General features: G+C 45.6%; 3 protein-coding genes and 1 long non-coding RNA gene across 4 annotated transcripts; 3 read left to right on the top strand and 1 right to left on the bottom strand.

Annotated features, from left to right (window-relative positions):
* The first annotated feature begins 14258 nt into the window (after positions 1 to 14258).
* On the top strand, positions 14259 to 17817 carry LOC123051675 (uncharacterized). Its single transcript, XM_044474638.1, has 5 exons — positions 14259 to 14419; positions 14550 to 15835; positions 16718 to 16873; positions 16968 to 17157; positions 17435 to 17817. The coding sequence occupies exons 2-5, from the start codon at positions 14567 to 14569 to the stop codon at positions 17506 to 17508; spliced, it is 1689 nt and encodes a 562-aa protein (XP_044330573.1). The 5' UTR covers positions 14259 to 14419; positions 14550 to 14566; the 3' UTR covers positions 17509 to 17817.
* Positions 17818 to 30027: 12210 nt separating this feature from the next.
* Positions 30028 to 57667, top strand: LOC123051673 (F-box protein At3g59000). Its single transcript, XM_044474637.1, has 6 exons — positions 30028 to 30696; positions 31218 to 31221; positions 37279 to 37840; positions 56674 to 56829; positions 56939 to 57128; positions 57400 to 57667. Exons 1-6 carry the CDS (start codon positions 30039 to 30041, stop codon positions 57471 to 57473), a joined length of 1644 nt encoding a protein of 547 aa, XP_044330572.1. The 5' UTR covers positions 30028 to 30038; the 3' UTR covers positions 57474 to 57667.
* A 2803-nt stretch (positions 57668 to 60470) lies between these two features.
* On the top strand, positions 60471 to 63540 carry LOC123051672 (uncharacterized). The gene is made up of 4 exons (XM_044474636.1): positions 60471 to 61684; positions 62361 to 62516; positions 62617 to 62806; positions 63088 to 63540. Exons 1-4 carry the CDS (start codon positions 60479 to 60481, stop codon positions 63129 to 63131), a joined length of 1596 nt encoding a protein of 531 aa, XP_044330571.1. The 5' UTR covers positions 60471 to 60478; the 3' UTR covers positions 63132 to 63540.
* A 271-nt stretch (positions 63541 to 63811) lies between these two features.
* LOC123048793 (uncharacterized) lies at positions 63812 to 64664 on the bottom strand. Its single transcript, XR_006423377.1, has 2 exons — positions 64509 to 64664; positions 63812 to 64186 (listed from the first exon to the last, which is right to left on the bottom strand). It is a non-coding gene; the product is annotated as an uncharacterized lncRNA (long non-coding RNA).
* Between the last annotated feature and the right edge of the window lie 7425 nt (positions 64665 to 72089).

The following is a 72089-nucleotide window of genomic DNA, read 5'->3' as shown; positions in this document are numbered from 1 at the left end:
GTTTTTGAAAAGATTGAGACATGTGAACCATGTCTATTGGTATATATGCATGAAGAAACTCCATACAGATGGATCATTTGGACTCACTTGATTTTGAATCACTTGAGACATGCAAATCATACCACATGGGCAAGATGACTGAAAGGCCTCGTTTTTAGTGAGATGGAACAAGAGAGCAACTTGTTGGAAGTAATACATTTTGATGTGTGCAATCCAATGAGTGCTGAGGCACGCAGTGAATATCATTATGCTCTTACTTCACAGATGATTTGAGTAGATGCTAAGTATGTTTACTTGATGAAACACAAGTCTGAATTATTGAAAGGTTCAAGTAATTTCAGAGTGAAGTTGAAGATCGTCGTGACAAGAGGATAAAATGTCTATGATATGATCATAGAGATGAATATCTGAGTTACGAATTTGGCACACAATTAAGACATTGTGAAAATTGTTTCACAACTAATACCGCCTGGAACACCATAGTGTGATGGTGTGTCCGAATATCATAACTACACCCTATTGGATATGGTGCATACCATGATGTCTCTTTTCGAATTACACTATCGGTTATGGGTTAGGCATTAGAGACAACCGCATTCACTTTAAATAGGGCACCACACAATTCCGTTGAGACGACACCGCATGAACTATGGTTTAGGGAAACCTAAGCTGTCGTTTCTTAAAAGTTTGGGGCTGCGACGCTTATGTGAAAATGTTTCAGGCTGATAAGCTCGAACCCAAAGCGGATAAATGCATCTTCATAGAATACCCAAAACAGTTGGGTATACCTCCTATTTCAGATCCGGAAGCAAGGTGATTGTTTCTAGAAACAGGTCCTTTCTCGAGGAAAAGTTTCTCTCGAAAGAATTGAGTGGGAGGATGGTGGAGACTTGATGAGGTTATTGAACCGTCACTTCAACTAGTGTGTAGCAGGGCACAGGAAGTTGTTCATGTGGCACCTATACCAATTGAAGTGGAAGCTTATGATAGTGATCATGAAACTTCGGATCAAGTCACTACCAAACCTCATAGGACGACAAGGATGCGTACTACTTCAGAGTGGTACGTAATCCTGTCTTGGAAGTCATGTCGTTGGACAATGATGAACCTATGAGCTGTGGAGAAGCGATGGTGGGCCCGGATTTCGACGAATGGCTCGAGGCCATAAAATCCGAGAGGATCCATGTATGAAAACAAAGTATAGACTTTGAAAGAACTACTTGATAGTCGTAAGGCTGTTGGGTGCAGATGGATTTTAAAAGGAAGACGGACAATGATGGTAAGTGTCACCATTAAGAAAGCTCGACTTGTCGTTAAGATGTTTTCTGACAAGTTCAAGGAGTTGACTACGATGAGATTTTCTCACTCGTAGCGATGCTAAGAGTGTTGGAATTATATTAGCAGTTACTGCATTATTCATGAAATCTTGCAGATAGGATGTCAAAAACCATTGTTTCCTCGACGATTTTCTTGAGGAAAGGTTGTATGTGATACAACCAGAAGGTTTTGTCAATCCTAAAAGATGCTAACAAGTATGCAAAGCTCCAGCAATCCTTCTAAGGACTGGAGTAAGCATCTCGGAGTTGGAATGTACGCTTTGATGAGATGATCAAAGATTTTGGGTTTATACAAAGTTTATGAGAAACTTGTATTTCCAAAGAAGTGAGTGGGAGCAATATAGAATTTCTGATGAGTATATGTTGTTGACATATTGTTGATCGGAAATGATGTAGAATTTCTGGAAAGCATATAGGGTTATTTGAAAAGTGTTTTTCAATGGAAGACCTGGATTAAGCTACTTGAACATTGAGCATCAAGATCTATAAGGATAGATCAAAAACGCTTAATAGTACTTTCAAATGAATACATACCGTGACAAGATTTTGAAGGAGTTCAAAATAGATCAGCAAAGAAGGAGTTCTTGGCTGTGTTACAAGGTGTGAGTATTGAGTAAGACTCAAGACCTGACCACGGCAGAAGAGAGAGAAAGGACGAAGGTCGTCCCCTATGCTTAAGACGTAGGCTCTTCAGTATGCTATGCTGTGTACCGCACCTGAAGTGTGCCTTGCCATGAGTTAGTCAAGGGGTACAAGAGTGATCCAGGAATGGATCACATGACAGCGGTCGAACTTATCCTTAGTAATTAGTGGACTAAGGAATTTTCTCGATTATGGAGGTGGTAAAAGAGTTCGTCGTAAGGGGTTACGTCGATGCAAACTTTGACACTAATCCGGATGACTCTGAGTAGTAAACTGGATTTGTATAGTAGAGCAGTTATTTGGAATAGCTCCAAGTAGCGCGTGGTAGCTGCATCCACAAGATGACATAGAGATTTGTAAAGCACACACGGATCTGAAAGGTTCAGACCCGTTGACTAATAACCTCTCTCACAAGCGAGATATGATCAAACCCAATGGGTGTTGGATTCATTACAATCACATAGTGATGTGAACTAGATTATTGACTCTAGTGCAAGTGGGAGACTGTTGGAAATATGCCCTAGAGGCAATAATAAAATGGTTATTATTGTATTTCCTTGTTCATGATAATTGTCTATTGTTCATGCTATAATTGTATTAACTGGAAATCGTAATACATGTGTGAATACATAGACCACAACATGTCCCTAGTAAGCCTCTAGTTGACTAGCTCGTTGATCAATAGATGGTTATGGTTTCCTGACCATGGACATTGGATGTCATTGATAACGGGATCACATCATTAGGAGAATGATGTGATGGACAAGACCCAATCCTAAGCATAGCACAAGATCGTGTAGTTCGTTTGCTAAGAGCTTTTCTAATGTCAAGTATCATTTCCTTAGACCATGAGATTGTGCAACTCCCGGATACCGTAGGAATGCTTTGGGTGTACCAAACGTCACAACGTAACTGGGTGGCTATAAAGGTGCACTACAGGTATCTCCGAAAGTGTCTGTTGGGTTGACTCGAATCGAGACTGGGATTTGTCACTCCGTATGACGGAGAGGTATCTCTGGGCCCACTCGGTAATGCATCATCATAATGAGCTCAATGTGACTAAGGAGTTAGCCACGAGATCATGCGTTACGGAACAAGTAAAGAGACTTGCCGGTAACGAGATTGAACGAGGTATTGGGATACCGACGATCGAATCTCGGGCAAGTAACATACCGATGGACAAAGGGAATTGTATACGGGATTGATTGAATCCCTGACATTGTGGTTCATCCGATGAGATCATCGTGGAATATGTGGGAGCCAACATGGGTAGCCAGATCCCGCTGTTGGTTATTGGCCGGAAAACGTCTGGTCATGTCTGCATGGTTCCCGAACCCATAGGGTCTACACACTTAAGGTTCGGTGACGCTAGAGTTGTTATGGGAAATAGTATGTGGTTACCGAAGGTTGTTCGGAGTCCCGGATGAGATCCCGGACGTCATGAGGAGTTCCGGAATGGTCCGGAGGTGAAGATTTATATATGGGAAGTCATCATACGGTCACCGAAAGTGTTCGGGGGTATGCCGATATTGTACCGGGGCCACCAAAGGGGTTTCGGGGGTCCACCGGGAGGGTCCACCTGCCCCGGAGGGTCTTATGGGCTGTAGGTGGAAGGGAACCAGCCCCTAAGTGGGCTGGGCGCCAACCTTCCCCTAGGGCCCATGCGCCTAGGGTTGGAGGAAACCCTGGAGGGGGCGCTCCCCTTGACTTGGGGGGCATGCCACCCTCCCTAGCCGCCGCCCCTCCCACTAGATGGGATCTAAGGGGCCGGCCCCCCTCTCCCTTGCCCCTATATATAGTGGAGGGGTGGGAGGGCAGCCGCACCCCTGGCCTGGCGCAGCCCTCTCCTCCTCTAACTCCTGCTCTTCCTCCGTAGTGCTTAGCGAAGCTCTGCCGGAGAACCACGAGCTCCATTGCCACCACGCCGTCGTGCTGCTGGAGTTCTCCCTCAACTTCTCCTCTCCCCTTGCTGGATCAACAAGGAGGAGACGTCCTCGGGCTGTACGTGTGTTGAACGCGGAGGCGCCGTCCGTTCGGCGCTAGATCGGATCTTCCACGATTTGAATCGCTGCGAGTACGACTCCATCAACCGCGTTCTTGTAACGCTTCCGCTTAGCAATCTTCAAGGGTATGAATATGCACTCCCTCTCTCTCGTTGCTAGCATCTCCTAGGTTGATCTTGGTGACACGTAGGAAAATTTTGAATTATTGCTACGTTACCCAGCACTTTTGTCCATTTGCAATTCGCCAAATCAACCCTTACTTCAGGAGATCAAGGCCATGGCAAACAGCTTGCCAGGTAGAAGAGGGGGTTTCCCGCAAATACTGATACTGTATCCTCGAGCCTCCCGCTCGGATAATACTTGGCTTTCAGTAATCTTGCACACAAACTCTCTGGATATACAAGGAGTCTCCAAGCTTGTCTCGCCAACAAAGCTTGATTAAACAGACGAAAATCTCTAATCCCAAAAAATTCTGAATGTGGTGACGTAATTTTGGAAGTCCGATGTCTACGGTAACTTTAATGATATTTATGTTTGGGAGCCACTAGGGATCCGACTACTAACCCCTAGCTTCCTATCAGACTAGTCCGAAGCCATAGGATTAGAATCATCATGATCGTCTGATTAGTTTCCTTCTTAATTGCTTGTTTCCTATTAATTGCTCCCATAAATCTAGTTGCCCCCTAATCGTCACCTCACAGCTACAATTTGCTTCATAAAACTGCTTCCTGGAATCCTGATTGCCTGCTTCGAATAATTTGCTTCCTAAAACTGCTTCCAATCCTAAAATTGCTTCCTGGAATGTCGTCAAATTTCTTTCTTGCATATGATTAAATTTAGCAATTAATTAAGTTCTTTTTAAAATATGTGTTTCTTCACTTTATGGCAACATGATTTTTGTACCACGGAATCACTCTTCTTGATGCAAGGAAGCATCATTTTTAGTGTGATGGGAACAAAACTGTTCACATGGCCGAAAACTTTCTGTTCAATTTTTTTCACTTATTGCAACATGATTTTGTACCACGAAAGCATTCTTCTTGAATCTTGATACACAGAAGCATCATTTTCTAGTGTGATGGGAACAAACTGTTTGCATGGCAGGAAACTTTCTGTTCGATGAATACATTCGTTAGTGCTTTAGAAGCATCACTTTCTAGCAAGATGGAACATCTTAATAGCAAAAAAAAACAGGTGTGGAAGCCCAACAAGAAACAAGAAGAATTGGAACAAATCCACTAAGTACGAATAAAAAACTACATATCTCTTGTTTAATAAAAAAAACATTACTACAGAGACACTATTTTCACTTTCACCCAGCCGACATTACAATGCCTGCTGAATGGTAAGCATTCCACACAACACAAGATCCCTGTGGCCACCATAGCGGACGTCGGCAAATGGCGATTTCCTCTTATTCACATCACACTCTACATCAATTTAGCCTTGTTGGCATATTGCAGAAACAAGAAGCATGGTTGCAGTCACCTGTAGCACAATGTCTGCATGTTGAAAAATATTAAGAAATATGGATACACACACTTGCAATGGAAAATTTATCATGATAAGCAGAATATTAGTACATTGAAAGTTTACCAGAGGATGGTATGCTCGCAGTGGTTGAAGCACACATGGTTCATGGAAAATGTATGAACAATAAGAAACACACAATAACAATGGTGCTGCAAAATTTCACCACCATTGGTGCAATGTAAATAAAAGTGAAGCATAATTACATTGGTAGTGCTTGCAACACAAAATAATTAACCGTATATAGAAAGATAAATAACCTAAAACATGTCAGGTAAAGGAAGAATGTATATCACAGTATGCAGCAAAACATTTTTATAATAAAAGCTTATGTATGAAGCAATAGAAGCACGACCATTGGAAATAGAAATGTGAGGAAGAATGAAGCATTCTTGGTAATGGTTGAAGTTATGTTTGGTAATTGATGAGAAAAGTTAACAAACAATACAAACTCAACATAACTAATCTTCTTATAAAGCATGGACCGTTCAAAATATGTTTGCCGACAAACAAATTGAGCTGATTTTTGGTTGATGAGTAGAAGCAATTTTCTAGTCGAATGGAATTGATGCTTTCACAACGTATATGAGTCGTCGTAGAAGCATTCAAAGTTGAAATCCAAAATTAGTAGTTCTTGCCAACAAGATTTAGGTACATCAATGCTTTCGACAACTAAAAATGTCATGCTAATAAAAGTAGAAGCATGAGCCTGTTGAAGCAAAAAAAAAAGTGGACTGAAGAAACAAATATATGATGATTAGGAATAATCGATGTTATTATTATTATGAGAATAGAAGCATGGATATTGGAAGCATCGATTTATTGCTATGAGAACATAACTAATACCATGTGGAAGCATAGGTTTCTCAGATTAGTGAACAACAATTATTGCCACCAACATTAGGATGCATAATCATGTGATGTGCAAAGAAATTGCATTATAATGCATCTATTTTTCTCACACTAAACCGAGACATGACATATAATATAGATATAAATCAATTAGAACAAAATACAATCAATCAGTAGCACAATTGAATTAGGAAATTACTAGATCATATAATTTCATTACAAGGGTTTCAATTTTGAAACAGATTAGAATATAGATGCATGGTCACCTAGCCAAGTTTGGGATGTGATACGCGGATCGTGCAGGGCTAAGAACATGGCCGGACTTCCCATCGACCCCACCATGGGAACCGCAGCAAGAGAGTGCTGCTTCCTTGGAGATGGATGATGCATCACAAAGTAGAGAAGCCATGCAGTGCGCTGGATCAGGAGTGGGGGCAAGGGGGAAGAAGCAGAGGGGTACAGTTGGATCAGGCATGGCACGATTCGGTGGATCAGGGAGGTTCCATGATTGGGGCGGGACGAAGCACAGGGGAGATAGGCAGCAGCCGCAACGACGGGAAGCAGAACGAAAGCGAGGGCCGGCCGGCGGCCGGTGTAGGGGAGATACGACGAGTGGGCGCATCCATGAGGAGCAGAATGAGAGTTCGTGAACGTGGATTTATAAAGCTTAGGTTTCTGGACACCTCTTATCCTTACCCTCCAATGTTGCTTTGAGATCAGTGCTACACAACTAACTTACAACATGAAATTTTCTCTTTTTTTCATCAAAACAAAACAACATATGAACTTTAAACTTTGTAGGATTACAAAACATTCTTACTACAATATGGGAAAAAACTTTCAGAATGTTTTTTCCCACATTCTAGTTAGAATGTTTTGTTATCCTTCAAAGTTTCAAGTTCATATGTTGTTCTATTTAGAAGAAACAAAAAAAACAAAGTTGCTCGCACGAATCGCGATGCAATAATGAATGGCTAGATAAGGGGGTGTAGGAAAGCCTATGCTTTCTCAAATGTTAACCGAGAGTTCGTTGCAAGAACTGCTTTAGCAAGATTAGGGAAGTTTTTTTGGAGAGAGAGAATTAGCGAGATTAGGGGAGTTGTGGCATTATGGTGCGTGAAAAACGGTTCTTGGAAGGAGATTTTGAGGGATCTCTGGTCATGCGATCAAATAATCATCAACTGCAATGGATCGGTCTGACGAATTGTGAGGATGAGACGAGTGATATAAAGTGTTTTCCTTCATGTTTTCCCCTAGTTTCTTTAGTACCCTACTCATTTAGAAACATTGAGAGTGTCCTGTCTGGGCTGCCCATCAGCATGATACCGTCGATTGGGAGAGAAATATACAAAATGATGGCTCTGACGCTCGAGAGACCAAAAAGAAAAAATATTTAAATTTAAAACTAACCTTTGACTTTGACACAATACATGTAGACCAATTCGTTGTCTTCGAATATATATGCTATGCATCGCTTGCAACTTGCAAGCTAGCTGCGTGGGTGCCGCGCGGGCTAGCTATGGGGTCCGGTTCCAAGGCTGCTTCAAGGAAGTCGACGGCGTCGTGGTCGTCGTCGTCCTCGTGGAGGTCACTCCTCCACGATTGCCTCGGCGGGACCATGGCGGCTGGGGAGAACGTCCCGGCAAGCGACGGGTTGGCGGAGCAGCCACTGCCGATCGTCACGAACCACGACCTGCCGCTGGCGGCGTCCAACTCCAACCTGCACGCCTTCACGTTCGCGGAGCTGAGCGCGGCGACCGAGGGGTTCGCCTGCTGCAACCAGATCGGCAGCGGCGAGTTCGGGACGGCGTACAGGGGATTCATCGTGGACGGTGTCCGGCCGGGGCTCCCCGCGCAGCTCGTCGCCGTCAAGCGGACACGGTGGCGGGTCGACGACTACGTCGAGGGAATGGTGGTACGTACCTCGACGATAATCAGATGTCAGCCCCCAATTTCACGTTGATCAGATGTACTCCATCTCTCGGCTTCTGTGTGATTAGAAGGAGGCGATGTTCCTTGGGGAGGTGCAGCTGCGGCATCCCTGCCTGGTGAAGATGATCGGCTACTGCTGTGAGGAGGAGCACAGGCTCCTGGTCTACGAGTTCATGGCCCATGGCAGCTTGGACGACTACTTCTTCAAGCGTATTCCTCCTAGCGTTGTCGTTGACTCTATCCCCAATTCCCCATATGTGCAAATCAGATAATGACATCGAAATGAATTCATTTCATGTGATGCAAATTTCAGCTTTTTATCGTCCTTTGCTGCCATGGTCAACCAGACTAAGCATTGTCTTAGCTACGGCGAAAGGGCTGGTGTCCCTCCACAGCGCCGAGAAGCCCTTGATCTGCGGCGAATTCAATGCCTCCGACATCCTACTGGACTCTGTAGGAGACCATTCTGAATCTCTCGCTCTTGTTAAATGTTAACTACGCAACTTGGGAGGACACAACCGGCTAATAGTTTATGCTCCTTCTCCAGGATAACAATGCCAAGATCTCGCTCTCGGGCCTGAGGCTCGACACGAGAGCGAGCGACGGCTCGGTCACCACCACGCGCTCGCGCCTAGGAACTCCGCGCGGCAGCGCACCAGAGTACGTCATGTCCGGCCATCTCACCACGAAATGCGACGTGTACAGCTTCGGGGTGGTGTTGTTGGAGATTCTGATCACAGGGATGAAGTGGATAGACATGAAAAGACCAGTCAAGGAGGAGCGGGACCTGCTGGAGCACGCGCGGCCGAATCTCGAAGACCCGGTTAAACTGGCAGGGATCATGGATAAAGCGTTGAAGGGCATCTACCCAGTGGCAGCTGCACACAAGGCTGCCCTGGTCACATACAAGTGTCTCCATGTCAAACCCGAGGACAGGCCAGACATGTCGGACGTCATGAAGACGCTGGATCTGCTTACCGACGCTGCCGTCAAGGAGGATCAGTTGCCGGTGCCGGCGCCTGTGTCGCCCAACTCCAACCTACACAGGTTCACCTTCGCGGAGCTGACCGCCGCGACTGGAGGGTTCGCCTCAGGAAACAAAATCGGCAGCGGCAGTTTCGGGACGGTGTACAGGGGATCCCTCGAGGACGGCATCCGACCGGGGCTCCGAGCGCAGCCCGTCGCCGTCAAGAGAGCGCGAGCCGACGACTACCACTCCGAGGAACATCTGGTACGTACTAGGTAGGTAGATCGACGTACGTCTTCTGTTAGTAAATAGTATCTCTAATCAACTTCCTTCTCTGTGACTAGAAAGATTCCATATTCCTGGGGGAGCTGCAGCCGCGGCAGCCGAGCCTGGTGAAGATGATCGGCTACTGCTACGAGGGGCTGCACAGGCTTCTCGTCTACGAGCTAATGGGCCATGGCAGCTTGGCAAACTACCTCTCCAATGGTAAGTCAGTACGCACGAAACCTCCCAATTAATGCCTTGACTTTACTTAACCCACATTTACAAAAGTACATAGTAATCGTCCTTTTAAAAGTGATCTGTGGTGTGTGCAGAACATGATTCATGATTTCTGCTAGACTAGAATTGAAATGGATCAAGCTAATTTTCTAGTGATATGTACCTGCAAAATAATTTCATGTGATATCTATTGTCAAAATAATATCATGTATCATATGTTTTAGATATCCGTGTTGTGTTGTCATGGTCAACACGGTTAAGCATTGCTCTAGCTACCGCGAAAGGGTTGTTGTCCCTCCATGGTGAAGAGAAGCCATTGATCTCCGCCAAATTTAACGCCTCCAACATCTTACTAGACTCGGTGATCATTCTCCCTCTTTTTTTAGTGATTGTTTATTTATTCCATATGCATGGAATTTCGAGAGGATAACAATTTTTTGATGAAAGAAACTTTGCACCCTAATTTCATTGAAATAAAATTGATAGTACAACACAATAAACATGTTTTGTTTGGTTGACCGTGCCCACTAGCCAAAGATTGGAAAGAAAGAAACATCCACCTAACACGAGAGTAGCGGGTAACAATTTTTCAATAAAGGCCGCTTTTTTATTAACTCAAATGTAACATCGAGCAGATACAAATCATGATTAGCAATACCCGGTCTCTATATAACTAAAATGCACACAGTCAAAACTGTACTTAATCATAATTAAATAAGTGTTTCTAGGTATAGTTTTCTTAATTTACTTTTGCAATCACGATTTTTTCCATTTGACAAGAACTTCGTATTTTCGTTTATGCACTGAAAGAGTCAGGACATCGTAATTAAGCATTTTATCAGCAGGGCCACTAGAAAGACCATCGATTGCCACTATTACCTGGCTAGACCCAACATACACTTGCTAAATGATTTTTACTCTTTGTACACTTCAGTATAACAATGTCAAGCTATCAGACCTGTGGTTTGCCAAAAAATACGGGAAAGGTGACGATCCTAACGTGTACACACTCATAACAAGTGGGTACGGCTCTGCGCCGGAGTACGTCATGTCCGGGGACTTCACCAAAAAGAGCGACGTGTACTGCTTTGGAGTGGTGTTACTGGAGATCCTAACCGGGCAGAGGTTGGCCTGGTTGGCCTGTGCTTCAGAACAGTACCCGCGGAACCTACGACCACGTCTGAGAGACCCGCTCAAGCTAGGGAGGATCATGGACCCTGTGTTGAAAGACATTTACCCGGTGGCAGTGGCACATGATGCTTGCATGGTCGCGTATAGGTGCCTTCACGCAAGCCCCGGGAAACGTCCAAGCATGTTGGCTGTTGTGGAGGCGCTTGATTTGCTTGTTGGTGTCACCATCGTGGATGAGGTTGATGTTGGTCAGACAAGCACAAGGCCGTGATCGTGAGCTAAGCTTTGTCATCGTTTCCATGTTAAATATGTTGATCTGATCTCTATTTTCTTGTAAACTATGTAGACGATCATTGTCCTTATGTTTATACTTATGTACTATGGCGTGTTTGCATGTTTAATTCACTATGTTGTTTCTCTCTTATGGATACATCCAAAAAGACATCCAAAAAGGCATATTATATCTGATACTCCTTCCGTCCCAAAATAACTGTCTTAACTTTTGGGACGGAGGGAGTATTTAGCAAGGAAAATAATGGGCAGTACAGCTGAAACACAACTGGACAGTAGCAATTTTTTTTTTACATTGCCAAACATACTACTCCCTTCATCCCAAATAAGTAACGCTGATTTAGTACAAAGTTAGTATAAAATTATACTAAATCAACGACATGTATTTTGGCATGAAGGGGGTATTATTCTTCTTCCTTCGACTGTACGCCACTCGGCAGAGATTGAAATTGCACTGAACCAACAGTAAAAGAAAGCGATATGTGCAAACATCTTTGTCATACCATGCTTTAAAGACAACAATAACCACTCGCCCATTGAGATGAAATCTAGAAGTCGTTGAAGAAACATCAGTTGGAGCATCATGCCATGCAAAACAGGCTTGCAATCCGTCAACATTGTTTCAGAGGGTTGGATAAACCAGAGCATGCCAGAGAATAATACAAATAAGATGTCAAAGTTGTCACACTAATGGCTGCCCAATTGCTCTGCTTGAATGACTCACCAGAAGCCAAGATCTGAAGAGAGCTAACATATCCGGGATAGAAACTCCCATAGGACATAAAACTCCCTTCACACCGGAACGGACATCGTCAAGGTAGGGAGAGACTAAAAAGACCTTATTCCAACACATCATTGTTGTCGCCGTCGCCTCGTCAATGTCGATGGGAAAACAAAACTTAAGGACATAAAACGGAATGGACGGGTGGGTCCCTACTCCTCTTGCCACCGAGGAGGCCATCGAACGGGAACCCGATGTAGCTGCCGGGGGGGGGGGGGGGGGGGGGGGGGGGACTTGGTGGCAACGGCTAGGGTTGAGAAAGGCCGCGCTTGCTTTGACAACAAAATTGAGTTAATCCATGAAGGTTTTAATAGACAACATAGCAGTCAAGTTATCTAGACCCCCTGCACAAAAATTAAGTCTTGTTTAAATCTTTTTTAACTAAGGGCATGTTCGGCAGCTCACTGGCTTCCCAAATCCTCGGACTGGAGCGCACCCGAACAGGTCAACTCCTGGCTATTCCACACAGAAGCGGGCGACCCGGCGCAGTGCGAAATTGCAGGAAGTGGGAGTTAAAGAAAATTACTTTGTGCTGCCACCACCAAGTGACTCGCTGGACCGAGCATCACGTACCGATTCGGTCTCAGGTCGTCTCTCTCGCTGCGAGCAGTCCCTCCCCGACCAGGCTTATGGCCCAGCCCATCTTTTTCCAACCTTTTGCATTGCCAACCTGCTACTGATGGGCCACAAAGAGGTGATTTCATGGGCTTGAGGCTCGCTCTCCCTCGCGCGAGTGAGAAGCCATGACGCCGAATGGATCGCTCGCTCCAGGATCGATCGTGAGAAGCTGGCGCTGGATTTGTGGCGTTGGAGTTGAAGATTTTCTGGGCACGGAGGGCTCCCGAACACGCCCTAAAGTGTCTGAATGCTACATGAAGAACATCAGCTAGATGACGGACGCAGAGACCGTGAAAAAATATAAGAGAATTTAGATCACTAATTTAGGCCCCGTTTGATAGCAAAGTATTTTGAGAATACTACAGTTTTTGAGATTACCATAGTTTTATTTACAATGAGCTGTTTGGTTGCCCCTAACAACTGTGGTTTTAATACTGTAGTATTGGGAAAACTGTAGTTTTTTCTCTGCATAAAAAAAAGAACCCCGGACCTCTTTTTAAAAAAAGAGCTGCTGAGTGCTTAAACACAACAGCTAGGCAGCAAAATTTGCAGCGTTGTGGAGCAACAACCAAACATGTTCTATGTATTGTCGATACTTCAAAATACTCTGTTTTGGTAAAACCATGGTTTCTCATACCTACGCTGAAAATTACTGCAGTTTTTGATACTTTGGTTTATGTAGTACTTTGCTATCAAACACAGCCTTGGTGATCTCTGTTTGATAGCTCAGTATTTTTGCAGTATTCTGAGAATACTGCAGTTTTTCAGATTACCATGGTTTTAATTGCAACGAGGTGTTTGGCTGCCCCTAACAACAGTGTTTTTAAAACTGCAGTATTGAGCAAACTGTGGTTTTTTCTCCGTATAAAAAAAAGAACTCCAGACCTCTTTTTAAAAAACAGAGCAGCGTTGTTATCTTCTTTCCTCCTATGCTAACAAGTCGCTCGATCTGAAAAAGAGACATCGCCTGGTGAGTCACCGGGGACGCCGTGCTGCAGGTGGACTTTCACAAAATATACAAGATACCGTTCCGTCGTCTGTGCATGCTCCTCAGTTCATATGGACGTGAATGCCAAGGGCTAGCCAATCTACCTAGCTAGATTAGCGCAACAGAAACATCACACAACAGGCCAGCTGTGCATGTTTTTGCATTGCTACCATGATGGCTAGCTAGATGCAACTGCCTAAGGGCTAGTCAGCAAATTTTACATCATTATGTGCTGTAACCAAACACCTGCTCTGTATTTTGAATACTCCGAAAAACTCTGTTAAATAAAAACCATTGTTTAGTATACCTACTGACTAAATTACTGCAGTTTTTGATACTTTGGTTTTTCTGATACTTTGCTATCAAACATACCCTAAATGCTTATATATTTTTTTTACAGAGGGAGTAACTGGTTTATGCCTTCCGATGCGCAATTTTTTGAGTTAATGGACAGAAGTGTGCATCTGGTCCAAGTTTTTTGATCTGGACCAGTGGGACATTTTACTCCAGAACGTTCTAGGCAAAAGAAAACTGTGTCGTCGCTTGGAAGCAGTAGAATGCATTAGTTGGATTTTTTTTTTGAGAAGCAGGAGATTTTTTTTAGACAAAATGAAGAATTGTTTGTAGTAGTACATTTTTGTTGGAGAAATATAACTGGGCCACCCCTTGGTAACACACGCGGCGGAATGCCCAAAGGCCCATCGACTGAAGCAGCCGGGGGAGAGCCCTGAAAAAAATTTGGTGCGGGGGAGAAGGCGAGTTGCGCACTCGCGATCGAACTCCATCCCCAAAATTTCGAATTTCCAAAGCGGCAAACAACTCCACGCCATTTCGACGAATCCCTCCGTAAGTTGGATCCTTTCCTGTTTCCTCCCTGCATACGCCCCTCTAGATCCAATGCCATCTCCATACGCGTATTCCTCCATGGATTTTCCTGCGTAATATTTACCCCGGGTGCCCGTGAACCTGTACGCAGGCCATCTGCTCGACGAAATGCGCCGGACAAACTCCCGGTGCTGGGGACCTTACCACCGCGCTGGCCAGCCGGCAGGCTCCGGCGCCGGCGCGGTCGACCGCCTCAGCGCCCTCCCGGACGCGCTCCTGCACCACATCACGTCGTTCCTGAAGGCGTGGGAGGTGGTGCCCACCTGCGTGCTCGCGCGCCGGTGGCGCCACCTCTGGGCGTCCGCGCCCTGCATCAACCTCCGCGTGCGCCACTCCTCCTTCCGCGATGCCAACCCACCGGAGGAGTTCTGTGACTTCGTGGACAGCCTCTTCCTCCACCGCGATGCGTCCGCGTCGGTGGACACGCTCCGCCTGCGGTCCAGCGACGACTATGTGGGCTTCGACGAGAAAGACACCAACGCGTGGATCAGGACTGCTATCAGCCGCAAAGCGCGGGTTATTCATCTTGTTGGACATCGTAAGGGAATTGCGTCGTTGGACCGCGTGCCCTTCGTCTCTTGCCATCTCAAGATCTTGAAGTTGTCGTATGCCAGGCTCGACGATAGGATCCTTGGACAGCTTTCTTCTAGTTGCAAATCCTTGGAAGAGATGGATCTGAAGGATTGCCTGGTCACTGGCCCTGGGATTGTGTCTACCTCTTTGAAGACTTTAATCATGCTCAAATGCACATTCAACTGGGACTTCTCGATCACTGCTCCGAACCTCGTGCTTCTGCGCCTCATCACGCCTTCCGTCCGAGTTCCGTCATTTACGAACTTTGGGTCACTGGTCACAGGCACCATCATACTTGACGATTCTCTCTTGTGTGATGATTTTGGATACATCAGTGATGAAGATAACTTTGATGAAACTACTGATGATGATAACCACAATGATGATAAGAGAGAGAACTATAAGATTCACGATGACTGTTCCTTGAGTGATGATGATTTTGGATACATCAGTGATGATAATTTTGGATACATCAGTGATGATAACCCTGGATACATCGGTGATGATGGCGATTTTGATAAGTTTGGATTTGGATATGGTTTTCCTGAAGGAAGATATGGACACAGTCGTTACAAGGATAATTATGATTATGGTAGCGATATTGATAGTGATGACAATACCTATGAATACAGTGAGATTGCAAATGATGCAAAGTATGGCTACAAAGGGGCCAAGCTTTCCAGTCAAGATGGTAAGTATGGTGGAAATAGTGGTCGAAATTATAGTAAGATTCTAGGTGGCCATAATATGCTTGAGAGCCTTTCTACTGCTACGAGTTTGGAGTTGTTAACTGATGCTGGAGAGGTATAGCTATCACCATCTTTTACAGATCTGTCTCTTTCCTCTCTTATTTTCTATTTATATTTTCCATAGTTATCATGGGTCGTTTTTTTCGGACGTTTCACAAAGAAACGCCGTGTTCCCTTGAACAGAACACATGTGTGGACTGAACACATTTCTGACCTTCTGCTCTAGTGTCAATACCTGGTTACAGAGTTTAAATGAACAAAGTAGTACTAGTTTGCTTAATCATCAAATGTAGTAGGGAATCAGTTAGATGAAAGACTGTAGCTTCAAGGGAGCATTGTTCACCATTTACGTTCTCATAGGATTGTTTGTCGTTTTTCTCTTTGTTGCAACAGTGTATCTTTTCAACAGATTAACTATATATAATGTAAAAAAACTGATTAACTATATCCAGTCATTATAAGAGAGTCTAAGGCCGATGTTCCTTCAGTTACTAGAAAACTGATTAAGGATTTTTGTAGCAATTCTATAGGATAGGATTTCTAAATGAAAATTTCCTATAGAGCCATTTGGTATGTAGGAATGAATTCCTATTCCCATGTAGGACCTGTTCCTATCCTTCACATTTCAAAGGGGGGAAAACATTAGCTCATACCTAATGGAAAAATTCCTATCCTATGAACCAAGTGACATCTCTTTTCCTATAGGAACTGAGATGCATGTCATTTCACTTCCAATGACTTTCCTATTCTTATGATTTTCCTATCCTATGAACCAAAGGAGGGTATCTTTGTTTTCCCTTCTTTTTGAGATGGGTATCTTTGTTTTATTCTTTCTGTTGAATAAACCACTTGTATGCAGTTTGTATTGTGAGAACTGAGAAGTTGATTCGACTTACTACTGCTCTTTGCTAAATACTCTTTTGGCTGCAATATGAAGGTGGTTCTGACTAGGGAATTGAAAAGGTGTCCAACTTTTAGCAACCTGAAGACCCTATCCCTTGGTGAATGGTGTATGGCCGCTGATTTTGATGCATTAATTTTGCTGCTACAGCATTCACCTAATATAAAGAGGCTTTTTCTCCAACTTAAATTGGTATGTGTGATTACATATTTGGTGTATGCTACTTGATCCTTTACTTTATTTTTCTGATCACATGCTTAATAACAATTTGGTTGATGTGCTAAAGAACTTCGGCATGAGGAAGGCATTGGAAACAGGTATCAAGCTTGAGAGGAGATCATTTACTTGCAAAGACCTTAGAATGGTTAAGATCAAATGCTCAAAGGATGATGGGAGAGTCCATACCTTGGCACATATGTTCAGTGCAAATGGTATACCCCTTCAGTGTATTTATGTGCGTCGGAGCGGGAATGCTCGTGAGTCATACCTTCTCTTCATATACCATTTTGTATTTACTTCCAATATCAGTATTTCCTTACTGGTTTATTGGTTTATATATTCATGTGCTATTTACTGAGATGTAATGACACACATTGGCATGTTCCTGAAAAGCGAAATATGTTTTAGGTGGCATATGATCTGCTTGTATCATCGATATTCTATTACATGAGAAGTGTATTCTATTAAATTAGAAGAAGTTCTTTCATACGTGGTCCTAATCTATAGTCATCTACTTTCTGATATTTCTACCAGATCTCCGCGGCCAGAAGTTTATGAGGGAACTCGGCAAGCAAGAACTGGATGAATGTGGGGATGACTGGATGTAACATGACATCCAGAAGTTTACGAGGGGTCTTCTAGATATTAAATCCTGCCGCGATCAAACCATCCCTTATGTAGTTAGCAAGGACCTAGTAAGAACCCTTGATCTCCATGAAGCACTGATGATGCTTTCAAAGCTTCACCGGATCTTTTGATTCTTTTTTTAGTAGCATGGATGATGGAACTATTTATCAGTACAAATCGTCGGATTGTTCTTCCTAAAATCCTGGTGGGATGAGTTCATATGTGTGGTCTGTAGTAACTTTGCTTTGTTACCGGATCAGAAACGAAATTATGGATGCTCCTTGCCTGAATTGTGGTACAGCTGAGATACGCTTTGTTATTTTACTCCGACAGCATGACTGTAGGGTTCATTTGTCAGTTTAAGTTAGTAAAAAGAAAATACACTTCATATACAACAGGTAGAATATTGACGTAAGCTTCATGGTCTGCAATCATGTGTGCCTACAACTATGAGCAGCGAGGTATTTTCTCTCTGAATAACAAATACTAACACACCTCAAAAATTGCACCACATTCTTTTGTTGAAAAAGGACTCAGTTAATAAGAGAGTGAACTTCACATTTTACTTACTGTTTGTGTATTTGTGATAGTATTTACCCCATTTAAACTTTCCGCCACATTGTACCTCAAAAATTGTTGTGTTGTGTCTAGTTTAACCCAATTTAACAATTTGCCTTGATTTTAATCTGTTGGGTCCACTTGTCAAGATGATGTGTGTGATGGCCAGTATTCCAACTTGGAAGCGTAAACCAGATGGGAGGATTATCCTCCCTACCCAGCTAATCGGACTCGTGTCCCCGTCCGCCTAATCAGCAAAACCCATGGCAAATCTAGTTCCGGTTATCACTTGCCGCCCTTTGTTCATCTTTGCCCCACTGGTTGCAGTCTCATGGAGTGGGTCTGGCTTGACCATTGACCAACCACCAAACATGATGTAGTCAAGTGAGCTGGGGTGGTTTTGTGGCCTGTGCTGGTAGACAGGGATGTAAGAGCAAATATAGTAGAGTCGCCATACTGTGCATATGAAGGCCGGTGTGAGCGCGACGTCCATTTCTACTAGGCTGCTATTGACATTGTGTCAAAATACTCAAGGGCCGCGGGTAGGCGGGCCCGTCTGACGACTGATTCAGCCTTACGGTGTGTGTCGCCCTCGATCCATCCAAAGTCGTCTCACACCGTCTTCCAAAACTTCCCCGCGCGCGGGCCTCTTAGGTCTTACCGGGGAGGAAGCGACCGCACCGTAGTACACCACGCACCACAATTTGGCTCGGTGCCGGGATGGACTCCATTGTAAAATTGGCTTTGGCCGAGAGGCCTCCTTGAGTAATGAAATTCTACTTTTTCCCCACCAAAAAAAAAGAAAGGGGGCGGGGTGTCGGCCAGTGAAGGGGGGCGGATAAGGTGAGTGTGTCGGCGATGGGGACGGGGACAGAGGTTGAATGTTGGTGTTGATCTGTAACGGAAAAAGTCCATTTTAAACCTTAAACTTGTAGAAGTTCGGCGAAACAAACCCTTAAGTCGAAATACCGGTCGATTGCACCCTGAACTATGCAATCCCGGTCTATATTGAACCCTGACGTTGTTTGGTAAACCAGGATTGTTGACGTGTGGGCCGGGATTGGTGCCATTTCGCACTGTTCCCCGTTGGGCCGGCCTTCCTTTAAAATGCGCAGATTATTATTTTTGTTTAAAACTGCAAAAGTAAGCACGCACAGTGATTTAAACCCAACACCTCCTGGGAATTAACCACCAGGACAGCACGTCTATTCTGTTCGCTTGCTCCCTTTATCCTCTTTTTATTCTTTCCATTTCTTTCTCGTTTTATTTTTCTATTAATTTTTTGTTTTTCCTTTTTTCTTAAATTTGTGGTCATCTTAGTAGGAAATAGCCAAAAAAAAGGAATGTCATGAACCAGATTCTCAAAAGGAAAAAAAGGTCACGAATTTTTAAAAAAAGCTCAACAATTTTGAAAAGAAGTCCATGGATTTTCAAAAGAAAAGTCTATGGATTTAGAAAAAATTCAATTTTTTTGAAAAGAAGTTCACGGATTTTCAAAAGAAAAGTTCACGGATTTTGGTTCTTTCTTGTAAAACCATAAATAGTTTGTGGATTTGAAAAAGTTCATGGATTTTGGATTTTTTTCTAAAACCATAAATAGTTCGTGGATTTGAAAAAAGTTCACGGATTCAAAAAGTTCCACAAGTTTTGTAAAAAGTTTCACGAATTAAAATGAATTGAAGAAACTTTCACGCATTAGATAAAAAAAAGAAAAAAAAAGTACAAGGAGCTTCCACAAACAAAATAAAAGAAGAAAAGAAGAATTTGGAATAGATTATTCACAAGAGGTGAGGCGGCGTTGTTGGTATGGACAGTTTGCACCGAAAGGGGAGGTTTCGAGTTTGAATCACTTTGTGCACGCACCCATTTTTTAGATGTGCATTTATTTAGTAGTGTAAGAGAAAAGAAAATATTTTCCAGACAAAAAGTGGGTTGGCCCAGCACGGAGGACAGGTGTGCGCTGTGCATTTTTGAGCTGGCCCGACACGAAGAAAGGCTACTCACGAGGACATATTCCAGTCTCCGCATGCAACTGATGTTGGGGAACGTAGTAATTTCAAAAAAATTCCTACGCACACGCAAGATCATGGTGATGCATAGCAACGAGAGGGGAGAGTGTTGTCCACGTACCCTCGTAGACCGACAGCGGAAGCGTTATCACAACGCGGTTGATGTAGTCGTACGTCTTCACGATCCGACCGATCAAGTACCGAACGTACGGCACCTCCGAGTTCTACACACGTTCAGCTCGATGACGTCCCTCGAACTCCGATCCAGCCGAGTGTTGAGGGAGAGTTTCGTCAGCACGACGGCGTGGTGACGATGGTGATGTTCCACCGACGCAGGGCTTCGCCTAAGCTCCGCAACGGTATTATCGAGGTGTAATATGGTGGAGGGGGGCACCGCACACGGCTAAGAGATCTCAAGGATCAATTGTTGTGTCTCTGGGGTGCCCCCTGCCCCCGTATATAAAGGAGTAAGGGAGGAGGAGGCCGGCCCTAGGAGGGGGCGCACCAAGTGTGGAGTCCTACTAGGACTCCCTAGTCCTAGTAGGATTCCACCTCCCATATGGAATAGGAAAAGAGGAAGGGAAAAAGAGAAGGAAGGAAGGGAGCGCCCCCTTCCCTAGTCCAATTCGGACCAGACCAAGGGGAGGGGTGCGGCCACCCTTGAGGCCCTTTTCCTTCTTTCCCGTATGGCCCAATAAGGCCCAATACGTATTCCCGTAACTCTCCGGTACTCCGAAAAATACCCGAATCACTCGGAACCTTTCCGAAGTCCGAATATAGTCGTCCAATATATCGATCTTTACGTCTCGACCATTTCGAGACTCCTCGTCATGTCCCCGATCTCATCCGGGACTCCGAACTCCTTCGGTACATCAAAAACTCAATAAAACTGTCATCGTAACGTTAAGCGTGCGGACCCTACGGGTTCGAGAACTATGTAGACATGACCGAGACACGTCTCCGGTCAATAACCAATAGCGGGACCTGGATGCCCATATTGGCTCCCACATATTCTACGAAGATCTTTATCGGTCAGACCGCATAACAACATACGTTGTTCCCTTTGTCACCGGTATGTTACTTGCCCGAGATTTGATCGTCGGTATCTCGATACCTAGTTCAATCTCGTTACCGGCAAGTCTCTTTACTCGTTCCGTAACACATCATCCCGCAACTAACTCATTAGTCACAATGCTTGCAAGGCTTATAGTGATGTGCATTACCGAGTGGGCCCAGAGATACCTCTCCGACAATTGGAGTGACAAATCCTAATCTCGAAATACGCCAACCCAACAAGTACCTTTGGAGACACCTGTAGAGCACCTTTATAATCACCCATTTACGTTGTGACGTTTGGTAGCACACAAAGTGTTCCTCCGGTAAACGGGAGTTGCATAATCTCATAGTCATAGGAACATGTATAAGTCATGAAGAAAGCAATAGCAACATACTAAACGATCGAGTGCTAAGCTAACGGAATGGGTCAAGTCAATCACGTCATTCTCCTAATGAGGTGATCTCGTTAATCAAATAACAACTTATGTCTATGGTTAGGAAACATAACCATCTTTGATTAACGAGCTAGTCAAGTAGAGGCATACTAGTGACACTCTGTTTGTCTATATATTCACACATGTATTATGTTTCCGGTTAATACAATTCTAGCATGAATAATAAACATTTATCATGATACAAGGAAATAAATAATACTTTATTATTGCCTCTAGGGCATATTTCCTTCAGTCTCCCACTTGCACTAGAGTCAATAATCTAGTTCACATCGCCATGTGATTTAACATCAATAATTCACATCACCATGTGATTAACACCCATAGTTCACATCTCTATGTGACTAACACTCAAAGGGTTTACTAGAGTCAATAATCTAGTTCACATCGCTATGTGATTAACACCCAAAGAGTACTAAGGTGTGATCATGTTTTGATTGTGAGATAATTTTAGTCAACGGGTCTGTCACATTCAGATCCGTAAGTATTTTGCAAATCTCTATGTCTACAATGCTCTGCACGGAGCTACTCTAGCTAATTGCTCCCACTTTCAATATGTATCTAGACCGAGACTTTAGAGTCATCTAGATTAGTGTCAAAACTTGCATCGACGTAACCCTTTACGACGAACGTTTTGTCACTTCCATAATCGAGAAACATTTCCTTATTCCACTAAGGATAATTTTGACCGCTGTCCAGTGATCTACTCCTAGATCACTATTGTACTCCCTTGCCAAAATCAGTGTAGGGTATACAATAGATTTGGTACACAGCATGGCATACTTTATAGAACCTATGGCCAAGGCATAGGAAATGACTTTCATTCTCGTTCTATCTTCTGCCGTGGTCGGGCTTTGAGTCTTACTCAATTTCATACCTTGTAACACAGGCAAGAACTCTTTCTTTGACTGTTGTATTTTGAACTACTTCAAAATCTTGTTAAGGTATGTACTCATTGAAAAAACTTATCAAGCGTCTTGATCTATCTCTATAGATCTTGATGCTCAATATGTAAGCAGCTTCACCGAGGTCTTTCTTTGAAAAACTCCTTTCAAACACTCCTTTATGCTTTGCAGAATAATTCTACATTATTTCCGATCAACAATATGTCATTCACATATACTTATCAGAAATGCTGTAGTGCTCCCACTCACTTTCTTGTAAATACAGGCTTCACCGCAAGTCTGTATAATATATCCTTTGATCAACTTATCAAAGTGTATATTCCAACTCCGAGATGCTTGCACCAGTCCATAGATGGATCGCTGGAGCTTGCATATTTTGTGAGCACCTTTAGGATTGACAAAACCTTCTGGTTGCATCATATACAACTCTTCTTTAATAAATCCATTAAGGAATGCAGTTTTGTTTATCCATTTGCCAGATTTCATAAAATGCGGCAATTGCTAACATGATTCGGACAGACTTTAAGCATAGATACGAGTGAGAAACTCTCATCGTAGTCAACACCTTGAACTTGTCGAAAACCTTTTTGCGACAATTCTAGCTTTGTAGACAGTAACACTACTATCACTGTCTGTCTTCCTCTTGAAGATCCATTTAATCTCAATGGCTCGCCGATCATTGGGCAAGTCAACCAAAGTCCATACTTTGTTCTTCATTCATGGATCTCATCTCAGATTTCATGGCCTCAAGCCATTTCCCGGAATCTGGGCTCATCATCGCTTCCTCATAGTTCGTAGGTTCGTCATGGTCAAATAACATGACCTCCAGAACAGGATTACCGTACCACTCTGGTGTGGATCTCACTCTGGTTTACCTACGAGGTTTGGTAGTAACTTGATCTGAAGTTACATGATCATCATCATTAACTTCCTCACTAATTGGTGCAGGAGTCACAGGAACAGATTTCTGTGATGAACTACTTTCCAATAAGGGAGCAGGTACAGTTACCTCATCAAGTTCTACTTTCCTCCCACTCACTTCTTTCGAGAGAAACTCCTTCTCTAGAAAGGATCCATTTTTAGCAACGAATGTCTTGCCTTCGGATCTGTGATAGAAGGTGTACCCAACTGTCTCCTTTGGGTATCCTATGAAGACACATTTCTCCGATTTGGGTTTGAGCTTATCAGGATGAAACTTTTTCACATAAGCATCGCAACCTCAAAATTTTAAGAAACGACAACTTTGGTTTCTTGCTAAACCTCAGTTCATAAGGCGTCGTCTCAACGGATTTGATGGTGCCCTATTTAACGTGAATGCAGCTGTCTCTAATGCATAACCCCAAAACTATAGTGGTAAATCGGTAAGAAACATCATAGATTGCACTATATCCAATAAAGTACGGTTATGACGTTCGGACACACCATTACCCGTGGTGTTCCAGGTGGCGTGAGTAGTGAAACTATTTCACTTTGTTTTAACTGAAGGCCAAACTCGTAACTCAAATATTTTACCTCTGCGATCATATCGTAGAAACTTTTATTTTCTTGTTACGATGATTCTCCACTTCACTCTGAAATTCTTTGAACTTTTCAAATATTTCAGACTTGTGTTTCATCAAGTAGATATACCCATATCTGCTCAAATCATCTGTGAAGGTCAGAAAATAATGATACCTGCTACGAGCCTCAATATTCATCGGACCACATACATCTGTATGTATGATTTCCAACAAATCTGTTGCTCTCTCCATAGTTCCGGAGAACAGCGTTTTAGTCATCTTGCCCATGAGGCACGGTTCGCAAGCATCAAGTGATTCATAATCAAGTGATTCCAAAATCCCATCAGTATGGAGTTTCTTCATGCGCTTTACACCAATATGACCTAAACGGCAGTGCCACAAATAAGTTGCACTATCATTATTAACTTTGCATCTTTTGGCTTCAATATTATGATTATGTGTATCACTACGATCGAGATCCAACAAACCATTTTCGTTGGTGTGTATGACCATAGAAGGTTTTTATTCATGTAAACTGAACAACAATTGTTCTCTAACTTAAATGAATAACCGTATTGCAATAAACATGATCAAATCATATTCATGCTCAACGCAAACACCAAATAACACTTATTTAGTTTCAACACTAATCCCGAAAGTATAGGGAGTGTGCGATGATGATCATATCAATCTTGGAACTACTTCCAACACACATCGTCACCTCATCTTTTACTAGTCTCTGTTTATTCTGCTACTCCCGTTTTCGAGTTACTACTCTTTAGCAACTGAACCAGTATCAAATACTGAGGGGTTGCTATAAACACTAGTAAGTACACATCAATAACATGTATATCCAATATACCTTTGTTCACTTGCCATCTTTCTTATCCACCAAATACTTGGGGTAGTTCCGCTTCCAGTGACCAGTCCCTTTGCAGTAGAAGCACTTAGTCTCAGGCTTAGGTACAGACTTGGGCTTCTTCACTTGAGTAGCAACTTGCTTGCCGTTCTTTTGAAGTTCCCCTTCTTCCCTTTGCCCTTTTCTTGAAACTAGTGGTCTTGTCAACCATCAACACTTGAAGTGGTCTCGTCAACCATCAACACTTGATGTTTTTCTTGATTTCTACCTTCGTCGATTTCAGCATCACGAAGAGCTCGGGAATTACTTTCGTCATCCCTTGCATACTATAGTTCATCACGAAGTTCTACTAACTTGGTGATGGTGACTAGAGAATTCTGTCAATCACTATTTTATCTGGAAGATTAACTCCCACTTGATTCAAGCGATTGTAGTACCCAGACAATCTGAGCACATGCTCACTAGTTGAGCGATTCTCCTCCATCTTTTAGCTATAGAACTTGTTGGAGACTTCATATCTCTCAACTCGGGTATTTGCTTGAAATATTAACTTCAACTCCTGGAACATCTTATATGGTCCATGACGTTCAAAACGTCTTTGAAGTCCCGATTCTAAGCCGTTAAGCATGGTGCACTAAACTATCAAGTAGTCATCATATTGAGCTAGCCAAACGTTCATAACGTCTGCATCTGCTCCTGCAATAGGTCTGTCACCTAGCGGTGCATCAAGGACATAATTTTTTCTGTGCAGCAATGAGGATAATCCTCAGATCACGGATCCAATCCGCATCTTTGCTACTAACATCTTTCAACATAATTTTTCTCTAGGAACATATCAAAAATAAACACAGGGAAGCAACAACGCGAGCTATTGATCTACAACATAATTTGCAAAATACTATCAGGACTAAGTTCATGATAAATTTAAGTTCAATTAATCATATTACTTAAGAACTCCCACTTAGATAGACATCCCTCTAATCCTCTAAGTGATCACGTGATCCATATCAACTAAACCATGTCCGATCATCACGTGAGATGGAGTAGTTTCAATGGTGAACATCACTATGTTGATCATATCTACTATATGATTCACGCTCGACCTTTCGGTCTCCGTGTTCCGAGGCCATATCTGTTATATGCTAGGCTCGTCAAGTTTAACCTGAGTATTCCGCGTGTGCAACTGTTTTGCACCCGTTGTATTTGAACGTAGAGCCTATCACACCCGATCATCACGTGGTGTCTCAGCACGAAGAACTTTTGCAACGGTGCATACTCAGGGAGAACACTTATACTTTGATAATTTAGTGAAGGATCATCTTATAATGCTACCGTCAAACAAAGCAAGATAAGATGCATAAAGGATTAACATCACATGCAATCAATATAAGTGATATGATATGGCCATCATCATCTTGTGCTTGTGATCTCCATCTCCGAAGCACCGTGCTTGTGATCTCCATCTCCGAAGCACCGTCATGATCACCATCGTCACCGGCGCGACACCTTGATCTCCATCGTAGCATCGTTGTCGTCTCGCCAACTTATTGCTTTTACGACTATCGCTACCGCTTAGTGATAAAGTAAAACTATTACATGGCGATTGCATCTCATACAATAAAGCGACAACCATATGGCTCCTGCCAGTTGCCGATAACTCGGTTACAAAACATGATCATCTCATACAACACATTATATCACATCATGTCTTGACCATATCACATCACAACATGCCCTGCAAAAACAAGTTAGACGTCCTCTACTTTGTTGTTGCATGTTTTACGTGGCTGCTACGGGCTTAGCAAGAACCGTTCTTACCTACGCATCAAAACCACAACGATAGTTTGTCAAGTTGGTGCTGTTTTAACCTTCGCAAGGACCGGGCGTAGCCACACTCGGTTCAACTAAAGTGAGAGAGACAGACACCCGCCAGTCACCTTTAAGCAACGAGTGCTCCGAACGGTGAAACCAGTCTCGCGTAAGCGTACGCGTAATGTCGGTCCGGGCCGCTTCATCTCACAATACCGCTGAACCAAAGTATGACATGCTCGTAAGCAGTATGACTTATATCGCCCACAACTCACTTGTGTTCTACTCGTGCATAGCATCAACGCATAAAACCAGGCTCGGATGCCACTGTTGGGGAACGTAGTAATTTCAAAAAATTTCCTACGCACACGCAAGATCATGGTGATGCATAGCAACGAGAGGGGAGAGTGTTGTCCACGTACCCTCGTAGACCGACAGCGGAAGCGTTATCACAACGCGGTTGATGTAGTCGTACGTCTTCACGATCCGACCGATCAAGTACCGAACGTACGGCACCTCCGAGTTCTACACACGTTCAGCTCAATGACGTCCCTCGAACTCCGATCCAGCCGAGTGTTGAGGGAGAGTTTCGTCAGCACGACGGCGTGGTGACGATGGTGATGTTCCACCGACGCAGGGCTTCGCCTAAGCTCCGCAACGGTATTATCGAGGTGTAATATGGTGGAGGGGGCACCGCACACGGCTAAGATTTCTCAAGGATCAATTGTTGTGTCTCTGGGGTGCCCCCTGCCCCCGTATATAAAGGAGTAAGGGAGGAGGAGGCCGGCCCTAGGAGGGGGCGCACCAAGTGTGGAGTCCTACTAGGACTCCCTAGTCCTAGTAGGATTCCACCTCCCATATGGAATAGGAAAAGAGGAAGGGAAAAAGAGAAGGAAGGAAGGGAGCGCCCCCCTTCCCTAGTCCAATTCGGACCAGACCAAGGGGAGGGGTGCGGCCACCCTTGAGGCCCTTTTCCTTCTTTCCCGTATGGCCCAATAAGGCCCAATACGTATTCCCGTAACTCTCCGGTACTCCGAAAAATACCTGAATCACTCGGAACCTTTCCAAAGTCCGAATATAGTCGTCCAATATATCGATCTTTACGTCTCGACCATTTCGAGACTCCTCGTCATGTCCCCGATCTCATCCGGGACTCCGAACTCCTTCGGTACATCAAAACTCAATAAAACTATCATCGTAACGTTAAGCGTGCGGACCCTACGGGTTCGAGAACTATGTATACATGACCGAGACACGTCTCCGGTCAATAACCAATAGCGGGACCTGGATGCCCATATTGGCTCCCACATATTCTACGAAGATCTTTATCGGTCAGACCGCATAACAACATACGTTGTTCCCTTTGTCACCGGTATGTTACTTGCCCGAGATTTGATCGTCGGTATCTCGATACCTAGTTCAATCTCGTTACTGGCAAGTCTCTTTACTCGTTCCGTAACACATCATCCCGCAACTAACTCATTAGTCACAATGCTTGCAAGGCTTATAGTGATGTGCATTACCGAGTGGGCCCAGAGATACCTCTCCGACAATTGGAGTGACAAATCCTAACCTCGAAATACGCCAACCCAACAAGTACCTTTGGAGACACTTGTAGAGCACCTTTATAATCATCCATTTACGTTGTGACGTTTGGTAGCACACAAAGTGTTCCTCCGGTAAACGGGAGTTGCATAATCTCATAGTCATAGGAACATGTATAAGTCATGAAGAAAGCAATAGCAACATACTAAACGATCGAGTGCTAAGCAATAGCAACATACTTGACGGTTCATTTCGCCAAACTTCTACAAGTTCAGGGTTTAATGTGGACTTTTTCCAATCCGTAACTCTAATTCCGTACGAAGTTGTCCGTAGGTCTAGCGTCTCTCGGTATACATTGCCACAATTTAATTTAATTTTTTGAATGTTAATACTGCCACAAATTTACAAACGGGGATACAAGTGGAGTTCAGTCTCACGACGACGAGGTGCGCAGGCGCCGCGCGCAGCTCACGCCGGAGCAGCGTCGGCTGCCAGAGTACGCCGCCGACTCCCCCAATTGGGAGGCGTGGTTCGCCCTCGAACACGAGGAGCAACGGCGCTCGGGTGTCGACGCCGTCCCGCCGCCGTTCCCACCGCCGCCCCCGCAGGTAGAGCCGGAGGACATGGAGGCGGAGGCGGAGTACCAAGCCGCCCTCGAGGAGGCCCTGCAGCACGCGCTGGAGGCTAGCCACCTCGAGGAGGACGCGCACTGGGATGGGCTGGAGCAAGCCCTTGCCCTGTCGGCAGCGGGGGACTCTGTCCACACCCCGCTCTTCATGCCGCCACCGCCACCGTCGCCGCCCGTCCAGCCCAAGCCGGAGCTGGAGCCGGAGCCGACACGTAAGCGCTCCCCGCCTCCACCCACTTGGCCGGAGGAGGCCTAATCGTGGACGGGCCAGTACCGCGAGTGGGTAAGCGCGCCTCCCGTCCACTTCGCCGCGGCCCCGGAGGAGGAGGTGGCCCACCTCGAGCGATGGAAGGAGCACTGGCTCCGCCAGGAGCAGGCCGACGACGAGGAGCCGATGCGCTACGACGCCATGCTCCAACGCGACGCGGAGGCGCTCCGGCTCGAGGAGGAGGAGGAGGAGCGCGCGCGGCTTGCCGCAATGCCGCCGCCCCAGCAGACGCCGGAGGAGGCTGCCTTGGCAGCGTACCAGGCGGCGTTCGGGTGGGCTGGCCCTGCTCCGGTCTTCATCAACCTCACCGACGACGGCGACGTCGACGGCAAGGGCAAGAGCAAGGCCGACGACGTCTAGGGCAGCGTGCCGGGCGGCAGCAGGCGGGCGCAGATTTTTTTTAATGTTTATTAGATTTAGATGGACTTTGGCTGGCGTTTGACCGGCCACTTTATGTTTAATTATGTTTATTTCATGCTACTTATTATTATTTTTCATGGCGGCACATTTGGGTCAGCCTCTCTGTTGGGCGGTCAAGCCGACCCATTTTAAAATGCGGACGCGCACGTCCGCCTGGCCGACCCAAATGGACAAAAAACAGACAAAGCGCGCATCTGTTTGATTCGCCGCGTTGGAGTTGCTCTAAGAAAAGACTTGACTCCACAATTCACTCCCAAGCAGCCGCCACCGGAAGCCCGCTCTAAGAAAAGACTTGACTCCACAATTCACTCCCAAGCAGCCGCCACCGGAAGCCCGAGAGATCGGCAACAAACTCCGCCCATTTCGCCGACTCTCTCTCCGCAAGTTCCATTCCATTCCATCCCTCCCCCCCGCTCTCGCCCCGCAGAGATTTCAAAATCCTGACTGACAAGGCTGCGGCGGGGTGACCCGAAACCCTACGTGCAGGTCTCGTGCTCGACGAAATGCGGCGGAGCACCACCCAGCGCCCGGGGCCGCGCCGCGGCGCCGGCCTCAAGCCCGGCTCCCGCGTCCACGTCGCCGTCGAGCCCGATCGCCTCAGCGCCCTTCCGGACGCGCTCCTGCACCACATCATGTCGTCCCTCAAGGCGTGGGAGGCGGTGCGCACCTGCATGCTCGCACGGCGGTGGCGCCACCTCTGGGCGTCCGCGCCCTTCGTCGACCTCCGCGTGCGCCACTCCTCCGGCCGCGACGCCGACCCGCCGGAGGAGTTCCACCACTTCGTGCACCGCCTCTTCCTCATCCGCGACGCGTCGGCGCCCGTGGGCACGCTCCGCCTGCGGTCCGGCGACGAGGACGCGGGCTATGACGAGGACGACGCCAGCGCGTGGATGAGGGCCGCCATCAACCGTAACACGCGGGTCATCCATCTCGCCGGGCATCGCTCGGAGATCGCGTCTTTGGACCGCGTGCAGTTCGTCTCCTGCCACCTCAAGGTGCTGAAGCTGTCGTATGCCAGGCTCGACAACCGGATCCTCAAGCAGCTCTCTTCCGGCTGCACGTCTTTGGAGGAGCTGGATCTGAAGGATTGCCTAGTGACAGGCCATGGGATTGTGTCTGCCTCTTTGAAGACTTTAATCATGCTCGAATGCAAGATCAACTGTGCGCCTCTCCCTCCCCCTGAGCGCCTCTCCCTCCCCCTGAGCGCCGGCGGCCACCAGATCTCGTCGGTCTCCACTCTGGGGCCGACGCCCACCACCGGCGACTCCGTATGGCGTCCAAAGTCTCGCTCTCTGCCGGCTCCTCTTCCTCCCCGAGTCCGTCGCCCATACCCCCGCCACCTCCAAGATCGCAGATCCGCTCCCTCGTCGTCGTCCCCGGCCCGGATGTGCTGGGCACGCGCTTCGGGCCTATTGGCCAGGCCGTGGGGGCTGGGCCCTCCCGCCCCCCTGTGGCGGCAAGGCTGGAGTGGCAGACCAAGACTGGCCGGCGGCCACGGAGCCCCACGCACCGGCCTGCCTCCCCTCCGGCGCAAAGGCGCCGCCAAGGCCTCACCTTGCCCACATCAAGGCCACCCAGATCGAACATCCCGACGGAGCTCCATGGCTGCTGCTACAACTGTGGAGATGAGGGGCACATCTCCGTGGAGTGCTGGAAACCGACCAAGTGCGTCAGATGTGGAGGGGAGGGACACATCGTGAGGGACTGCCAGTCCCCTCCCCGGCGCCCTTCGCCTGTGGGCGGCCGCCCGCCTTCCGGCCAAGCTGCCCCGCGGGCCTCTCCCCCCGGTCAGGCACGGGTGCAGTCAAGCTCGCCGGCGCAGGCTCCGCGCCAGGCCCCCCCCTCTGCGCCGCTATGCTGCTCCCCCCGCCGCCGCCAGGCCCACCTCCACCAGGCGCAGTCCGCTTCCCGCGCTCTTGGAGCGAGGTGGCGCAGTCGTCTTCCGTCGCGAGCATGGGAGGGCCGGAGTTTGTAGTCCCGTTTGACCGTACTGTGGTGGACTCGGCGGCCGTTGCGCCGCCCGTGGAATAGGTGGAGTGCTGCTATCTGGAGAATTCGGAACACTTGCGACGCATGGAGGCGGAGCTCTCTCGCGCGGTCGTGGTGACCATCATGGGTACAAGGCCGCGCGTCGACCTGGCCGCGGCGGCGGAGGCGCTGCATGCCGAGTTCGGCATCGGGCCCAGAGACATGTCCATCCGTCCGTTTCACCCCGAGGATTTCCTTGTCCTATGCGAGCATCAGATGATTCGGCAGGTAATGGTGGATCGTGGTAGAGCTTCAGGCCAAGGCTTCTCCTTGGCTCTGCGGGCGTGGACGCGGCAAGCTCAGGCAACTGGAGCAAACTTGCCGTACCTGGTGCCACTCAAGCTGGTGGGTGTGCCGGCGCATGCATGGACGCGCCGGACTGCGGAGACCATCCTACGCGGCCTCGGGTTCGTCGTTCAAGTGGCGGAGCGCACGTCCAGGAGATACGACATGTCGGGCTTTCAGGTCTGGCTCAAGACGGCTGATCCTTCAAGAATCCCGGCCCGCCGCATGCTATATGTGCCGGAGCCGGGAATGGGTGGAAACAGCGACGCTGTGCTCGCTGAAGGGGCACCGAAGGTGCTATGGTACCCGGTCCAGATCATCAAGATGGCCCCGCCGATCAGGGATGAATCCAGAGTGAGGGGCACGACTCATCCTCCGCCGCCACCTCCGCCACCTCCTTCCCCGCCGTCGAATGATGAGGAACGCGAGCAACACCAAGGTGGAGGCTCTTCGGAGCCGGGGATGGGCGCCTCCGGCGAGACGCATGGACCCACGGCAGCGCCGGAGCCAGCACCGGTGCGGAAGCCGAGGGGCGATGTCCCTGGGCGTGGAGGTGGACTCGCGCGCCTGGCATGCATCAGCGAGGGCGGCAGCGACGATGGGCCCTCTGACGCAGTGGCTTCCGTCAAAAGTGCGCCAGTGGCCCCTCACCGCCCTGCTTTGCCACCTGCGCATCCTGCGCATAGCGCTGTGGGCACGCGTGCGCCAGAGACCAGACCGGCCTCGTCCTGTGGTTCAAATGACAAGGCACCCGAGGCGGACAAATGGAATCCGGAGGATACCCTGAGCTCCCCACCATCAGTCTGTCTAAGCAGATGGAAGCAGAGCGGGCCATGCAACACCTGCCATGCAGTTCTTTTGACCAACGGGCTTGCGGTGGAGGACCCGATGCGGACCGAGGCGCGCGTGGCTACAGGTCAAGACAACGGGAGGATTCAGGTGGGGTCCATTCAATGCGCGCTGAGTATGGGCGCGGGCACCAATGCTGGGGTGGGCCACACAAGTGCCAGCCCGGGGACAACCAGCGAACATGTACTGCCTCCGGACCAGGACAGAATGGTGCGTGAGGAGGATTGGGTGGACGCGACGTTCGAGGACGCGCTCCCATGCAGTGGCTGCACAGAAGTTACCACGGGCGAGGAATCCCCGCGCTGCGGGCCGGTGGGGAGCATGTTCTGTGTCTCCCTCTCCATCGAACGAGGCACTCCCACCTGTCAGCCCAGGACTAGTGGATCGCCGTGCGGACCATGCAGCCCATGCACGTTACCACCACGTACGAATCCATTGGACGTTTTTTGTGCAGAGCTGGCGAAGGGCTTGTCCCCAGTACTGCAAACCCCACCAGTTAAGATTCATACCGTCGCACAGAGGCGCACAAAGCAGAAGAGGGTGCCGGTCCCCAACCCACGGAGGAGTGCCAGAATAGCCAGGGGCATTGGGCGCGGCTCGGCAGCATCGAAGCAACAGGGGGTGCTAATCCGAAAGCTATGTCGAGCAAATGAAGCAGAAATCATCACCGACGACGCGCTCCAAGCATATGCGGAACTCTTCGACCAGCCACTCTCCGATGGCCATATCAAGGCAATCCTCGCCTTGTTCGGATGGGAGACCTCTGCCTTGCCACTCGGAGGCACGGAGGAAGCCGTGGAGGACCGGCTTTAAGGCCGGTCAAGGTGGTTTACTTAGTAGGCTAACAAAATGAATGCATCACCTTTCAAAACTCTAGTGTGGAATGTGAGGGGCCTTAATAGCCCGGCGCGTCGAAGTGCAATCTATCAGGTGGTTAGCTCGGTTGCGCCGAGCATTGTGTGTCTCCAGGAGACAAAAATGGAACTTGTAACGACAGAGGTGGTCGCCCACTATCTTGGAAATAAACTCGAGAGCTTCTACTACCTGTCCGCGCGAGGAACGAGGGGCGGCATTCTCCTTGCTTGGGATGCTACCGTGGTGCAACTTTCCAACCCGCACTACACGAAGAATGCGCTCACCGCGCTAGTCACGCACATTGGTGGCTCACAATGGTGGATGACAGGAGTATACGGCCCACAGCAAGATCAAGACAAAGTGGAATTCATGCAAGAATTGGTGGACATTCGCGAGCTGATAGCCGGATCATGGACTGTGATGGGGGATTTCAACCTATTGGTTAACCCGGAGGACAAAAACAACACACTTGTGAACAGACGAATGATGGCACGGTTCCGTGCAAAGCTTAATAACCTCGAACTCAAAGAGGTTTATTTGAACGGGCGGAGATACACTTGGTCTAATGAGCGGACACAAACGACAATGGAGAAGATTGACCGTGTCTTCACCATGGCAACTTGGGAGGAGCTGTACCCGACCTGTCAGCTCACAGCACTGGGCTCCTCAATCTCTGACCACTGTCCATTGCTACTGGACCTGGAGGCCGAGCTGCACATGGGCAAGCGCTTCAAGTTTGAGGCTTTATGGACAAGAGCCGAGGGATTCATGCAAAAGGAGGAGGAGTTGTGGAACTCTGTGCCCAGAGAAGAAAGCCCCTATGTTACCCTTGATCTCAAGCTGCGAGCCACGGCAAAGGGCCTGAAGAAGTGGAGCGACCGGTGGATAGGCAACGTTAAACTGCAAATTGGAATTGCCATGGAGGTAATCGCTCGCCTGGATGCAGCAATGGACACAAGAACACTCTCGCCACAAGAACGAGATCTACGGCGCATGTTGAAACTGAAGCTACTTGGTCTATGCTCCTTGGAACGAACAATTGCGCGACAAAGATCAAGAATTCTCTCACTCCGGGAGGGGGATGCAAATACTAGCTTCTTCCACCAACACGCTTGTCACCGGCAAAGGTGCAACATGATCACAACGATCAGAAATGGGGACACCACCGCAAGCACGCACGATGAGATCGCAAATGAAGTGGATGACTACTACACAAATGTGTTTGCCGGCGCACTGCGCAGAGCACACACCATAGACCTCAACCTTCTTGATCTACCGACCATGGATTTGACGCATCTTGATCAGCCTTTCACCGAGGAGGAAGTGGAGAAGATTGTGAAGACCATGCCCATGGATAAGGCACCGGGTCCGGATGGCTTCACGGGACGGTTCTTTGCATTCTGCTGGCCTATAATCAAGGACGACCTCATGAGGGCACTGCACACTTTCCACCATGGCGACATGAGGGGCCTGCATGCCATCAACAAGGCAATTGTGGCACTACTTCCTAAGAAGGATGGAGCAGTGGACATACGCGACTTTCAGCCAGTGAGTCTGGTTCATGGCGCGATAAAGATCTTTGACAAGACACTAGCTTCAAGGCTTGCAGTGGATCTTCCATTACTAGTGGGAAAACACCAGAGCGCCTTCGTGCGAGGGCGATCCATCCACGACAACTTCATGCTCGTCCAATGCACGGCACGTAAGCTTCACGCCCTACGACACCCAGCCATTATGCTCAAGCTTGACATATCAAAGGCTTTCGACTCAGTGCAATGGCCCTTCCTCCTAGAAGTGCTACGCAAGGCTGGATTTGGGGGCCGTTGGATCACGTGGATTTGTGGAATGCTGGCAAGTGCATCAACAAGGATCATGGTCAACAGTACACCGGGACGGCCAATCTACAACACCGTGGGCTTGAGGCAAGGTGCCCCACTATCCCCAATGCTGTTCATTCTTGTCATGGAACCCTTGCACCGCATGTTCGAGCTTGCGACTGCAAAGGGACTGCTTGAGCCGCTTGCAAGAACAGGGCTACATCACCGTCTCTCAATGTTTGCCGACGACGTAATGATCTTTCTCAAGCCCAATGAGCAGGATATGAACATGTGTGCATCAGTTCTTACCCTGTTTGGGAAGGCATCGGGCCTCCGCGTCAACCTTGCCAAGAGGGCGGCCTACCCTATACGATGCTCTGATGAGATCATGGAATCAGTGGAGAGAGCACTTGGATGCCCGAGAGGCGCCTTCCCATGCAAATACCTTGGTCTGTCGCTCACCCTGAGAAAACAGTCACATGTGCAGCTATTAGGCCTTGTGGACCAACTAGCAACGGCATTGCCAAAATGGAAAGCAGCAAGGATGCCCAAGAGTGGAAGAATGCTTCTTGTTCAATCTGTACTCTGTGCAATTCCGCTGCACGCAATGATGGCGCTCGACCTCCCACAGAAGACAATTTCAGCAATGAACAGAATATGCCGCAGCTTCTTATGGTGCGCGGAGTCAAGCTCGTCTGGCGGAAACTGCGCAGTCGCTTGGGAGGCTGCGTGTGCCCCCAAATGGGCGGGTGGATTAGGCATACCCAACCTAGGGTGGATGAACAAAGCTGTGCAGGCCAAGTGGCCTTGGTTACAGAGATCAGACACATCGCGACCATGGGCAGAATTTGACATCACAGTACCAAAAGCTTCAAGACAACTCTTCAACGCGGCTGCTCGCTGGGCTCTCGGTGACGGAAACACATCACTCTTTTGGGAAGATAGATGGCTCGACGGACACCGGATCGTGGAGATTGCACCCTTGACCTACGGCCGAGTCAGGAAGAAAACGAGGAACACATGCACCGTAGCCCAGGCCCTACTGAATGATGGTTGGGTTGCCCACGTAAGCCCGGAGGTATCAGCTGACTCGCTAAGGGAATATCTACAGCTATGGAACATGATCCAAGAACTTCAACTTGACCCAGCGCAACATGATACCATCACTTGGTCATGGGAAACAAGCGGATGCTATTCAGCGAGGACTGCCTATGCAGCCAAATTCTGGGGCAGGCAGGTCGTCCCCACGGCCGAATTCACTTGGAAATCTAGAGCACCGGTGCCCTGCCGCTTCTTCACATGGCTGGCAATCCAGGATAGGTGCTGGACGTCTGATCGGCTGGCAAGACGAGGGCTCGATCATCAGGACTGCTGCCCAATGTGCAGCCAAGTAGAGGAGAGCATAAACCACATTTTGCTCCAGTGTGTCGTCGCGCGGGAAGTGTGGACCGCAATCTGCCATCCCCTACGCAGACCGGAATGGATACCTACTGTGAATGAAAGCCTCGGTGCATGGTGCCAAGACAAGAGAGGAAGAGGAGAGGCCGGGAGGGATGCAAATACAATCATCATCCTAGGGCTATGGCAAATATGGAAGCACCACAACTCGATTGTCTTCGACGGAGCTACACCTTCAAAGAACAGGATTATCCATGCAGTCGTAAGAGAGGGTCGTGTATGGAAGAAGGCGGGCATACTATGAGGAGACATGGGCGCCTTCTTTGCAGAGATGGAGGAGTGGGCAGCGGAGAGTACATAGTCTTTTAGACTAGGTGGAGGGTGGAAGTAGAGTTAGTGTGCAGTGTATATATCTAATCTGTAACGCCAACGTGGACGGGCTCTTTAACCCGATTCCTTCTATATAATATAGTATGCACACTCGTGCGTATTCGAGAAAAAAAAACTATGCCTTCTCCATCGCTGCTCCGAACCTCCTACTTCTGCGCCTCACCACGCCTTACGTCCGAGTCCCATCGTTCAAGAACTTGGGGTCACTTGTCACAGGCACTATCATACTTGATGACTCTTTCTTGGGTGACGACTTTGAACACATCAGTGATGAAGATGACTGTGATGGAACTACTGATGATGATGGGGATGATAGCGATGATAATGATTGGACCGAGACCTCTAAGATTCATGATGACTCTTCCCTGGGTGATGATTTTGGATATGATCATTTTATAAGGTTTGGATATGGACATAGTTTTGCTAAAGAAAGTTCGCATGGTCGTTACAAGGATAATTTTGATCATGGTAGTGATATCGATAGCGACGACAATACCTATGAATACAGTGAGATTGCAAATGATGCAAAGTATGGCTGCAAAGGTAAAGCCCAGATTTCCAGTAAAGATGGTAACTATGGTGGAAATAGAGAATGCAATGGTAGGAAGATTTTAGGTGGACGTCATATTCTTGAGTCTCTTTCAAGTGCTAGAACTTTGGAGTTGTTGACTGATGCTGAAGAGGTATATAGCTGTCATCACCTTTTCCTGGTTTCTCTATCTTTGATATAGGATAATTATTTTTTCTAACAGCTATTTCTGATGTTTGCGAAATAAATTTATGTTGCTCCCAACGAAACATCTATATGTCTAATGAGCACATTTCTTACATAAGTAGCAACACCTGGTTAGAAGGCACAGTTGACTTGAAGAAGAGTTCAGAATTGATATAAAAATTAAGTTCTAGCTCATTTCATCAAGAAAGTAATAGATGAAATCAATGAGATATGGAAGTGTGTAGCTTCAACAGAGCGTTGTTCATGATTTATTATTTCAGATTAACGTTTGCCATTTTTTTGTATTCTTGTTACTGTTTATATTGTTGTATAATTAACTATTTTGAGTCTGTACACCAGTATAATGGCAATGTCCCTTCACATTATAGAAAAGAATGCTGAATCATATTTTACGAATAGGTGCTAATCATGGCAACACATTACTCCACGTCTTTTCTTTTTCGTGTTGGGTATGTTTTTCTTCTCTACATATCAAATAGACCTCGTATATCCAGTATGTAAAATATGAAGTCGATTCAAATTATTATTGTTCTTTGCTGAATACTCATTTTATGTCCAATGTGTAGGTGGTTCTGAGTAGGGAACTGGAAATGTGTCCAACTTTTGGCAACCTGAAGACCCTATCCCTTGGCGAATGGTGTATGGCTGCAGACTTTGATGCATTAATTTTCTTGCTGCAACACTCACCTAATATACAGAAGCTCTTTCTCCAACTTAAAATTGTATGTATAATTACATTATTTGGTGTATGCTTACTTGCCTTTTTTAGTTTCGAGTATCTGCGCACATGCTTAACAACAAATTTCTTCTTCTGCAAAAGAACTTCAACACCAGAAAGGCATCAAAAACAGGCATCAAACTACAGGGAAGATCATTTACTTGCAAAGACCTTCAAATGGTAAAGATCAACTGCTCAAAGGATGATGGGAGAGTCCATAAGTTAGCAAATTTATTCAGGGCAAACGGTATACCCCTCGAGAAAATTTATGTCCGCCGGAGTGGGTGTACTTGTGAGTCTTCTCTTCAGATAACATTTCGTATTTTGTGTTACCAGTATTATTACTTGCTTGTATGTTTATGTGCTATTTGCTGATGGATGTAAGTTGCATATTGTCTTGTTCCGCCTTCCCCGAAAAGCTACATGTTTTTATGATGTGCATATAATCTACTTTATGTCTTGTCACCATTCTGTTAAATTGAAAGTATATTTTGTTAACTTAAATATGTTTCTTCTGTGCATGATCCTAATTACGCACTTATCCACTCCCTGATAATTCTACCAGATCTCCGTGGCTAGCAGCAGATGAAAGAATTCGCCAGGAGCGAACTGGAGTTTTGGGGGATGTAACATCCAACAGCCTCATTTGCTTTCAGATAAGAAATCCTGTGCTATGATTGAGATCGTCGCATGTAACTAGCAAGGGTGTCGTAACTAGTAAGATACCATGGTCTCCACGAAGCACTGATCGTGCTCTCAAAGTTGCTCCGTATTTCTTGATGCCCTCTTTTTTGGGTAACATGCATGGCTGATGTTTATGGTCATCAAATCGTTGGAATGTTCTTCCCAGTGTGATGAGTTGAGACTTTAAACCAGTAGTAGGTCTAGCCTCAAGTACAATTTTTCATTGTTCCTGTAACGGATATGAATGCTCCTTGTTTGAGTGTTTCAGACTTGTGCATCTCAGGAGTCTGCCACACAACCATGTCGTTTCTACTATGACAAATGTTGATCCTTAGACGTACAAGAACACGCAAGATGCGGCAGCGTCCACTGAATGCAGTGCTGCTAATAGCGGCAGGTAAAATCCACAAACACTTAATATCAACTATATACCCCCTAGCTCATCACCCGGATAATGAGTCAACTATTTTTAAAAATCATTTTATCTCCTTAGTGGCGCAAATACAATTATAAAATTATTTTGTCTTACTGTCACCAAATAGTCACTTATAGATATTTACCCCACCTAATGCACACCACTCCCTTTACTGATCTTTCATCCAAACCGGCCAATGATTAGACTAATATATCGGAGAGCTCTAAAATTCTTGCAAAGCAACATGTATAATCAGATCATAAAGTAATAATTCATCACACAGCAATAGATCACCACCAGAATTACACTTATGGATCACAATCATGTTAAATAGCTCAGGTGATCTTTGTATTGAAGTATGGAAGACAAGATGTTGCATACCTACTTCTATGAACCCATAGTCCCTAGGCTCGACTAATCACACAACATCATGAGAGCAATGAATATCAATGTTGATGGTGAAGACGATGATTTCCCCCTCTAGTAGAGTACTAGAATATGGCCTTAAATTGGATCGCCTAGGAATGTGATGTGCGAGAATGGAGAAAAATACGTGTTTCGGGGGTATATATAGCCAGTGGAGGACTCCCTAGGGGAGATGACCCATGTGGGCCCCACATACCCCCGGGCGTGTCCTAACCCTCGGGGGAGTGGGAAAGGCATGTGGGTGCAGCCCTAGGGTGCCCCTATGGTGCATATCTTCGTTTGGAGTACAAAGTCTCGCAATTTTCTCGAATTTTTTTGAAGTGCAGAATATACCTATTTTTTTTGAAACCAAAAGCACTGAAATAGAAACTAGCACTCTGGTACTATATTAATGTTAGTACAAATAAATGACAAACCATTGTATATTTAATAAAACTATAGTGTGACAACTAAAAAAACTATAAATAAATTTATGTTGTTTCAAGAGGTGCCCATGTTACAAGGGGACACGACCAGCAGTCCGCCGTTAGGATTTGAGGAGGTGAGAATGTTCTGGGGGGAGACGGCGGAGTGTGTGTGTTGGGGGGGGGTGATTGTACAAAGAAGATAACACGATCAACAATTTCCAAGAAAAACCAAGTCTACAAACTAGTAGATGCAACCATCTATGATACTACCTCTATAATACTTTGCACTATGAAGGTTGTCATATGCATGAGACTAGTCTAAGATAATCCCCACTATGACTAGACTAATATTATGTTACCACCATCACCTCTTTGCCCATTTCATACTATGCCATGTCATCACTTTGCCTAGTGGTCATTGCATCAGGATGCATGTTACATCGGGACTAGCTTTCCAAGAAAGTGAACATCGGGACACATCCTCGTCTCCGGAGTTCGGTTATTCCTAACCCTAGATCCTTACTTTTGGTTACTTTTCCTTGTCCTTGCATTTGATATATCATATTGTGTTGTTTAGTTTCTACTATTTTTGCTATCATCTTTGCTAGAAACTTGACTCACCTTTGCAATTGTTAGGCGTCCATCTCGATCCTTTCGGAAGACATCGCTCAGAATTGCTCGAACTTGATCTTCAAGGTGAAAATACATGATCTAGCCTTCGGCAGTTGGATCTGGCCACGACGTCGGTTGAGCATCGTTCCCTTCCTGAAGGCGTTGCTATTGGGCAACATTTCTGTTGGGGAACGCAGTATTTCATAAAAATTCCTACGACCATGCAAGATCTATCTAGGAGATGGATAGCAACGAGACGGGAGAGTGTGTCCACGTACCCTCATAGACCGAAAGCGGAAACATTTAGTAACGCGGTTGATGTAGTCGAACGTCTTCATGATCCAACGGATCCAAGTACCGAACGTACGGCACCTCCGTGTTCTGCACACGTTCAGCACGATGACGTCCCTCGAGCTCTTGATCCAATTGACGACGAGCGAGAGTTCCGTCAGCACGACGGCGTGGCGACAGTGATGATGAAGTTACCGCCGCAGGGCTTCGCCTAAGCATGATAACCCACAAGTATAGGGGATCGCAACAGTTTTCGAGGGTAGAGTATTCAACCCAAATTTATTGATTCGACACAAGGGGAGCCAAAGAATATTCTCAAGTATTACCAGTTGAGTTGTCAATTCAACCACACCTGGATAACTTAGTATTTGCAGCAAAGTATTTAGTAGCAAAGTAATATGGAAGTAACGGTAACGGTAGCAAAAGTAATATTTTTGGGTTTTGTAGTGATTGTAACAGTAGCAACGGAAAAGTAAATAAGTGAAGAACAATATATGAAAAGCTCGTAGGCATTGGATCGGTGATGGAGAATTATGCCGGATACGGTTCATCAAGTAACAGTCATAACATAGGGTGACACAGAACTAGCTCCAATTGATCAATGTAATGTAGGCATGTATTCGGAATATAGTCATACGTGCTTATGGAAAAGAACTTGCATGACATCTTTTGTCCTACCCTCCTGTAGCAGCGGGGTCCTAATGGAAACTAAGGGATATTAAGGCCTCCTTTCAATAGACTACCGGACCAAAGCATTAACACATAGTGAATACATGAACTCCTCAAACTACGGTCATCACCGGGAGTGGTCCCGATTATCGTCACATCGGGGTTGCCGGATCATAACACATAGTAGGTGACTATAGACTTGCAAGATAGGATCAAGAACTCACATATATTCATGAAAACATAATAGGTTCAGATCTGAAATCATGGCACTCGGGCCCTAATGACAAGAATTAAGCATAGCAAAGTCATAGCAACATCAATCTCAGAACATAGTGGATACTAGGGATCAAACCCTAACAAAACTAACTCGATTATATGATAGATCTCATGCAACCCATCACCGTCCAGCAAGCCTACGATGGAATTACTCACGCACGGTGGTGAGCATCATGAAATTGGTGATGGAGGATGGTTGATGATGACGACGGCGACGGATTCCCCTCTCCGGAGCCCCGAACGGACTCCAGATCAGCCCTCCCGAGAGGTTTTAGCGCTTGGCAGTGGCTCCGTATCGTAAAACGCGATGAATCCTTCTCTCTGATTTTTTCTCCCCGAAAGTGAATATATGGAGTTGGAGTTGAGGTCGGTGGAGCGTCAGGGGGCCCACGAGGTAGGGGGGCGCGCCCCCACCCTCGTGGACAGGGTGTGGGCCCCCTGACGTGGATTTTTCTTCCAGTATTTTTCTTATTTTCCAAATAGATGTTTCGTGGAGTTTCAGGTCATTCCGAGAACTTTTGTTTCTGCACATAAATAACACCATGGAAAGTCTGCTGAAAACAGCGTCGGTCTGGGTTAGTTCCATTCAAATCATGCAAGTTAGAGTCCAAAACAAGGGAAAAAGTGTTTGGAAAAGTAGATACGACGGAGACGTATCAACTCCCCCAAGCTTAAACCTTTGCTTGTCCTCAAGCAATTCAGTTGATAAACTGAAAGTGATAAAGAAAAACTTTTAAAAACTCTGTTTGCTCTTGTTGTTGTAAATATGTAAAGCCAACATTCAAGTTTTTAGCAAAGATTATGACTAACCATATTCACAATAACTCTTAGGTCTCATGTTTACTCATATCAATGGCATAATCAACTAGCGAGCCATAATAATAAATCTCGGATGACAACACTTTCTCAAAACAATCATGATATGATATAACAGGATGGTATCTCGCTAGCCTTTTCTGAGACCGCAAAGCATAAATGCAAAGCACCTTTAAAGATCAAGGACTGACTAGACATTGTAATTCATGGTAAAAGAGATCCAGTCATAGTCATACCCAATATAAATTAATAGTAATGGATGCAAATGACAGCTGTGCTCTCCAGCTAGTGCTTTTTAATAAGAGGGTGATGACTCAACATAAAAGTAAATAGATAGGCCCTTCGCAGAGGGAAGCAGGGATTTGTAGAGGTGCCAGAGCTCGGTTTTGAAATAGAGATAAATAATATATTGAGCGGCATACTTTCATTGTCAACATAACAACCAAGAGATGGCGATATCTTCCATGCTACACACATTATAAGCGGTTCCCAAACAGAATGGTAAAGTTTATACTCCCCCTCCACCAACAAGCATCAATCCATGGCTTGCTCGAAACAACGAGTGCCTCCAACTAGCAACAGCCCCGGAGGAGTTTTGTTTGCAATTATTTTGATTTAGTTTGCATAAAGCATGGGACTGGGCATCCCGATGACCAGCCATTTTCTCGTGAATGAGGAGCGGAGTCCACTCCTCTTGAGAATAACCCACCTAGCATGGAAGATACAGACATCCCTAGTTGATACATGAGCTATTCGAGCATACAAAACAGAATTTCATTTGAAGGTTTAGAGTTTGGCACATACAAATTTACTTGGAACGGCAGGTAGATACCGCATATAGGAAGGTATAGTGGACTCATATGGCATAACTTTGAGGTTTAAGGGATTGGATGCACAAGCAGTACTCCTGCTTAGTACAAGTGAAGGCTAGCAAAAGACTGGGAAGCGACCAACTAGAGAGCGACAACAGTCATGAACATGCATTAAAATTAATAGACATTGAGTACGAGCATGAGTAGGATATAATCCACCATGAACATAAATATCGTGCAGGCTATGTTGATTTGTTTCAACTACATGTGTGAACATGTGCCAAGTCAAGTCACTTAAATAATTCAAAGGAGGATACCACCCCACAGTACCACATCATAACCATTTTAATAGCATGTTGGCACGTAAGGTAAACCATTATAACTCATAGCTAATCAAGCATGGCACGAGCCACTATGATCTCTAATTGTCATTGCAAACATTTTTATTCATAATAGGCTGAATCAGGAACGATGAACTCATCATATTTACAAAAACAAGAGAGGTCGAGTTCATACTAGCTTCTCTCATCTCAGTCAGTCCATCATATATCGTCATAATTGCCTTTCACTTGCACGACCGAACGATGTGAAAATAATAAGAGTGCACGTGCATTGGACTAAGCTGGAATCTGCGAGAATTCAATAAACAGGAGAAGACAAGGCAATATGGGCTCTTGGTTAAATCAACAATAATGCATATAAGAGCCACTTCAACAATTTAATCATGATCTTCTCCTATCGACCCCCCAAAAAAAGAAAAGAAATAAAACTATTTACACGGGAAAGCTCCCAACAAGCAAAAAGAAGAACAGGAAATCTTTTTGGGTTTTCTTTTTAATTATTACTACTACAGCAAGAAAAGTAAACTAACTAAAAGCTACACTATTTTTTTTGATTTTTCTTAAGGTTTATTAAACACACAAGAAGAAAGCAAGAAGAAGAAAATAAACTAGCATGGATATTACAGTGAAAGAGTATGAGCACCGACATCTAGCAATGAGTGTATGTGAACATAAATGTAATGTCGGTGGGAAATACGTACCCCCCCAAGCTTAGGCTTTTGGCCTAAGTTGGTTTATTGCCATGGATGGCCTGGCGGATATCCATAGTTGTAGCCGGGGTCGTACTGAGATGAAGAAGACTCTGATTGCCACTGGTTGGAAATCATCTCAGGATCCCACTGGTAATTAGACTGTCGTGGAGGTTCAAATTGTGGTTCCGGCTCCGTGGCTGGTGTAGGGTTCCGATAGGCGTGAATGGCCGCCAAAGGAACGAGATAGGGACCTTCAGATAAATTAAACAAGGAGGGAGCAGGCAAGGTAATAGTCTCAGGGTGATTTTTATCAAAGAACAATTTGTATTTAAGCACTCCTTCCCTATTCTTAACAATAAAGTCATGCGCTACCATACTCTTATAATCAAAATAAGCAGTGGGCAGCAGTTTTTCTTCCTTTTCATAATGCCTAATAGGTATGTTATAGTGTGCAGCAAGGCGTGAAGCATAAATACCTCCAAAGATGGGCCCCTTTGTACGGTTTAGACTTAACCGTTTGGCAATAATACCGCACATACTAACAGTGTTATCGCAGAATAAACCATGGAACAAAATGATAACATCAGGAACACTAAGGTTTCCACAGTTTCCGTGACCAATCAAGCAACGACTAGCAAATATGTCAAAGTAGCGTAAAACAAGAAAATGTATGCTAGTGATTCTTGCATCGGAAACCTTCCTAGTTTCCCCCACAGTAATAGTATCAATAAACCCGTCCACATCTTTACGATGTGGTTCCTCTAAACTACCCTCAAAAGGTATTTTGCAAACCTTGCAAAATTCATCTAGTGGCATCTTCTTAACAACATCATATAAATGAAACTCTACTGAACTAGCTGATTCCTTAGGATAATAGTAGAAGTTTTGCACAAAAGTATTGGTGAGTAAGAGATACTGATTGCGTTGGTCGCGGAGGAAGTCGGTGAGGCCTGCATTCTCAGCCAATTCATAAAAATCATCATAAATCCCGGCTTCTCTCAAGAAATCATTGGAAGGCCATTCACACGGCCGGACCTCTGCGGTGCGAGGCAAATTATATCTGGGCCTCTGTGCTTCTTCACTTTGCTTTTCCTTCGAGCTTCGGCTCGATGAGCCCCTCAAAAATCTCTTCATTATTTTCTGAAAAATCTGAAATTTTTAGTAACTTCAAATAAAAGTAAACCAAGCTCAATAAAATTGATAGGAACTACTCCTACAAGTGCGTAGAGCCTATATCAAGCATTAGAACTACCTGGAACCATATAAATTTGACATGCAAGCTCAAGAACATGGTCACCTAGGCAGCACAAATTTGCAATGAATAAAGCACTAGAACAAAAACTAATTGGACCAATGGAGGAGTCACATACCAAGGAACAATCTCCCCAAGCAGTTTTGTGAGAGGTGCTTTGAGCAAGGAGATCGAAAATCGCAGCAAAATGAGCTAGAACTCGTGCTTGAGCTGGATGGTGATTTTTTTGGGAGGAAGAAGAAGTGTGTGGGTGCAGGAATAAGTGGAGGGGAGCCACCGTGGGCCCACGAGGCAGGGGGCGCGCCCAGGGGGTAGGGCGCGCCCTCCACCCTCGTGGCTAGGTGCTTGCCCCTCCTGCTGTGTTCTCAGTGCCAGATATTCTCAAATATTCCAGAAAAAATCATATTCCATTTTCAGGGCATTTGGAGAACTTTTATTTTCGGGGTATTTTTATATTGCACGGATAATTCAGGAAACAGACAGAAAAATACTATTTTTACTTTATTTCAACTAAATAACAGAAAATAGAAAGAGAGTACAGAAGGTTGTGCCTTCTAGTTTCATCCATCTCATGCTTATCAAAAGGAATCCACTAACAAGGTTGATCAAGTCTTGTTAACAAACTCATTCCGAACAACATGGAACCGAAGAAATTTTGAATAACACTATGTTACCTCAACGGGGATATGCACATCCCCTATAATAAGAATATCATATTTCTTCTTGATAGTAGGAAGAGGAAATTCAAAACCTCCAAATATAATCGATGGAATTTTTCCAATAGAATTTATACTGTGAACTTGAGGTTGTTTCCTCGGAAAGTGTACCGTATGCTCATTACCATTAACATGAAAAGTGACATTGCCTTTGTTGCAATCAATAATAGCCCCTGCAGTATTCAAAAAAGGTCTTCCAAGAATAATAGACATACTATCGTCCTCGGGAATATCAAGAATAACAAAGTCCGTTAAAATAGTAACGTTTGCAACCACAACAGGCACATCCTCACAAATACCGACAGGTATAGCAGTTGATTTATCAGCCATTTGCAAAGATATTTCAGTAGGTGTCAACTTATTCAAATCAAGTCTACGATATAAAGAGAGAGGCATAACACTAACACCGGCTCCAAGATCACATAAAGCAGTTTTAACATAGTTTCTTTTAATGGAGCATGGTATAGTGGGCACTGCCGGATCTCCAAGTTTCTTTGGTATTCCACCCTTGAAAGTGTAATTAGCAAGCATGGTGGAAATTTCAGCTTCCGGTATCTTTCTTTTATTTGTAACAATATCTTTCATATACTTAGCATAAGGATTCATTTTGAGCATATCAGTTAATCGCATACGCAAAAAGATAGGTCTAATCATTTCAGCAAAGCGCTCAAAATCCTCATCATCCTTCTTCTTGGATGGTTTGGGAGGAAAAGGCATGGGTTTCTGAACCCAAGGTTCTCTTTCTTTACCATGTTTCCTAGCAACAAAGTCTCTCTTATCATAACGTTGATTCTTTGATTGTGGGTTATCAAGATCAAGAGCAGGTTCAATCTCTACATCATTATCATTACTAGGTTGAGCATCATCATGAACATCATCATTAACATTTTCATTAGGTTCATGTTCATTACCAGATTGTGTTTTAGCATCAGAAATAGAAATATCATTTGGATTCTTAGGTGATTCAGTAATAGATTCACTAGAAGCATGCAAAGTCCTATCATTTTCTTTTTCTTCTTTTTAGAAGGACTAGGTGCATCTATATTATTTCTCTGAGAATCTTGCTCAATTCTCTTAGGATGGCCTTCAGGATACAAAGGTTCCTGAGTCATTTTACCAGTTCTAGTAGCCACTCTAACAGCATAATCATTATTCTTACTATTTAATTCATTGAGCAAATCATTTTGAGCTTTAAGCACTTGTTCTACTTGAGTGGTGACCATATAAGCATGTTTAGTAATGAGTTTAAGTTCACCTTTAACTCTAGACATATAATCACCCAAGTGTTCAAGCATATCGGAATTGTATTTCAATTTTCTACCAAAATAAGCATTGAAGTTTTCTTGTTTGACAATAAAATTATCAAACTCTTCTAAGCATCGTCTAGCAGACTTATAGTGAGGAATATCTCCTTCATCAAATCTATAGAGAGAATTTACCTTTACTACCTGTATCGGGTTATCAAGACCATGAGTTTCTTCAATAGGTGGAGGATTAAGATCATATGTTTCTTCAACAGGCGGTAAATTAAGACCATGTACTTCTTCAATAGGAGGTAAATTCTTAACATCTTCATCTCTTATACCCTTTTCTTTCATAGATTTCTTTGCCTCTTGCATATCTTCAGGACTGAGAAATAGAACACCTCTTTTCTTCGGAGTTGGTTTAGGAATAGGCTCAGGAGGTGGCTCAGGAAGTATCCAATTATTTTCATTTGTCAACATATTATTCAATAGAATTTCAGCTTCATCCGGTGTTCTTTCCCTGAAAACAGAACCAACACAACTATCCAGGTAATCTCTGGAAGCATCGGTTAGTCCATTATAAAAGATATCAAGTATTTCATTTTTCTTAAGAGGATGATCAGGCAAAGCATTAAGTAATTGGAGAAGCCTCCCCGAAGCTTGTTGGAGACTCTCTTCTTCAATTCGCACAAAATTATATATTTCCCTTAAAACAGCTTGTTTCTTATGAGCGGGGAAATATTTAGTAGAGAAGTAATAAATCATATCCTCGGGACTACGCACACAACCAGGATCAAGAGAATTAAACCATATCTTAGCATCACCCTTTAATGAGAACAGAAATATTTTAAGGATATAAAAGTAGCGAGTTCTCTCATCATTAGTGAACAGGGTGGCTATATCATTTAATTTAGTAAGATGTGCCACAACGGTTTCAGATTCATAGCCATGAAAAGGATCAGATTCAACCAAAGTAATTATATCAGGATCAATAGAGAATTCATAATCCTTATCAGTAACATAGATAGGTAACGTAGCAAAAGCAGGGTCAGGTTTCATTCTAGCATTAAGAGATTGCTGCTTCCATTTAGCTAATAACCTCTTGAGCTCGTATCTATCTTTGCAAGCTAAAATAGCTAAACCAGCTTCTTTTTCAAAAACATAACCCTCAGGAACAACATGCGATTCATATTTATTAGGGGAAGAGTCTTCATCATCACTTTCATCAATATTATCAGTTTCAATAATTTCATTCTCTCTAATCCTAGCAAGTTGTTCATCAAGAAATTCACCAAGTGGCACAGTAGTATCAAGCATAGAAGTAGTTTCATCATAAGTATCATGCATAGGAGAAGTGGCATCATCAATAACATGCGACGTATCAGAACGAATAGCAGAAGCGGGTTTAGGTGTCGCAAGCTTACTCAAAACAGAAGGTGAATCAAGTGCAGAGCTAGATGGCAGTTCCTTACCTCCCCTCGTAGTTGAGGGATAAATTGTTGTCTTAGAGCCTTTCAAGTTCTTCATAGTGACCAGCAGATATAAATCCCAAGTGACTCAAAGAATTATGCTCCCCGGCAACGGCGCCAGAAAATAGTCTTGATAACCCACAAGTATAGGGGATCGCAACAGTTTTCGAGGGTAGAGTATTCAACCCAAATTTATTGATTCGACACAAGGGGAGCCAAAGAATATTCTCAAGTATTACCAGTTGAGTTGTCAATTCAACCACACCTGGATAACTTAGTATCTGCAGCAAAGTATTTAGTAGCAAAGTAATATGGAAGTAACGGTAACGATAGCAAAAGTAATATTTTTGGGTTTTGTAGTGATTGTAACAGTAGCAACGGAAAAGTAAATAAGCGAAGAACAATATGTGAAAAGCTCGTAGGCATTGGATCGGTGATGGAGAATTATGCCGGATGCGGTTCATCATGTAACATCATAACATAGGGTGACACAGAACTAGCTCCAATTCATCAATGTAATGTAGGCATGTATTCCGAATATAGTCATACGTGCTTATGGAAAAGAACTTGCATGGCATCTTTTGTCCTACCCTCCCGTGGCAGCGGGGTCCTAATGGAAACTAAGGGATATTAAGGCCTCCTTTTAATAGAGTACCGGACCAAAGCATTAACACATAGTGAATACATGAACTCCTCAAACTACGGTCATCACCGGGAGTGGTCCCGATTATTGTCACTTCGGGGTTGCCGGATCATAACACATAGTAGGTGACTATAGACTTGCAAGATAGGATCAAGAATTCACATATATTCATGAAAACATAATAGGTTCAGATCTGAAATCATGGCACTCCGGCCCTAGTGACAAGCATTAAGCATAGCAAAGTCATAGCAACATCAATCTCAGAACATAGTGGATACGAGGGATCAAACCCTAACAAAACTAACTCGATTACATGATAGATCTCATCCAACCCATCACCGTCCAACAAGCCTACGATGGAATTACTCACGCACGGCGGTGAGCATCATGAGATTGGTGATGGAGGATGGTTGATGATGACGACGGCGACGGATTCCCCTCTCCGGAGTCCCGAACGGACTCCAGATCAGCCCTCCCGAGAGGTTTTAGGGCTTGGCAGCGGCTCCGTATCGTAAAAAGCGATGAATCCTTGTCTCTGATTTTTTTCTCCCCGAAAGTGAATATATGGAGTTGGAGTTGAGGTCGGTGGAGCGTCAGGGGGCCCACGAGGTAGGGGGGCGCGCCCCCCACCCTCGTGGACAGGGTGTGGGCCCCCTGACGTGGATTTTTCTTCCAGTATTTTTCTTATTTTCCAAATAGATGTTCTGTGGAGTTTCAGGTCATTCCGAGAACTTTTGTTTCTGCACATAAATAACACCATGGAAAGTCTGCTGAAAACAGCGTCAGTGGGGTTAGTTCCATTCAAATCATGCAAGTTAGAGTCCAAAACAAGGGCAAAAGTGTTTGGAAAAGTAGATACGACGGAGACGTATCAAAGCACTACGACGATATGACCGAGGTGTTGAACTGTGGAGGGGGCCACTGCACACGGCTAAGAGATTGTCTGTTGTGCTTTGGGGTGCCCCTGCCCCCGTATATAAAGGAGGGGAGGAGGAGGCCGGCGGCCAGGGAGGAGGCGCGCCATGGGGGGGGGGTCCTACTAGGACTTTGTTCCTAGTAGGATTCGGCCCCCCTTTTCCTATTCCAAGAAGGGGAAGGAGGGAAGGAGAGGGAGAGGGAAAGGAAGGGGGGCCGCGCCCCCTCCCCTTAGTCCAATTCGGACTGCCCTTGGGGGGCACCTTGTGGCCTTCCCTCTCCTACTCCCTTATGGCCCATTAGGGCCCATTACTTCCCCGGGGGGTTCCAGTAACTCGGTTCCCCGATAAATATCCGAAACGTCCCGATACCTTTTCGGTGTCCGAATACCTTCGTCCAATATATCAACCTTTACCTCTCGACCATTTCGAGAGTCCTCGTCATGTCCGTGATCTCATCCGGGACTCCGAAAAAACTTCGGTCATCAAATCACATAACTCATAATACAAATCGTCATCGAACGTTAAGCGTGCGGACCCTACGGGTTCGAGAACTATGCAGACATGACCGAGACACATCTCCAGTCCAATAGCGGAACCTAGATGCTCCTACATATTCTACGAAGATCTTTATCAGTCAAAACACATAACAACATACATTATTCCCTTTGTCATCGGTATGTTACTTGCCCGAGATTCGATCGTCGGTATCATCATACCTAGTTCAATCTCGTTACCGGCAAGTCTCTTTACTCGTTTCGTAATGCATCATCCCGTAACTAACTCATTAGTCACATTTCTTGCAAGGCTTATAGTGATGTGCATTACCGAGAGAGCCTAGAGATACCTCTCCGATACTCGGAGTGAAAAATCCTAATCTCGATCTATGCCAAGTCAACAAACACAATCGGAGACACCTGTAGAGCATCTTTATAATCACCCAGTTAATTTGTGACATTTGATAGCACACAAAGTGTTCCTCCGGTATTTGGGAGTTGCATAATCTCATAGTCAGATGAATATATATAAGTCATGAAGAAAGCAATAGCAATAAAACTAAACGATCATTATGCTAAGCTAACGGATGGGTCTTGTCCATCACATCATTCTCTAATGATGTGATCCCGTTCATCAAATGAGAACACATGTCTATTGATACGTCTCCAACGTATCTATAATTTTTGATTGCTCCATGATATATTATCTTCTGTTTTGGAAATTATTGGGCTTTATTATTCACTTTTATATTATTTTTGGTATTAACCTATTAACCGGAGGCCCAGCCCAGAATTGTTGTTTTTTTGCCTATTTCAGAGTTTCGCAGAAAAAGAATATCAAACGGAGTCCAAACGGAATGAAACCTTCGGGAACGTGATTTTCGGAACGAACATGATCCAGGAGACTTGGACTCTACGTCAAGAAACAAAAGAGGAAGCCACGAGGTTGGGGGCGCGCCTACCACCCAGGGCGCGCCCTCCACCCTCATGGGCCCCCTGTTGCTCCACCGACGTACTTCTTCCTCCTATATATACCTACGTACCCCCAAATGATCAGATACGGAGCCAAAAACCTAATTCCACCGCCGCAACCTTCTGTACCCACGAGATTCCATCTTGGGGCCTGTTCCGGAGCTCCGGCGGAGGGGGCATCCATCACGGAGGGCTTCTACATCAACACCATAGCCTCTCCGATGAAGTGTGAGTAGTTTACCTCAGACCTTCGGGTCCATAGTTAGTAGCTAGATGGCTTTCTCTCTCTTTTTGGATCTCAATACAATGTTCTCCCCCTCTCTCGTGGAGATCTATTCGATGTAATCTTCTTTTGCGGTGTGTTTGTTGAGACCGATGAATTGTGGGTTTATGATCAAGTTTATCTATGAACAATATTTGAATCTTCTCTGAATTCTTTTATGTATGATTGGTTATCTTTGCAAGTCTCTTTGAATTATCAGTTTGGTTTGGCCTACTAGATTGATCTTTCTTGCAATGGGAGAAGTGCTTAGCTTTGGGTTCAATCTTACGGTGTCCTTTCCCAGTGACAGTAGGGGTAGCAAGGCACGTATAGTATTGTTGCCATCGAGGATAACAAGATGTTTTTTTTATCATATTGCATGAATTTATCCCTCTACATCATGTCATCTTGCTTAAGGCGTTACTCTGTTCTTATGAACTTAATACTCTAGATGCATGCTGGATAGCGGTCGATGTGTGGAGTAATAGTAGTAGATGCAGGCAGGAGTCGGTCTACTTGTCTCGGACGTGATGCCTATATACATGATCATACCTAGATATTCTCATAACTATGCTCAATTCTGTCAATTGCTCAACAGTAATTTGTTCACCCACCGTAAAATACTTATGCTCTCGAGAGAAGCCACTAGTGAAACCTATGGCCCCCGGGTCTATCTTCATCATATTAATCTTCCAACACTTAGTTATTTCCGTTGCTTTTTTACTTTGCTTTTATTTTACTTTGCATCTTTATCATAAAATTACCAAAAATATTATCCTATCATATCTATCAGATCTCACTCTACTAAGTGACCGTGTAGGGATTGACAACCCCTTATCGCGTTGGTTGTGAGGATTTATTTGTTTTGTGTAGGTACGATGGACTCGCGCGTAGCCTCCTACTGGATTGATATCTTGGTTCTCAAAAACTGAGGGAAATACTTACGCTACTTTGCTGCATCACCCTTTCCTATTCAAGGGAAAACCAACGCAGTGCTCAAGAGGTAGCATCTATGGTTAGGAAACTTAACCATCTTTGATTAACGAGCTAGTCAAGTAGAGGCATACTAGGGACACTCTGTTTATCCATGTATTCACACACGTACTAAGTTTTCGGTTAATACAATTCTATTATGAATAATAAACATTTATCATGATATAAGGAAATATAAATACAACTTTATTATTGCCTCTAGGGCATATTTCCTTCAGTATCCCACTTGCACTAGAGTCAATAATCCAGATTACATAGTAATGATTCTAACACCCATGGAGTCTTGGTGCTGATCATGTTTTGCTCGTGGAAGAGGCCTAGTCAACGGGTCTGCAACATTTAGATCCGTATGTAGTTTGCAAATCTCTATGTCCCCGCCTTGACTTGATCGCGGATGGAATTGAAGCGTCTCTTGATGTGTTTAGTTCTCTTGTGAAATCTGGATTCCTTCACCAAGGCAATTGCTTCAGTATTGTCACAAAAGATTTTCATTGGACCCAATGCACTAGGTATTACACCTAGATCGGATATGAACTCCTTCATCCAGACTTCTTCATTTGCTGCTTCCGAAGCAGCTATGTACTCCGCTTCACACATAGATCCCGCCACGACGCTCTGCTTGGAACTGCACCACCTTATATTTTCACACCCTAAACCTTTTATTTTGCATTCCACACCCTAAACCTTTTATTTTCTTACAAACAAGGCCTATCATTTTGCATTCCACACCCTAAACCTTTTGTTTTCTTACAAACAAGGCCAAAATTTTGACAAGTCGGGGCGATTTTCGCCGGACATTTTGGCAGCATAACGCGTTGGGAGGGTTTTTTATTTCGAACGCAAGAGAAACACCGCCTTTTTGCCATTACTCCAAAGCCAATTCCTTCCTTCATTTTAATTCCACCACCGTCACTCCTTTACAAGCTAGTAGTGATATGATAAAAAAAATCAGCATCCACTCGTGTTATGGATTCTGGACAACGCCTTCAACAAGCTTAGGACGCACTTTCATCCAATGTCCATTGTAGTGGCCAGCACCATGCTCCATGACCCTTGCCGTGGACACACAACTTTATTACGTACTACTCATGATGCCTCTATCTTCGCCCCAATGGCACGATGCATGACCCTCTTCTCTTGCCTTACAACTAAACTAGCATAGCATCCTCTCCATCTTAACAAAACAAAAAACTGCCAGCACACATTAAGAGGTTAATCCACACATAAGTAGCCAAACAAACTCAAAATAACTATGGATTGTTAATGACACAAAGTCAAATTACACAGATTATTGTTCTTCTTGTTATTCCACAGAACATCTCAGTGGGGGGGGGGGTCAAAAATTGCACTTTGTATCAGGTAACCTATCCAGATTGTTCTTGTTATTTTCATTATACTACAGAACGAAACTTATCCAGATGGATCTCTTTCTTACCGTAACAGTTTGTAGAGAAAAATAAAACTACAAATGAAGCAAGAGTGCGGAAACCTGATGGAACTTGGTACTATCTACTCATGTAAAAGCATGCTACTAGCTGATTTTGTAGTCTACACTTCAGATATCAAGTTACATCCAAGCAGATGATGATGATACTGGTCATCTAATGGACTATAACTTTATCAAATGTAGACCAACAGAATATATAATGTACCTGTGTGTAGAAATCCGATCTGATACAACTGCGTAATCATGCTTATCAAATGCCTCCACATACAGCACAAACATACATCAGCATCACTGTGTCACAGGGTTCACAAAAGAAAAGAAAAACTCATCAGTCTGAGTGGTGCCATGCCAAGATTTAACGAAGAGAATGTTAGATCGAGAAAGGATGCGCTCTTACAAAGATAGGGGTGTGGCCACAAGACTAGAGCATGCTCAGGCTAAGGGCGCGCATGAACACGACATGGCCGATCGATCTCCTGCTGCGCACCCGACCGACCGATCTGACCGACGGCCGACCATCTCCTGGTGCCGTCCTATCACCTCGTGCACTGCTTCATCAGAGCCGCCTTTGGTGGCTGGCCGCTCGGTGTACTTGTTGTAGATGATGTGAGGTGTTGGTGGCTTGACTATTGAAGAGAAAAGAGGAGCAACGTGTGGGGCGCAAGGCCATAAATAGAGAGAGAGAGAGAGAGAGAGAGAGAGAGCACCAGCAGCTAATCAACGAGCGGGGATTGTGGGGAGGCGTTGGATGGGAGAGGGATCCGCGTGAGGACGAGCGGGGATTGCGGGAAGGCGTTGGATGGGAGAGGGATCCGCGTGAGAACGAGAGGGAATTGCAAGAGGGATCCAGGTGAGAGGAGGCGGCAGCCAATGGATCGAAGCCGGTTGAATTAAAGCCACCTCGTCTGGTTTCAAGAAGGGAGATGAGAGAATTAAGGAACGTGATTGGTTTGGAGAAGAGAGATGATAGGAGGGAGACGAAAGAATTAAGGAATCGTATAGGGAACGGTGTTGGGTTGGAAATTTGGAGAAGAGAGATGACTTTCATTTTCTCTCTATCTTCTGCAGTAGTCGGGCATTGAGTCTTTTAGCAACTTGAGATGGGTATCTTTTTTCTGTTGAATAAACCATCCATATGTAGTTTTTACTGTGAGAAGTTGATTCGAGTTACTACCGTTCTTTGCTGAATACTCTTTTGTCTGCAATATGAAGGTGGTTCTGAGTAGGGAGTTGAGAAGGTGTCCAACTTTTAGCAACCTAAAGACCCTGTCCCTTGGTGAATGGTGTATGGCCGCTGATTTCGATGCACTAATTTTCTTGCTACAACATTCACCTAGTATAAAGAGGCTTTTTCTCCAACTTAAATTGGTATGTGTGATTACATATTTGATGTATGCTACTTGATCCTTGACTTCATTGTTCTTAGTTTTTAGTATCTGATCGCACACTTAATGACAATTTGGTTAATTTCCTAAAGAACTTCAGCACAAGGAAGGCATTGGAAACATGTATCAAACTACAACGAAGTTCATTTACTTGCAAAGAACTTAGAATGGTGAAGATCAAATGTTCAAAGGACGATGGGAGAGTCCACACCTTGGCACATGTGTTCAGGGCAAATAGTATACCGCTAGAGAATATTTATGTGCGTCGGAGTGGGAATGCTTGTGAGTCATACCTTTTTCTTCACACACCATTTCGTATTTACGTGCAATATCAGTATTTCCTTACTGCTTTATGTGTTCATATGCTATTTACTGAGATGTAAAGAGCACATTGCCTTGTTCCTGAAAAGCTAAATACGTATAAATGGGCATATAATCTGCTTAGTGTATCATCGATATTCTGTTACATGAGAAGTGTATTCTGTTAATTAAAAGATGTTCTTTCATACATGGTCCTAATCTACAGTCATCTACTTTTTGATATTTCTACCAGATCTCCGTGGCCAGAAGTTTATGAGGGACCTCGCCAAGCAAGAACTGGATGAATGTGGGGACGACTGGATGTAACATCCAGAAGTTTACGAGGGGTCTTCTAGATATTAAATCCTGTCGGCGATCGACCATCCATTATGTAGTTAGCAAGGTGCAGTAAGAACCCTTGATCTCCATGTAGTACTGATGATGCTTTCAAAGCTTCACCGGATCTTTTGACGTCCTTTTTAGTAGCATGGGCTACAAATCGTTGGGATGTTCTTCCTATACTATAAACTAATTCATATGTGTGGTCTGTAGTAAACCATGCCTTTTAACCAGAACAGAAAATAAATTATGGATGCGCCGTGCCTGAATTGTGGTGCAGCTTAGATATGCTTTGTTATTTCACTCGGACAGTATGACTGTAGGGTTCATTTGTCAAGGTTTTTTTTTACCTTTGGAAGTTTAGTACAGTTGTATATTGAAATCAATACAAAATTGAAAATTTGAAATGCGTTTCACATGTAGTAAAAAGGAAAATACACTTCATATACAACAGGTTGAATATTGAAGTAAGCGTCATGCTCTGCAATCATGTGCGCCTACAAGTATGAGCAGCGAGGTATTTTCTCTCAGAATAACAAATACTAACACCTGAAAAATACACCACTTTTTTGTTGTTGAAAAAGGACACTGTTAATAAGATGGTGAATTTCACTTTTTACGCACTGTTTGTGTATTTGTGATAGTATTTGCCCCATTTAATTTCTGGCCACATTGTACCCCAAAATTGTTGTGTTGTGTCACGTTTAACCCAATTTAACACTTTGCCGGTTTGCCCTGATTTTAACCAGTTGGGTCCACTTGTCAAGATGATATGTGTGATGGCCAGTATTCCAACTACGTAAACCAGATGGGAATATCCTCTACTCGGACTCGTGTCCTAGTCCACCTAATTGGCAAAACCTTGCCCCATGGCAAATCTTTGTTTTGGTTGTCGCCTGACGGCTCTTCTTTGCCACCCTTTATTCATCTCCGCCCCACCGCTTGTGGTCTCACAAAGTAGGCTTGGCTTGATCAAACCACAAAACATGGTGCAGAGTTGGGGCGGTTTTATGGGTTGTGCTGGCGGGATGTAAGAGCAACTCTAGAAGAGTTGTCATATATGAGTCGCTTCCTTTTTGCGTATGGCACCCCCACTCCCTTTGGCAGTATCTACTAATTCGGAACTTAATTTGAAAGCCATGAGCGCGACGCCCATTTCTGCCTAGGCTGCCACCAACATTCAGTCAAAATACTCAAGGGCGGTGGGTAGGCGGGCGCGGACGACGACTGATTCAGCCTTACGGTGCGCATCATCCTAGATCCACTTGAAGTAGTCCCACATCTTCTCCCAAAACCCTCTCTCAGTGCGAACCTCTTAGGTCTTACCGGGGAGGACGTGGCCGCACCGGCATGGCTGATGAGATTGAGTGGGTAGCAGGGACAGAGAGGGGAAGAGAGGGGGCAGGGAGGCGGCCGGTGAAGGGGGGGGGGGTGATGAGGTGAGTGTGTTGGCGATGGAGATGAGGAAGGGAGGTTAAATGTGGTGTTAATGGCAAAGGTAATGGGTCTATATACCCGCGAATGGGCGCTTTCCGGCTGGAATTGGGGTGGGTGGGAAACGCGACGATGACCATTAGTTGGCACTCTTCCAGATGGATACGTGGTTGCAACATTGTTAGGGGCGGATGCGACAACTGCACGGGCGACAACGACATTGATCGGGCTGCATGCGTGAGGAAGAGGCCGAGCCGAAACTTCCCTCCGCTTGAGCAGTTGACGGATGACGCATGCCCCAAACCAACGTCCCACATTATTCGAAGGGTTGAATATGGAGTTCAAAATTATGCAGGCCCAAGGCCGAATGACTAGTATGCTAAAATTACATTCTCAGTCAAAAGTCGCCATATTGGCCGGGCGACTAATATAGAATCTGGCCATTAGTCGCAAAAATAGAAAACTCGAAGCCGGACCACTGGATTGAGAATGGATGGCAGAGATTCAACGTGTCTACGTAGAAATGCGCGCTTGTGTGCACAAAGGACCCTCGTTTCTAGTTAATTTGCTCCCGTAATAGTCCTAGCACTAATTGGGGAGGAGGCAGCGAATCGGAACTTAACCTAAGACGTGAAATGACGAAAATGCCCTCTCCGGGGCATAGAAATAACAGGCGGTGGCACGCTCGGTTTGATCCGATGGCCAACAACTTCCGGGAGCGAGATCGAATGGTCGAAAACGCATCAAGAAATCGATCCGATGGCTGAGAGTGCCTAAGCTCTAAGAGAGCGCAGGGGCGCCCACAGTTCTTATTTCAGGATTTGCTCCCGTGATAGTCCCATCTGACCATCTCCCCTGTTGCTTCACGGCGGCGCTCCAGATCCGGTGCCAAGCGCATCCCTTCCCTTCCCTAGCTACTCCGACTCAAGGCCGCCACCGGACATCGCGCCCCACATCTCCGAGCGGCAACTGGCCGTCGTCGCGACGGTGAGCTCCACGGCGGGGCCGGGCCCTGCCGGCATAGGTGCCTTCGAGGCACCGTGTGACGTTCACCGTGCCCTCCTCCGGCACATCTACGACGTGGATGAGCCCACGCCATCCGCGCCCAAGCTGCAAGGTGGCCACCTCTCCCCTGCTTTCCTTTCCGGCAACGCCGCCGCCGCTATGTACAATCATTTTATTACTATTTTGGATAGTGGATGAGGAGAATTTGTGACATTCCACATTCCACTCCGCAGTTTGTTTGTGTCAGTTTCCTTAACAAACGGCAATGAGCTCCATATCCTTTGATGAAGGTTTTAAAAACGTTCAACTTTGTACTACAAGTCAGGCTCATGTACTAGTGCATGCTTGTACAGGAACCGATCAAGTGCTTCTGCTAGCTCTTGTGTACGTGAGTGTCTCTCGGCGGGATTCAGTTTAGGCCATCTCAAGCAGTCTCTCTTGGTATGTTATGTTCCGTTCCATCATTTCTTTCCCCCGGAGATTTCAAAATCCTGACTGACAAGGCTGAGCCCCGTGGTGTTGTAAACCTGCATGCAGATCTTCGGCTCGACGAAATGCACCGGAGCACCACCCAGCGCCCAGGCCACCGCCGCAGCGCCGGCCGGGCTGCCGCCAAGCGCGACCGCCTCAGCGCCCTCCCGGACGAGCTCCTGCACCACATCATGTCATTCTTGAAGGCGTGGGAGGTGGTCCGCACCTGCGTGCTCGCGCGGCGGTGGCGCCACCTCTGGGCGTCCGCGCCCTGCGTCGATCTCCGCGTGCGCCCCTCCACTGGCCGCTACGGCGACCCCCCTGAGAAGTTCCGCTACTTCGTGCACCGGCTCTTCCTCCTACGTGACGCGTCAGCGCCCGTGGTCATGCTCCGCCTGCGGTCGAGCGACGACGAAGCGGGCTTCACCGATGACGACGCCAGCGCGTGGATGAGGGCCGCCATCAAGCGCAACGCGCGGGTTATCCATCTCACCGGGCGTTGCTCGGAGATCGCGTCGTTGGACCGCGTGTCGTTCATCTCTTGCCACCTCAAGGTCTTGAAGTTGTCGTATGCCATGCTCGACTACAGGATCCTCAGGCAGCTTTCTTCTAGTTGCACGTCTTTGGAAGTACTAGGTCTGAAGGATTGCTTGGTGGCGGGCCCTAGGATTGTGTCCGCCTCTTTGAAGACTTTAATCATGCTCGAATGCGAGATCAGTTGCGCCTTCTCCATTGCTGCTCCGAACCTCCTACTTCTGCACCTCATCACACCTTACGTCCGAGTCCCATCATTCAAGAATTTGGGATCACTTGTCACAGCTACTATCATACTTGATGACTCTTTCTTGGGTGATGACAATGAATACATCAGCGATGAAGATTATTGTGATGGAACTACTGATGACGACAGGGATGATAGCGGCGATAATGATTGGACAGAGAGCTCAAAGATTCATGATGAGTCTTCCTTGAGTAATAATGTTGGATATGATGATTTTATAAGGTTTGGATATGGACATGGTTTTGCTGAAGGAATTTACAGGCATAATCGTTACAAGGATAATTATGATTATGGTGGTGATATCGACAGCGATGACAATACCTATGCATACAGTGAGATTGCAAATGATGCAAAGTATGGCTACAAAAGTAAAGGCCTGATTTCCAGTAAAGACAGTATCTATGGTGGATATAGAGAATGCAATGATGGGAAGATTTTAGGTGGCCGTCATATTCTTCAGAGTCTTTCAAGTGCTAGAACTTTGGAGTTGTTGACTAATGCTGGAGAGGTATAGCTGTCACCACCTTTTACTATTTTCTCTATCTTCGAGTATATATGAAAATTTCCTTGATATAGCCATAATTGTTTTTTTTTTCTTAACAACTTTTTTCTTAACAACTTTTTTCTGATGTTTGCAAAAGAAATTTATGTTGCTCCCAACATAATACACATGTACAATGAGCACATTTCTTACATAAGTAGCAACACCTGGTTAGAAAGGCACAGTTGACTTGGAGAAGAGTTCAGATCAAGAAATTAGTACTAGCTCATTTCATCATCAAATGTTGTAGGTGAAATCAATGAGATATGGAAGTATGAAGCTTCAAGAGAACATTATATATTATTTCAGATTATTGTTTGTTAGTTTTTACATTCTTGAAGTAGTGTATCTTTTTAAATGATTACTGTTCAAATCGTTGTGTAATTAACTATTTTGAGTCTGCGTACCAGTATAACGGCAATGTCCCTTCACATTATAGAAAAGAATGAGGAATCATATTTTACCAATAGGTACTAATCATGGTAACACATCACTATATGTCTTAATTTCTTTCTCGTGGTTGGTATGTTTGTTTTCTTCTCTGCATATTAAACAAACCCCTTGTATTCAATATATAAAATATAAAATTGATTCAAATTACTATGTTTAATTGCTGAATACTCATTTTATGTGCAATGTGTAGGTTGTTCTGAGTAGGGAACTGAATACATGTCCAAATTTTGGCAACCTGAAGATCCTGTCTCTTGGTGAATGGTGTATGACTGCAGACTTTGATGCCTTAATTTTCTTGCTGCAGCACTCACCTAATATACAGAAGCTCTTTCTCCAACTTAAAATTGTATGTGTAATTATATATTTGGGGCTTATGCTTACTTGATTATCTTTTAGTTTTGAGTATTTTAGCACATGCTTAACAACAACTTTTTTATCTGCAAAAGAACTTCAATGCCAGAGAGGCATCAGAAACAGGTATCAAACTACAGGGAAGATCATTTACTTGCAAAGATCTTCGAATGGTGAAGATCACATGCTCAAAGGATGATGGGAGAGTCCATAAGCTGGCAAATTTGTTTATGGCAAATGGTATACCAGTCGAGAAAATTTATGTCCGCCACAACGGGAGTGCTTGTGAGTCATACCTTCTCTTCAGATAGCATTTTGTATTTATTTTCATTATCAGTACTTTTACTTGCTTGTGTGTTCCTGTGCTATTTGCTGACGGATGTCCACTGCATACTGTCTTGTTCCGCTTTCCCTGAAAAGCCACATGCTTTTATGTGCATATATAATCTGCTTAATATCTTGTCACCATTCTGTTAAATTGGAAGAATGTTTTGCTCACTTAACTATGTTCCTCCTGTACATGATCCTAGACTACACACTTATACACTCCCTGATATTTCTACCAGATATCCGCAACCAGAAGCAGATTAAGGAGTTCTGGGGGATGTAATATCCAACATCATCATGAGCAACTGATCGTGCTCTCAAAGCTGCGCTGGGTTTCTTGATTGCCTCTTTTTTGGTAACATGGATGTCGTTGGTGATAATTGGATCATTGCAATGTTGTTGCCGGTGGGATAAGCTGAGAAGTTCATCTAGTAGTAGGTCTAGCCTCTAGTACAACTTTGCTTTGTTCCTGGAACGGATATGAATGCTCGTCGTTTGAATGCTTCAGACTTGAGAGTGGTGCATCTGAGTCTGTCATGCGTTGTGCTATGCTCCAGTAAACATTGATCCTGTGGTGAGTTATACGCGGCTTTAGTACCGTGCAAATTCTAATGTCGTGTAAAAGGAAATGAACCTTCATTCCGATTCCGGCGATGAAGGTTTACATGGTTGTCTAACTATTCAGATTTCGGTGCTGGGAATGTCATGATACGAATGAAACACACTAATCAGTTTGATTTTAGGATTGCTTGCCACCATATATATCATAATTGGCTCAAATAAATGCAAATATGCTTAGTCTTAACTGCAACCGGCCACGGGAGGGTGGAAGCGAACGACTTTGTGAGCAACAGCAATGGATCATCGCGCACCACACGGGGCAAAACCGAGCAACCATAGACGGGCGGCAACGACATATTTGATGCCCTGTGCGAATAAAAGGCGTAATGCTGGAATTGTAGATAAGTTTACAAATTATTAATTTCCCAGATGCAGAGCCGGTCCATCTCTGTATACATATCCATGCATGACTATTTGTTTCCTCCCCATGAAAAAAATATTATTCATTTCCCTTCATTCTAATTTTTTCGATGGACAGAAACATCAAAGATTGGCCCACTACGTTGATTAATCACAACGATGAGACCTATGGGCAAACGTGGAGGCACTCTTCCTGCGTTCGCCAGCAAGGTAGTCCTGGCAATGTTGCACAACAGAATTCGACGTTCTCAGGGCCGTGTCTCCTCCCTATGCACATTTTTGGGAACGGGGTGTCGTCTTTGCCTATGGCATCGCCATCCGAAAGACGAGGACAACCTGATCTGCCGATCTCACCATCTGCATGGGACAGAGAATGCATTGCGTGCATGCACATACATCAGACGGCTTGCGCCAAAAACAATATAACAAGCAAAAAACAGGCACATACATACGACATGCATGAGAAAATAGCAATCCCTCCATTTTAAAATGCAAATGTTTTTTAGTTTGTATTCAACAATTAGGTAACTTTTATGATATGAAAGCATACTCACAAGAAAATTATTTGTAGTACAAACCTAGTAACAGTAAATATATATGGGTATAAAGCAATTGTTGGTCACAATCTCATCCTAACTTTTGTAGTGTACGTTGAAAACAGATGGAGCATATATATTACCAGTTGAGGAGACCAACATGAGCATGGAGCATCCAAGGAGCACAATGAACAAAACCGCGGCTGCCTTGGCTTCCATCTGGCCGTTGAGTCTGCTGAACGCCATGTTTTGATCCCTAACTTATATGAGATACTTAGATGGATGATGAACACAACTGATGTGCTCAATCGAGTCAGGCCCTGGGCTATTTATATACCAGGACACAACGCACAAGGTAGACTTAGTCAATTCATTATAATGGCAATAATAAATAGACATCACACATCCGTAGGATAAGATAAGCACACGATTACTTAAAGCACTCCTATCTTTAAGTTATAAATATCATATGCATTAAATGTGTGTTTATATATATCTCATCAATGGATTGTATCTTGTTGTACTCTAAAATATTTATCATTTAGTGTTTTTCGTGAGAGAGAAAATATGAGTTGCTTTGATTTTTGTGTGAAGAGCTGTATCTATATTAAGACAGGATAACTCTCTCTTTGCTTATTAATAGGATGCCACATTAGATTTTTTACTTAGGTGTCAAAATTATGATATAGTCCAAAATAAGTTTATGAAATATTAATTTCCTTTGCAGCATCCCCTCCCACACATCTTGCATTAACTCGATCAAATCAAACTAAATCCTTTGTAGCACCCTCGTTGGTGGGTATAAAATAATTACATTAACTCAATCAAATAATTTTAGCTATATATATGTCGGATACGGGCAATCAGAACAAATCAAATCTTTTGCATTGACTCAATCAAATCAAATCACTTTCTGCTTTAGAAATATGGTTGGCGTAAGTATAAGTCAGTCGATTTCCAGTCCCCGGAGCCTACTTCCAGTCAGGCGGCGGCGGCACCCTGGAGCCTACTTCTAGTCCCCGGTGGAGATGGCGGCGATCCGTACACCAGACTTGATGGAGATTCTTTGAACAGATCTGGGTGAAAACTTTGCGCTCGGCTAGATGACAAAGCCGGCGATGGCGGCGCTCTTCTGTGTCGTTCTCTTCTTGAAGACATCGCCGTGGAGAAGTTCTAGACCTCTATCTGTTACCTCCGGGGGAAACCCTAGATCGGTAGATCGGATGACGGCGGCGCTCTTGCGTCGTTTCCCCCTTGGGGCGTCAGTCTTGGAGGTGTGCATGGGACCAGCAGACAACATCTTTGGTGGAGCGGTGTTTCATCTTACGCATCGACGACTGTGGATCTCGGCGGCGTGGCGCAGTGCAGTCTCGGCGTTTGGCGTGTGTAGACGGACTCGCGCAGGAGGATGGCGCTGTCTAGCGTCGTGGTGGCGTCGATGGCAGACCTGGCAAGGATGTGGCGTCAGTATCTGCTCTGAAGATGGATCGGTGGAAGACGACGGCGGTGGCCTCTGAGAGTGTGCCGGACTGGTGTGTGCCCCAGACCAGGTATATGGCTTGGTTGGGGCCTCCGGATTTAGATGTTAGGCTTAGGTGCGAGGTATGTTTGGTATTAGGCTCGGACTATCGGCACCCCTTCATCAAGTGGATAGAAGTAACGACAGATGTTGCCAAGATGTGACTTCAGACTTACTCATGTACTACTTTGTAAGGTCTTTGTGAATAATTAATATAGTGGTTTCATGCATCGTCGAGATGCAGAGGCCGGGGTTGGTCCTCCTTTTCAAAAAAAATGGAACCACCGCAGCTTTGAGAGCATGCTCAGTGCTTCGTGGAGACCGTTGTATCCTACTAGCAACAACGCCATGTCCAACGCTTCATGGACAGGTTGGAGCGCAAGCGTCACCGCAACTTGGTGTTGTACGGGGCGGAGGTGGGGCGCGGGGCCGGCGGCGGCGGGAGGTGGAGAGGGGGAACAGCCTCGCGCCGCCTCCCCGGGAGGTGGCCGGGGCGGAGCTCGTGCCCCTCTTCCGCGGGCCCCCTCCTCCCCCTTTTCCTCTCGCCGCCGCCGGCGGTCGCCCCCGGCGCTGGCCCGGGTGGTTCCGGCGGCGGCGGGCCTTCCCTTTCCCGCGCGCGCGTGCTCCCTTCCCGGGGCAGGGAGGCGGCGGCGGTGCAGCTCGGCGTGGCTGCGGTGCGGCTGCCCTGCGGTGGCGGCCGGCGGCAGGCGTGGTGTCGGCGCCGCTCCTTGGCGGCGGGGCGGCGTGGTGGTGCTGGGTGTTGGGGAACGTAGTAATTTCAAAAAAATTCCTACGCACACGCAAGATCACGGTGATGCATAGCAACGAGAGGGGAGAGTGTTGTCGACGTACCCTCGTAGACCGAAAGCGGAAGCGTTAACACAACGCGGTTGATGTAGTCGTACGTCTTCACGATCCGACCGATCAAGTACCGAACGCACGGCACCTCCGAGTTCAGCACACTTTCAGCTCGATGACGTCCCTCGAACTCCGATCCAGCCGAGTGTTGAGGGAGAGTTTCATCAGCACGACGGCGTGGTGACGATGATGATGTTGTACCGACGCAGGGCTTCGCCTAAGCTCCGCAACGATATTATCGAGGTGTAATATGGTGGAGGGGGGCACCGCACACGGCTACAATATCGTATATCAATTGTGTGTAGAGGTGCCCCCCTGCCCTCGTATATAAAGGAGCAAGGGGGAGGCCGGCTGCCTTTGGGCGCGCCAAGGAGAGGGGGGGAGTCCTCCTCCTAGTAGGAGTAGGACTCCCCTTTCCTAGTCCAACTAGGAAGAGAAGGGGGGAAGGAAAGAGAGGGAGAGGGAGAGGGAGAGGGAAAGAGGGGCTGCGCCCCCCTCCCCTAGTCCAATTCGGACTCCTCATGGGAGGGGGCGCGCCACCTCCTGGCTGCTGCCCTCTCTCTCCCCTCAAGGCCCACTAAGGCCCAATACTTCCCCGGGGGGTTCCGGTAACCCCTCCGGCACTCCGGTTTTATCCGAAACTTCTCCGGAACACTTGTAGCGACCAGACCTCAAATGGTCTGTGCTGCTGTGCACCAGTGTCATCCCTGGATCAGTAATGCTGACAAGCACAGTACAAATGGAGGATTTATAACAGAGTAGCAATCACACACTTATTACATCGATATCTCCAAAGAGATTAAGTATGATAAACATGTCTTAAGGCCATCTAATAACGATAACAGCGGAAGACTTGGAAGATAAGTGAGTCCATCAACTCCAGCGGCATCACTGAGTATAAGACCACGACCTAAGGCACCTTACTCGTCGTCTGAAAAGTCTGCAACATGAAACGTTGCAGCCCGAAAACGGGTCAGCACATAGAATATGCTGGCAATGTAGCACATAGAGAATAATGAACAATAGCAATGCTATACTACATGCATATGGTTGGTGGAAAGCTCTATGGTTACAATTTTGCGAAAAGCCAATTTTATCCTACTTCAAAGGAATAAATTTTATTTAACTATCATGGTGGTTGTGAAACATTGAGATGGTTGACAGCATCTCAATCCCAATTAAATGTCATCAATAACCCAACAAAATTAATTAGAAGTAACATAGTGTTGAGATTCACATGATAATCCAAGTACTAGATACTCAAGTTGTCCATAACCGGGGACACGGCTAACCATGATTAGTTTGTACACTCTGCAGAGGTTTGTGCACTTTTCCCCACAAGACTTGATCTCCTCCGTTGGATTACTCGCACTGCATGGTGTTTGAGTAACGGATGACCAAGACACAGTCTTTCAGAAGTGTTTGCACCTTACGTATGGGTAGACAGTTACACCTACTTTCCCCTACATCTGCTAGTCTACCACTGTAAGAGTTCACACAACTTAGTCAACTATGCTAGAGCCCATAATAGCTTGCGGCTGCACACGGAAGTTTCTAGCATGAATAATCTCATGATCCCTTTGAACCTGGGTGGCGGTCCAAAAGAAAAACAGGCAATCCTGGAATACCCAGGTACCTCAATCCACCCAGATGTGAGTTTTAGTTGCCACCTTAAGTAAACCATTAATAAACAAATCTCACATCTGTCATGAATTTCACTCAAACCCAATCCACGTCTACGAGCATAGCATGGCAATAATAATAGCAAACGTAGAAGTAACTCCCAAGGGTTTGATAAGAAAAACAGGTAATAGGTACTACCTCAACTACTTCCCAATACCCACAATTTAATTAGATCCTAATCATGCAAGTGTTTGAGGAAAACAGATCTAATGCAATAAAAACTGGGTATGGAAGGTATATGATCAAAGTGTTACTTGCCTTGCTGATGATCCGCAAATCCTAGCGATTCGAAGTAACAAGCGGCACACTCCGGGTACTCTATCGCCAACAAACAAGCATACAATCAGTACTCATCTAATGCACAGGTAAAACTCGAATGGAAGATCCAACCAGAAAGTTCAACTTAACAACTCCGGTTTGCAAAAAGAATCAACTCGAAAGAAGCAACGAAAGTCAAACGGCGAAAGAAAGAAACTTCGTTTACTAATCTGGATCTAGGTCAAATTTTATTGTAGCAAAAACTTGTTTGAGTAGGTTAAACGGAAAGAGAATTTCGAGACGAAACTCTAGGCGCTTGAATCACCTGATTCCGATAAACGAGCGAGAAGTTAAACAGAATCGAAAATTCGATCAGAAATCGAATCTGAGAAAATAACGAGAAAATCCGACGAAAAAGAAAAACGGACGAACGGTTAAATAACGGACGTTCGTTAACAGAGAAAAACCGACGAACGCGTTCGTTAAAACGAACGGTTCGGTGAACGCTCGCAAAATAATAAAACCGAAAAAAACCGATCTAGGGTTTTTTTTAAAAGCGAAGGGTTTTTTTAAAGAAAACCGACAACGACGAACGGGCGACGGCAGTACCTCGGGGACGGGCTTCGGCGAGGCTCCGGCGGGGCTCTGGCGGGAGGCGGTGAGGGCGCGGGGTGCGGGCTCGGGGGGGGGGGGCGCGAGGGGCGGTGAGGGGCGGCAGCTCCGGCGGCGAACGCGGCGGCGGCGGCGGGCAAGTGCGGGCGGCGGCGGCGTTGAGTGCGGCGGCGGCGGCGATTTGAGAGGAAAGAGAGAGGGGGGTATTTAAAGAGGGGGTCCGGGGTGGCTTGGGGAAGGGGGTGGCCGAGCGGGAGGCGAGCTCCGTGGCCATGGCAGACTCCGGCGGCGGGCGCCGTGCGGGAGGAGGAGAGAGGCGCGGGCGGGCCGGCGCTCGGCTGGGCTTCGGCCCGGTCGGGCGTCGCGCAGTTTTTTTTTTAAATAAGTTCCACGGATTTAGTCGTCAACTCTCTCCGAGGGTCCTTGAGTTGCTTAGGATTTATCGAGGATTTGTCAAAATGCAATAAAACATGATATGAAATGATGATCTATGTATAACATACCAAATTGAAAATTTGAGATGTTACAACACTTCCGGTGTCCGAATATAGTCGTCCAATATATCAATCTTCATGTCTCGACCATTTCGAAACTCCTCGTCATGTCCGTGATCACATCCGGGACTCCGAACAACCTTCGGTACATCAAAACATATAAACTCATAATATAACTGTCATCGTAACTTTAAGCGTGCGGACCCTACGGGTTCGAGAACTATGTAGACATGACCGAGACACCTCTCCGGTCAATAACCAATAGTGGAACCTAGATGCTCATATTGGTTCCTACATATTCTACGAAGATCTTTATCGGTCAGATCGCATAACAACATACGTTGTTCCCTTTGTCACCGGTATGTTACTTGCCCGAGATTCGATCGTCGGTATCTCGATACCTAGTTCAATCTCGTTACCGGCAAGTCTCTTTACTCGTTCCGTAATACATCATCCCGCAACTAACTCATTAGTCACAATGCTTGCAAGGCTTATAATCACCCATCCCAACAATCGGAGTGACAAATCCTAATCTCGAAATACGCCAACCCAACAAGTATCTTTGGAGACACCTGTAGAGCACCTTTATAATCACCCATTTACGTTGTGACGTTTGGTAGCACACAAAGTGTTCCTCCGGTAAACGGGAGCTGCATAATCTCATAGTCATAGGAACATGTATAAGTCATGAAGAAAGCAATCGCAACATACTAAACGATCGAGTGCTAAGCCAACGGAATGGGTCAAGTCAATCACATCATTCTCCTAATGATGTGATCCCGTTAATCAAATGACAACTCATGTCTATGGCTAGGAAACATAACCATCTTTGATCAACGAGCTAGTCAAGTAGAGGCATACTAGTGACACTCTGTTTGTCTATGTATTCACACATGTATTATGTTTCCGGTTAATACAATTCTAGCATGAATAATAAAAATTTATCATGATATAAGGAAATAAATAATACTTTATTATTGCCTCTAGGGCATATTTCCTTCACTGGGTGGCCGTCGTCGCAACCCCGGCCCTGATCTGGTCCCGGCGGGCCCCATTTGGGTCCTAGCGGGCCGGCTCCCCGGCGTGGCCTCGTTGTCTGCGGCGCGGTGAGGAGGAGGAGCGGCTCGGATGTGGGCCGTCGGCGTCGACGGCGTGCGGGCAGCAGCGCCAAGGCGGGAGCTTTACGGGCCCACGAGGGCTCGGCCGGGCCTGGTGTGCTCCTGCTATTGCGTCCGGACGGCTACCGTCGCGGACGGTGGAGGTGGGGCCCTCCCACGTGCCGACGATGCCGATGCCCTAGTCCCGACTCTGATTCTTCGCCGCGCTGTCCTCACTTCGCGGTTGAAAGATCGTGGATGTCGCCTAGAGGGGGGGTGAATAGGCGCTTTAAAATAATTACGGTTTAGGCTTGAACAAATGCGGAATAAACCTAGCGGTTAATTTGTCAAGCACAAAACCTACAACAACTAGGCTCACCTATGTGCACCAACAACTTATGCTAAGCAAGATAAACTACTAGGTGATAGCAAGATATATGACAAGAAACAATATGGCTATCACAAAGTAAAGTGCATAAGTAAAGAGCTCGGGTAAGAGATAACCGAGGCACGCGGAGACGACGATGTATCCCGAAGTTCACACCCTTGCGGATGCTGATCTCCGTTTGGAGAGGTGTGGAGGCACAATGCTCCCCAAGGAGCCACTAGGGCCACCGTAATCTCCTCACGCCCTCGCACAATGCAAGATGCCGTGATTCCACTAAGGGACCTTTGAGGGCGGTCACCGAACCCGTACAAATGGCACCCCTTGGGGGCGGTCACCGAACCCGTACACTTTGGCAACCCTTGGGGGCGGTCACCGGTACCCGTCAAATTGCTCGGGGCGATCTCCACAACCTAATTGGAGACCCCGGCGCTTGCCCGGAGCTTTACACCACAATGATTGAGCTCCGAACACCACCAACCGTCTAGGGCGCCCAAGCACCCAAGAGGAACAAGCTCAAGGGTACCAAGCACCCAAGAGTAATAAGCTTCTCAACTTGTAACTTCCACGTATCACCGTGGAGAACTCAAACCGATGCACCAAATGCAATGGCAAGGGTACACGGAGTGCCCAAGTCCTTCTCTCTCAAATCCCACCGAAGCAACTAATGCTAGGGAGGAAAATGAGAGGAAGAACAAGAAGGAGAACACCAAGAACTCCAAGAACTAGATCCAAGGGGTTCCCCTCACAGAGAGGAGAAAGTGATTGGTGGAAATGTGGATCTAGATCTCCTCTCTCTTTTCCCTCAAAAACTAGCA

This window comes from Triticum aestivum, chromosome 2D (genome assembly GCF_018294505.1).
Source record: "Triticum aestivum cultivar Chinese Spring chromosome 2D, IWGSC CS RefSeq v2.1, whole genome shotgun sequence".
NCBI lineage: Eukaryota > Viridiplantae > Streptophyta > Magnoliopsida > Poales > Poaceae > Triticum > Triticum aestivum.
Note: the sequence above shows the minus strand (reverse complement) of the source record. Positions and strands in the feature narration are given on the sequence as shown.

Bases quoted from the DNA above. Each gene is read 5' to 3' on its own strand.
- LOC123051673 (XM_044474637.1), top strand. From the start codon at position 30,039: ATGCGGCGGAGCACCACCCAGCGCCCGGGGCCGCGCCGCGGCGCCGGC. The intron at 37,841-56,673 runs GTATATAGCTGT...TGCAATATGAAG, and splicing joins TGTTGACTGATGCTGAAGAG to GTGGTTCTGAGTAGGGAGTT. The intron at 56,830-56,938 runs GTATGTGTGATT...AATTTCCTAAAG, and splicing joins TTTTTCTCCAACTTAAATTG to AACTTCAGCACAAGGAAGGC.
- LOC123051675 (XM_044474638.1), top strand. From the start codon at position 14,567: ATGCGCCGGACAAACTCCCGGTGCTGGGGACCTTACCACCGCGCTGGC. The intron at 15,836-16,717 runs GTATAGCTATCA...TGCAATATGAAG, and splicing joins TGTTAACTGATGCTGGAGAG to GTGGTTCTGACTAGGGAATT. The intron at 16,874-16,967 runs GTATGTGTGATT...GATGTGCTAAAG, and splicing joins TTTTTCTCCAACTTAAATTG to AACTTCGGCATGAGGAAGGC.
- LOC123051672 (XM_044474636.1), top strand. From the start codon at position 60,479: ATGCACCGGAGCACCACCCAGCGCCCAGGCCACCGCCGCAGCGCCGGC. The intron at 61,685-62,360 runs GTATAGCTGTCA...TGCAATGTGTAG, and splicing joins TGTTGACTAATGCTGGAGAG to GTTGTTCTGAGTAGGGAACT. The intron at 62,807-63,087 runs GTGAGTCATACC...TATTTCTACCAG, and splicing joins CCGCCACAACGGGAGTGCTT to ATATCCGCAACCAGAAGCAG.